At 41.1% G+C, this 72089-nt stretch overlaps 1 long non-coding RNA gene across 1 annotated transcript; it reads right to left on the minus strand.

The window, feature by feature from the left end:
* Positions 1-31215: 31215 nt before the first annotated feature.
* LOC112985240 (uncharacterized) lies at positions 31216-53055 on the minus strand. Its single transcript, XR_003259703.2, has 2 exons — positions 52893-53055; positions 31216-37409 (listed from the first exon to the last, which is right to left on the minus strand). It is a non-coding gene; the product is annotated as an uncharacterized LOC112985240 (long non-coding RNA).
* Positions 53056-72089: the final 19034 nt, after the last annotated feature.

Genomic DNA, 72089 nt, shown 5'->3' on the forward strand with positions numbered 1-72089 from the left:
GACTCCTGCTGCAGCCATCACTCAGGGGCTGAGTTGCAGGTGGAGGGAGGTGCGGGAGGGTATGAGTGAATAGAGCCTCTTGTCATGTAGATTATTTATCCTTTATGTGGAGAGGAGTAATTAGGCCCAGAGGGCAGTCCATCACTGTCCTTGGGTGAGATCGGCGGAGACGGACTGGCTCCTCTTCCACTGATGCTCAGAAAACAAGCGGTGCTGCACGCTGGGCCCCATGTGGAACACATGGCCATGGTGCATCTTGATGTGGTCAGAAAGGTCACCATCCCCACTGAAAGGCAGGGCTATGCAAGAGCCGCCCGAGGAGCACAGGCTAACAAAGGCAGTGGCTTCTTGTCTGCATACGGACAGGAATGTAATTGCTGAACATAAGCTGTCCTTGTTTCGCAGAGAAGACTCAGACAGCCCCTTTGGGGTTCAGCTGATCTGAGGGAAGGCTTGGCCCTTTATGCACACTGAAAACCTCTCGGCAAAGAAAGGTTCCTTTAATAGTGCCTTAGCTTGTAGTTAAAACAAAACCCAACCATACTGCCTGCGTTGGTCTGCAAAATGTGGGAAATGCACTGAGATCTTCCCAGGCTAGTACCTGGGGGGCTTTTTGTTGTTGGTTTTTTTTGGTAGATCCAGAACGTATAATGAACTAAACAGAATTTCCTTTGTGTTTAGGTCTTTTATTTTAATGAGTCTATTTATCTGCAGTTTTCCTGCTGCTCTCCTATGTTTTTAAGTTTTTATGATATGATTGCAGGCATACACAGGCAAGCAAAATAGTTCTATTGGTAGGTATGAATGATGTATTAGTTTGGCTGTCTGTCTATCCTATCCATATGCTCAGCCATGGGAAATCATGGGGCTATAGCAGCTTGTCACTCACCCAGCTAAAGAAGTTTCAACCATATCAACATCTGCTTAGAAGTGGCCAGGCTGCCACTGAATTGCAAAGGCTCAGTTCAACCAATATAAGTGGAAGTTTTTACTGTTGGCATAAGAGCATTTACAAGCTGAGACATATATTATAATGGGAATGAAAATAAACCCTTAAAAAATCTGCACCCCATTTGTTCAGGCTGTGCCTGAATGTTCTCATGCTGAGAAGCACTTCTTGCCATTTATTAACTGTGACTTTATCTAGAAACTGAAGCTGTTCATTCAAATAAAATGCATTCCTGGGTCTCCTACTGGAATAGCTGTCATTTTGCTGAAGGGCTGTGTCACTGTGACACATATGCTAGCAGTAACAGTATTCTCTCTGTCGAAGGCCTGATGGTGCGGTCCTTCAACATCCAATATACCCCACTTCTTGTTACTAACACAGCATGCAAGCCATAGTTTCCCTAAAATTTCTGTACAAGTTTCCTGCATGTTTCAAGTGGGATTACAAAATGTATTTAAGAAAATATTTATACTTTTTTTTTGAAGTGTTTGGGCACTAGGTTTTTCTTTACAAAAATCTGTGGATCTGGAAAATCAAATAGTCACACACACACACACTTTTAAATACAGTTGGCCATGTACAGCTGACCAGTACAGTCACTGACAACAGGCTGTAGCCACACAACCTATTAGTGATGCATGTGTGAGTGGATACATTTTAAGGAGAAGTTACTCAAAATTTGTACTTTTATGCCCAGAAGGTTTTGTACGTGTGTGTGTGCCTGCTAATTGCATAGGGGAAAAAGTGCAGGTGTTCCTATTTGCAAAATAATACCTACAAAATCAGAGACCAGGTCGAGAGTCCAATGAAAAGGAGATCCTTCCTTCCTTCATTTCCTTAAGTTAAGCCCTAAAGTGCTACAAACTTCTTCTGGTTATTGTTAAAGGGGAATGGAAAGTTTCAAAAAATTTTTGTTAAGCTGCTTCTATTACTCCTAAAAAGAAATAGAAAAAAAAAAAGACCCTCATCTGTGGCACGGAGACTTCAAGCAGCGAGCTTGGAGGTCCTGCTTTTAGCCAAAGCATTTAATTTCAAACAGGTGCTACTGTCTGCCCCCCTCGGGGATGTGGGGCGCAGATCCCCATAAGTGAACTTGGGACCCTGCTGGGTTTCGAAAAGGGGTGCACGGCTTTTGCTGTAACGCGGACAGCAGCGGCAGAGCCCCATTAGCGCGGGAAGGGATGCAAGCTCTCGCGCAATGGTAGGAAGGGGCAGGAGGCCGGGGGCCTGGGGACGCGAGCTGGGTTTCGGGCAACGCCTGTGCTGCAAGCCTCACTGCTGTAGGTAGGCACTTCTCACTTTTGCATCAGAGCCCAAATATTTGGCTTTTCTTTCTCTACCGTTTCCCACACAGAGGTTTTGCAGGCCACGAGGTGGCATCTTCTTCTCCCGAGCAGCTTAGTCCTCCCGCCTGAGGGCCTTCCCGGTGCCTAGAGCCGGGCTGGACCTGCTGAGCCATATTCTTTCAAGATGTTTTAAGCCTCTTTTCATTAAGTTTGCCCCAGTTCTTCCGATGTTGCTCCTGACCCTCACTGTTAGGTATTGCAGCAGGATATTAAACTGGTACTCTCTGTTACATGTAAAGAAAATAGCCATGAAACCGGAGAGCTGCTCGTGGCGAAGCGCGCATACCTTCCGTGGTCACTCAGTGAGGGTTTTCTTTCAACGCTGGGCCCCCCTCGGCCGGCCGCTCTCGGGGTACGGGCAGACTGCATGACCGAGCGCCACAGCTCGTGCCCTGCCGGTGGCTCAGGGCAGCCCTTTTCCACATGCAGGCGGATCTTCGCTTCGCCTTTGGGATGCGCGGCAGCTCGATCGCTGAGGGCATCGCTCTTTCAAAGGCGGTGGGACAAGGGGATTTTCCGTGCTTGTAGGCCGCCTCTGGAAGGGCCCAGGAGTTCGGCTGGCACTATCAAGGACTCTTTGTCTGTTCCCGCTCTTTTCAGGCACAAATAATTATAGGTGCAATTTAAGTGACCTCAGTGTCTAACTACTTGATTTGAAGGCACAATTAAGTACCTAGACATATAAATAGCCTAAATTGGACCTTTTGGTTAGTGGCTGGAAGAGTAACAGGGGCCAGGTTAGGAAACTTTGACCTTGGATCTACAAACTAGCTATACTGTACATTTAAACTCATTAGCTGCTTGAAACCTTACACACTCTGGCTTCTAGTCAACCTCAAAATGTCAGATTTGCTGACTAGGAGTATATGTCCTCTGGGGACTGTTTACTGTGCAACCAAAAGCCCTTCTAGAAGAATTACTATCACCCTATCTGTTTACCTATTCAGTTAAATATAGCAAAGCATATAAGGAGTGCTCCTTTCGTTCTGAGCCTGGCTCTGTGGGATCACACAGGAGGCCCAATGCACTCATCTTAAATTGTCATTTCCAGTGGGGTGATCCAACAAGCCCTCCAGAGATGTGGATATGCCAGTCCTCACTCAGGTAGTCCGATTAGCATTTGCAGGGTAATTTGGATGAGTAACTGTGAGCAGGGCACTCCAGAGAGTGTATCATTGCCTGAGCTACACAGAAATGTGAAGCCCTCTGCTCCTATAGTAAATCAGACTCTTCCTGGAAAAATCTTTCTCCCAGAGGGAAAAAAAATCCCAACTGTTCAACAGCCTCTAGAGCGTTCTAGGAAAGACGACAATCCTGGATTTTGTGGAATCACAAAGGGTGTCTCAGCTGAGCCTGTGAAACAAGCAATTTTTTTCTACTAGCAAAATCCAAAATACTCTGTGAACCTTTCAATTCAGTAATAATCCACAGCAATGCTTCCTGGGAGCTGCTGTAATTATGAATTGATGTAGCCATCTGGATATATCTAGCTATTGTTAAACATGATGTTTATGTGATATCATAGTGTACCTATGCCTCTATAAAGCATGAAATGCAGTTTTCTGCATCAATGTTCTTGCATTCTGAAAGCTAGCACAGTCATTTCACACATTTTTATGATTAATGTATCCTTAACCATCCTCCAGCAAAATTGTGAACTCTTTTAGAAATGTTACATCTGTAGATTGCTATCTAATATTTATGAACTTATTTTCCTTTATCCTCTTTCTGGGACCTGAAATCTCCCAGTGGTCCCCAGGCCACAGGGTGGAAACCTGTGGGGTAGAACATATTTGTTAGTACAGCCTGGGGCAAATGATGGTGTGGAGCTGGCAATATTCCTTCTTAAGGGGAGCATCAGGCTATTTACTGCACTTCTTTGCTAGCAGCTGGTGGAAAGCAAGAGAAGGGCAATGTATCCTCCATGTCCCCACTGCAGAGCCTCTTACAGGAGAGCAGCACCAAAGCATCAGAGGACTGGGCAAGATGCAGCTCTGTTTTAAACTTGATGAGGCCAGCTCCATTAATAAACAAAAGTTCAGTAACCAATTTGCAACCAGACGTGGTATGGGTTGTGCTTCCTGCTTTTCTCATCAACCCTTGAGGGTGCCTAGGTGGAAGTCAGGAAATACCTCCATCTGTGGGCTGAAGTCTGTAGCAGTTGATTGCTTTTGTTATTGCATGCGTAAAATACTCAAGGCTTACGGATCCTTGACTTTGACAAGCAAGTCACTGGTTAACAAGATACAACGCCCAGAAAGATCTTGACATCTGCCTGGACTCCCTCTGTCACTCAGCTTTTGTGGAGCAGGACAGTTTGAGAGTGAGTGTGGACTGGGTAGCATCATGAGGCAGCCTGCATTGTGAGCATGATTTTAATTCCAGTCTCAACACGCAGGGACAGATTCAGTGGCCTCCTCTGCTCCCCAGTGCTGAATCTGTGGAGTCCCCCTTCCTCTGCAAAGTCCCGCTTCCTGCTTCCCCATAAACAGAGTTTGCCACTGCCAGTGTTTATTTTACTAGGGGGTCTCTTTGTGCACTGTCACCTTTCCCTTTTTATTTTCAGCCTCTTACAGACTACATGCTGGTTTGCAAAACCTGCCAATCTGAATGAGTAGCCCAGGGAATACAAGTTCCTATGGGATAAATGCTCTGACTTATGACTTATGGACTAGAATAGTAAAAGCTGATGTATAAAAGGCCCTGGGCACTAGCATACCACTGATGTTTTAAATTTATCTTCTGCAAATGAGAAAGATGTTTTTCTTCAAGACATACAAAAATATACCAGCTCAGTGCAATCTAAACAAAGTTATGTGGGAACACTGCTCTGCACTGTATTGCCAATCTCTTGTGTTTATGTATAATTTTCCATGGGGCATTCCTGTCTGTAAAACTACTCAGAATGTTTTCCTGTGGACTTCTTTTGACTGGCAGGAATACTAGCAGCCGTAAGTGTCATGTTGTTCATTTGTGCATAGTGTTTTTATAGCTATTCAATAGCATCTGTGAGTCATTCGCCTACTGAGCCTCAGCTCTTTGGCCTGCTTCAGGTGGAGGTCTCAGGCAAGCGCAAAAGAAAGTGAGAATGAATGAGAACTTCAGTACTGGGCTAGACTCCTTGGAAAAGGGTGCCTGGCTGACAGTCATGGTCTGAAGGGAAAATGGGTGCTGTGGTCAGCATCCTTGCTTTGTCTCATAGAGAGTAAAGGAGGAATTGCGAGGCCTTGTCTGCATGGTGATTTTGGTTCCAGGGAAGAGATCAAAGAGTATTGCCCGTAAGTCCCCCACTATGGACAAATAAGGAGGAAGGGAACAGTCAAAGAGGCTGAACTGGAGGATCCCTAATTCTGTTTTGCCACTTGTTTAAACAAGTGGCTTGCTTCCCAAGCACAGGATAAGTAACTCCTCTCCCAGAACAAGGGGGAGCAAGGACTCACACTGTCAGTCACACCTAGGTATCTGGTCTACTCCTGGGGGGCTGAGACCTCTCCTGCCCTTCATTGGGGCCCACAGTGAGGTGAGCCTAGCCTGGTTCTGCAAATGCTGTACCTCAGTTTAAACAGAGTTATTTCTAAGGTCTGTGTATTAACTTCCAGACAAGGGGATCTTCTAGAGAGGCTAGCATTTTTCAAAACCATGCCACAATTTCTGTGCCTCAGCTCAGGTATTTGGTACTTCTCTTCTCAAAACATGTGGCACAACAGGAGGTAGTAGCTGTACGCCTGAGGAAAAGGCTCCGCTCATTTCATGTAGACATCCAGCCTGTGTTTTCTTTGTGATGAGGCAATACAAAAGACAGCAGAGGAGAAGGTAAAAGGGCAAACCTGGACTTAGCAATTAAAAGTGGAGAAAACTGACATGAGAACGTGCAGGCTGTCTGTGGGGGACGAATCCCTGCCGGGTGTCCTAGGGAAAGCGCAGCACTGGGGCCAGCTCCCAGTGCCCAGCAGCGAGGTGATGAACAAGGGGATACTCTTTTAGCAGTTGCCAGCAGCCAACCTTTAATCATAAAATTGAGTTAAAAATGGTGACTTTTAGCAGTAAAGAAAGACACTACAATCTTTTTATTTACTTTTTGTTCTCTGTCTCTCCCTGTTTTTTTTTTTTTTTTTTTTTTTTTTTTTAATGCTAGAGGAAAAAAGAAAGGAAAGAGTCTTCTATTTGCAACTATTCACAAAGGAGACAAGCGTCTAGTCCTTGGTATTTCATGTGTGCCTTAAAGTGAAATGGGAAAAAATGCAGCTAAAGGCAACACTGTTCAGTGCTAGACCCCACAGTTCCTGAAGAAGGGGTGACAAAATTGCACATTTTTCATAGTTATTTGCATCTGATCTTTGGACAAAATTGCTCAGTATGACTCACTCTTTCATTCCTCTGTTTTACTTGTCACATGAAGTTCAACATCACATGGGCTTCTAGAAACAATTCTTTCATAGAGATTTGGGCAATATATAAAAAGGCCAAAGAGGTGAAAAAGAATAAAAGAAAAATAAAAAAAGGCACAGACTACAGAAAATGTTTTAAAATACTGTAGAACCTCCAAATCATCTAAAATATTCTAAAAATTTCCTAAAGGCCAATGCCTGCATTCTCAGCCTCCAGTAAAGTTCTTATGAGATTTCAGCTGCATCTGCACCAAAAATAAAATGAAAATCCAGATTCGTTTGGGATTCAGTTTAGAACTGATATCTGTGGCAGATTCAGGACCAAATGGTTAAAGTGAAAACGTGCCAGATTTGAGGTTCCAGCTTTGGCCATCTGCACTTGTAACTGAACTGTTTTGTATTTTGCAACCAAATGCACTAGAAAAAATACTGGCCACTTTTCATATTTGAGATCACAGATAATGTAAATCTTGTATTGGTCTTGAAACTCTAGTGAAAAGCTGAAAAAGAGCAAAAGGAAATGATGAAACACTCTTATCTTTTCAATTATTTATTCACTGGTTTTAAGCCTCCATTTTCACTCCTGGGATAGTAATGAGTTTTACGAATGTAAGGTGTCAGCTCTAGGCTTTTCTGTTGAAATCTCTAAATTTATGACTCCTCTGGGCATTATAGGCATGGATAATGCATAATTTTCAAACAGACTTGAAACTTTCATCTTCCTTTTCCCACTCCTTTTCAGAGCTTTTTGTTCATGGAGTGATTTGTTTTGCTGTAGTGGAAACCATATGCTCTTCTAAATCTCAGTGGAGTGTAGAAATTCTGCAGTGTTGCCAGATGTTACCAAAGAAACTTCACCTGACATGGAATTACATGAACTCCTCTTCTTCAGTCAAAATTGTCTTTCTAAGGGGACATTTTTTCTGCTATTTGGTAAGAACAGTAGAGGACAAGAGGAGACTGAATCATGGCCAGCTGGTGTAGGAGCAGTCTGGATATCAAGCTCACAAGGTCTGTGCCTTACTTCTGGTGGGGCAGAAGCTGGAAGCTTTAAGGAGCCAACTCTCAAGAAGATGGGTTGACAGTTCTGAAACTCTAATCCTGCTTCTGGCATACTTTGTTGTGAGTGGGTCACTTGCGAATACATCACTTGCCATATTGTATAAAATCAGTCTTGTTCAGACTCTGTGAGCATGGCTAGTACCAAGTGTTGCAGAGAAGACTGGAAGAAATGCCAGAGTTGAACAGATAAAAGAGTACGCTGGCTGAGCCTCTCTCTATTATTTAGTAGTTAGTGTATGTCTTGAACTAAAAGGCTTTATGCTCTCCCTAAAAACATGTCTTTAAAGGACATTTAATAAAACATTGGATGATCTTGATATTCTAAAAATTCTCTCATTCTTTTATGAGTCTCCATGACTGCTTTTTCTCATGGCAGCAAACTAGAGGTTAGTTCTGCTCTAGGTGGGAGGGCACGGGATGATCTCTTCCATTCATCTAAAAGGGAAGAGTTGTGAGGACAGCCTCCAGACCCAGAGATGCTGGAGGGAGACTGACAGAGCAGAACTTCACAAAGTAGCGTGGATTTTTATAAAGCAAATTTAATCCTAATGGGAGAGAGTATGGCTTGTTTTTCCTAATTGCCTTTTGTGAGCTCCTTAGCTGTAGTCCATTGATTCCCAGAAGTCTGTGGACTATAGCTGAAAACCAGTAATATGGTAAATACTTCAATGATGGTCATTTAGGCTTCACGTAAAGCGAGGTGCCAGTTATCTGAGAATCGTGTTAACAACACAGTTTTGCCTCAGCTCCCCGGTGCATTTAAAACATTATTTCATCTCAGAGTTTAGCTGGGAGCTGTGTCTCCTTAGCTGTGCCGTGAACATTAGTGTGATTTTATGGGGAGCTGTTAATGTCCCAGCTGCATTACAAAGAGTAATTCTTGCCTATACCATCTCTGGGACAGGTGTGAAGTGGCAGAGACCTGGATGTGGCTCTTCTCATGGAGTTAAGGACGTTCCCCTCTGCCTCCTGCTGATGGCTCATGACCAAACTGTGAGAGCATCCATTCAGTGGATCCTCAGGCTGCTTTAAACCTGACCCTGAGACCATATGTCCCTTGTTTTAGAGCCTCTGCCCACATTCCCGCGACGCAGACCCTGTGACTCTCACTCCTTCCTGAGAACTGGAAGCAGCTACAGGTGATGCCTCAGATTTACACTGTATCTTACACATATGCATTCCCAGGCCATGTAGTAATACTGCTTAAAGCTTAGCTCCCTTCAGGAACACACGATACCAGATAGGGAAAAACACATGCAGATTTTATTCAGAACTCAAATATGTCCTTGTTCTTTCTCTAGGTATATGAGAGAAGGAGAGCAAGAAACTGCCTGAATGCGGTGCCCAGCCTCACTCTTCCTCTGGGAGATCTTGCGATCTTCTTGTGCAGGGTTTCCCTTGATTCCCCAGGGTACTGCCAGGTAACTCCCTTCCAGATAAACTGTTGAAAACGACTAACAATTTTGCTGTGCCCCAACCCTTTTGTGTGTCTAAGCAGATTCTTGTGTTTATGTGTCTGTCTCGCTCAATCTGGCTTCTTTGTTCAGCCTTCCTTTGTCTCCTGCTCCACACATTCTACGCGCCTGCCTGCAAACAAAGTGGTTCCCCTAGCTTTCAGGTAGCCTGTTGTCCCAGGCAGTTTCCACTTCAACAGTTTTCTGTTGAGATTTACCAGGTGACTATCACTGCTGGGCCACAGATGTAGCTACCCCATGAGAGAGCACTTGTGCTTTCCTAGGAACAACTCTCAACTTCATACTGACCGGCATTGATTGTCAAAAATGACAAAATTTTGGTTTTATTTAGACATCTGTCTCTTGAACCCTGTCTGCTATGCTGGACGACTCCTTACTATCTAGGCTGGTGTGATAAACTATAGTTTGGGCCATGCCGTTGTTTGATTTGTGCTGCTGTACTGTGTTACACATCATTCAAATGCCCAAGGCTCCTAGCATAAGTGAGATACATTGTTCAAATGATATGCTGTGAGGTTAAATGTTATGGTTTAAGTGCACACAATCACACACTATAAATCGGTCCATCATATTATAGAAAATATCATTAATATGGGAGCTGTGTCTTTTTTTTAACTATAATATCTAGTTCGCATAAGGAGTCTTTCTGACACATAGGATTGTTAGTTGATCTTTTAACTTAAAAACAGGAAAAAGTTTGATAGCTTTATTCAGCAGTGTGCTGTGGAAATGCAGCACATCAGCACAAATATGCAGCCTGTCACAGTCATTCTTGTATAAAACATGACACAGTTTTGAGACATACGGTTACATGAGTTTTAATTTAAGTGTCATCTTCTCTAGTCAGCAAAATAAGGTCTGACTGGCCTGCGGAAAGTGGAGTCAGCACCTTCACCTGTTGGAGTGAAAAGGCTCCCCCAGTGATTGGTGGTGGTTTCCACTGCTGGTGTATGGTTGAACAAAAATTTGAACCTTTGCACTTGATGCACACTGGGAAAACCTGGGAGCTTTTCCATTCATTATCTGCAAGCTGCTAGAAATGCAACTTATCATATACCTTGCTGTCACAAACCGTGTGGTCCCACTGTGTGAAACTCCCCACGTGGGTAACCAGATGCACCCCTATATTAAAGCACTAAACTTTCCCATTAACACTTGTTTTTGATTTTCCCTCTCAGCCAGGATGGGAAGAGCCCCGTACCATTCCATTTTGCTGAATATATGTATCTTGTCGCAGCCTATTCTACTGAAGCATTGGAAAGATTTAAAAGCCTCTCTGAGTCCTAGAAAGGAAATAATAATTAGCACCTACTCGTACAATAGGGAACCATCATCTCTTCTGGAGGAGAGGCATAGGGCTTGTCCTCCCACTCCTGACAGCTGCCACTGGGAGACATTTCAGTGCTGTCAGAGCCTCTTTATGAGCAGATTCCTTTGTAAGTCTTCATTGCCCAGACCAATGGGTCTACACTTGGCATCTGTTTTTCCCTGTGATGACTTGTTTTCTCCTTTCTCACTGTCTTTCCTATCTAATTCACTGCCTACTATCTGTCTCTTCTGGTCATTCCTTTTTCTACTTGGCTTGATTTTTACTTAATAATGAAAAAGATCTTGTGGCAAATGAAATATGAATCCAGCCTAGATTTTGTATCAAGCTTTCCCGGAGTTTTGGGAAGTGGGTTTCATCATCTGGACCAGATGGAAAGGGTTGACAAAAGGAGACAAATAAGATGGTCATGGAAAAGACAGATATTTTGCTGTGGAGAACTCATCGCGGAACAGTGCTTGTAAATATAAGCAGAGATGTATCTATAAAGTGTTTGCTCTGGCTTCCCCAGCACACTGAAACTGAGTCATCTGACTTTGTGTAAAGTTTTTTGATCCAGAGAGGACAACATTTCACTCACAAAGTGTATCTACAACTGTTTCTGAACCTTTGACATGGGAAACTGAGGAAATTAAACCAGCTGCTACCAGTTTCTCCTGAGCCAAAAAGATGTAAAGCCTGCAAAAAACAAAATGGTCTTTTTCCTGACATTCCCAAGTTTTTGGAAAAAATAAAGTGAAAAAGAAGCTATTTTTAGAAGGGGGAAAATATCAGTTTTTGCATTTCTGTATGTAGTACAATGTGCAACTGATCAGAGGCTTATGTTTTAAATTGTTATCATAGCAAACTTCATCACTTCTGAAGTCAGACCAGAGTGCGAATGAGGCTGATTCCTTCTCCTTCCTTTGTCCTGTTCTGAGCCCTGCCCTGCCCTGCCAGTGAATTGCACAGTATCTTAAAATGGCTTTTCATTCAAGCTGCATTGAGACACTTTTAGTCAACTGGTAGGAGCAAGTGACCCCCGACCTGCTGATATTCACTGAGTGCAGAGAGGCATTTTCTGCTGCGGATGGGTGGTCCCAGCAGACAGTGGCCGCAGATGTCTGCTCCTGATAAATCCAGAGTTCAGCTAATGGGAGGCGACCTGTCATTGGCTTCAATGGAGAATGAAATATGTAAGCTGTAGGCAAGTGTTTCTCTCGGCTTTTAGGCTCCATCATCGGCTACTGAGACTGAAAACACTTGACAGTGCCTTGCACTGCTTGGGGGTAGGTTTCAGCTCCCCCCGTAAGTTTTTTCACTGCTGTTCTGCTCCTGCACTGGGAACCCATGTGTGCTGGAGGTGTCAGGGGCCGTGCGCTCCATGGGTGAGCAGCTCCCGAGCCTGGCCCCTGCCTGGGACTGCAGGTGCCTTGCCCAGCGCGGCAGGAGGAGGGAGGTATGCGCGGGTGGGAAGTGCTCCTGTTTTTGTGCTGCTTTTGCCCCAGTCAGAAAGTCAGAGGTTGTACACGTGCAATCAGGGCCTGTGCTATGAATGGCCCTCTGCTGAGTCCTGCAAATGCTCCAGAAAACATCCCCGACTTCACTTCACCTTGCCAACTCGGGGAGCTGTGACTGTTGCTGGCCATGCGGTTTTGCTGTTGGTGCTTGAAGCTGCTGTGTGCACTTGGCTCATGGCAAGCTGGGCAGTGTCCACATCGTAATGAACCGGCCTGCTTCATCTGTAATAAACACTTTCTTTCACTGGAAACCTTCAGCCGAGAGCCCGTTTTCAGAGACAGTTCTGCTCCTTTGGTTGTAGCACCTTTTCAAAGCGGTTAGCCAAACCTATTATTGCTGGTTGTCCAGCTTCACCTACCCTTCTTGCCCATCCTCTTCTTCTCCTCACTTACCTCCTTTCTTCTGTTGCCAATAATTTCTATAAACTATGGTATGCTGCTCAATGGCAATAAATATTAATAAAGGTATATCAATTTATCGGCTGGAGTAGTGGGAGAAGAGGTGAGCGACGTATATTTTACTTCTTCAGAGGCTTGGCTCCCTTTGGCTTGCCTTTTCCTCCCAGAATAATTGCCAAATTATAATCTAGTTTCCCTTCCCAGATGAACTACATCCTCACATCTGTCTGGCTCTGCTCCAAGCTGCTCCAGGTCAGTAGATGGGAGAAAAGTTTAACATGCAAATTGAAAATGTCAAATTTTGGCTTTATTTATTGCTAGTTTTGTAGAAAAGAGGAAGTAGAAAGACTTTCTGTCAGAACAGCTTACTGTTATTGTTTCACGTTGAGTAAACGAAGTTCTGGATTGAAGTAAAGGGGGGGTGTTTGGGAGGCTAAGAGAGGCCTCAAGGGCAATGCTATAGGAGCAATCTGAGTCAGGAGGGAAAACTGCAGTACTGGGAACTGCACCTTTAAAAGGTTGAACTTTTTGGACACTAGAAGCCTGCGAAGAACAGCTAAAAGCAGTTGATCTAAACACAGTTGGAGCATGTATCAATTCTGAGGTGCACACTGATATACAAGCCAGCATGCTGCTAGAAACAGGGATCATCACTAGGAGAATCAGTGGTCTGAAGTGTTTGTCTTCACTAATAGACTTTGTGAATTATATGTCTTGGTAAATAACAGAGAAGGATAAAATTTGCTTTTCTCTTCATTGTGTTAAAAAGTGGTAATTGCTGGGTGTCGTTATCAAACAGACACAATCCATGTTCGGACCGAAAGCAAATTTCCAAGAGGCTAAGGACTATCTCCTTCAGTTATCATGAGCCAAAGAAAGGTACACTCTTGCTCTCATGGGGAGGGAGTGATTGAGTTACTTTGCAGCTCCTATTTTAGGTAACGGCTGAATTAAACCCCAACCTATCCTGTGCTCTTTGCAGATTTTACAGACAATGTTTAAATAAAGATTCCTCTGATTTTCAGATTTGTGTAAGACTATGTTGCTGGTGTTCAGGGTTTAAGTCTGTGTTTAGTGCAGTTCAGGTTGTCTTCTGTTCAGATTTATTGTGAGCTCAGTGCTGAGACCTTTCCACATTCGTGCTATATAGCTGCACTGATCCAGCGTTTCACTCTGTAGTTGCATCATCTCCTTTTGAAACATCAATTATGTTATCACACACTCCATTAAAACAAAGAACATTTGCTTGTGCAAATTTAACACACTGTTTGGGAGACAATTTCCATGAAGGGTTTGGAGGGTATGCTCTGTGCCTGAGGTCCTCTGCTGGAGAATACAATGCATTTTAATGACACAGAGCAACACTGTTTTACATAGATGATGTTTTGATCTGGGGCAAAATAGAAGAACACCTGAACTTCTTGGCTAAAGCTAAGCAACAAATATTGGTAATTCTGTATGAGAGGAACAACATACCAGGAAGAGAAGGCAACCCAACAAGGTGTGCACGCAGCTCATGCTAGGACTGATGCTGTCACCAGCATTCCTGCTCCCTTGACACAGAGAGGGATTCATATGAAAGCTCCTTGCAATGGGCAAGTTGTTCATATGTGAGCACCCCTCTGCAAAGATGTCCAAAGAACATGGGAGGCAGAGAGTAATTAAGTTTAAGAAATGGAGGAGCTAATGAAAAGTTCTAGAGTTGAGGAACAACACTGCTATATCTGGAGCTAAATGATCCACAGTTGCTCAAATTGTGAGTATTTGTTCAGTTGTCTTCCAGATGTGTTGTAAACCTAGAGACTAGCAGCTTTTGTGATACAGCAGTAAAGAAAAAAATGCCACCTGACACCTAAAATTGCGCATTAATACACAAACAGAGAATAAGGCCATGGGCTTAGCCCAGTTGTATAAAGAAGCTCATGTCCTTATTTATGGAAGCTGAAATGTTATTTGAAATAGGCCATAAATCACTTACTACTATTGCCAAAGTGGGTCTGTCTAGCACTCTGCTGAGAATGGGGAGATGATTTTTAACTGCAGAGGTATGATTTGTATGTCTAATGTAGACCTGGTGGAGAGGTGCTAATAGCAGGTGCATACTAGAATATCTGATAAAAGTTGAGAGAAGTCAATTGTATATATCACTTAAAAATACCCTACTGTTTTAGTCGAAATACAGACTATAATATCTGTGATGATTCTATGATGAAAACCTATATGAAGTCATTAACACAAGAATAGTGCTCTTCTAGATTCTCTCACCAGTTCAGGAAAGAAGCTCCTAGTAATAAAGGGGATTTTATCTAAGATGACACCGAAGTGTTCATAAGGAGTTAAAGAAAATTTGTTGAAAACGATAGATGAAGGTTACTTAGGGATGGAACAAGAGGTGGACTAGAGATTTCTTGTGAATAGTGATACTGAGAAAGTTATCAAGGCTTGTTGCATATGTCAAAAATGCAGATCGCTCTGAGCAGAATGGTATTATATTGGTGTTCCAGGGAAAAATAGCCAATTTTCCACCAATAGCTATTTACTGGACTTGTGAAAACTGTTTGAAAAAAGTTCTAAAATAAAGGTGATTTTGCAAAACTGAATACTTCCAGGCAAAATTATTTTTAATAGAAACTTTAACAAGGCATACTATTACATTTCCAGTGTCTTTCGTATTTTGCCAAGTTGCTCCTGTTTTTCATGTGTTGAAGTAAATCAGATATTGATTTTAAAGGTTCATTATGAACTTATGATCTTATGAGATTTTTTATGAACTTTAAAATATGTCCAAACAACATCATCGATACTGGTGGGGCCAGAAAGACAGATTACACTGTTGTTGTTGAAACTGTTGTTCTTTTAGTGAAAGTGGACCCCTCAGTTAATGAATAGTTCCTGGAAAGCTTCTCTGGGGTAAAGTGTATTGAGCTAATCACTGCACTTAACTAAATCAGGATTTGAAATAAATGGGGAAGAGTATAATTATATATATTTTTTATCTGATTCTGGATCCTTACTCACTGAAGTCGTGTGACTTAATGAGACTATTCACATGAATAAGCATTAATCATATGAATAACGAGAAAGGGTTGAAGGGTCATTCCTAAAGTTGCTAGGGAACTTTGCAGCTGCTTCATACGGCCAAACTATGATTATATTTCCCCCAGTTATTGCTTTTAGTGCTGTAGTGATTAATTAAACTAGGGTGATATTTACCCCATGCTGCTTTGTGCTCTGTTCAAATCCCCTTTAAATGCTGTCTTGAGGAATAAGGGGGTGAAAGAGGTGTGCAGGCCAAAGCGTACAGCAGTTCCTCTGCATGAGGTACATTCCACTGTCCACCGGTTTCAGGTTTCCTTTCTCATGAACATTGTCTTGGTGTCCAGCATGGGGTTTCCAGTTCCCATCCCCCTCTTTAGATCACTGTCCAGCCATATCAGCTATCTCATACTATGGCATGCACAGTATCGGAGAAATATTTATAGCTACCTATGGACAGGTAGGAGGTAAGAGGATGGTAGGAGAGATTTGCAGTGGTATCTTCACTTGTTTCACACAGGCCTATATTAATTACTTCCTTTCTTGGTCCCTGAAAAAATAAGTCCACATCTTCCAAAAAGCAGCAGTCTTGAAGCCAAATATTCTCCCAGCTGTTTTCTTCCCTCAGCACCTACAGCCAATACGATGTCATCTCTGCTGCCTCTGACAGCCCAGGGACTGTCCTTACTTATCCATAATGCCATTACCAGAAATGTCCATTAGCCTTCATGCTGAATAATCTGGCAATCCATTTCTCCAGTTCTGAATTTGCCTTCTGAAGGGACAGGCATAGTCATATCAAAACCATCTGCTTCTCTCGTACTGATGAGTACAGCATACTGTACGGTTTGTATTAATGGTGGGTTTTTCAGCAGCATGGAAAAATATTCCCAAGACTCTGATTTTTGATTTACTGCTATTTTTGCCTTTTGTATGGCTGTGGGATGCAATAAGAAGAACCTTGTTCTATATGTTTACCCTCTGAGAAAGAAACGGACTTTTTATCCTTTTTCTTGAATATTTTTCTGTTCTGAGATAGATCTGTTTATTTTTGATACATTATTGTCTTTGGTCACACTAGCTTTAAGAGTGAGACACTCTAATTTTGGAATTTCATACCTTCTTCTGAACCATGTGGCCACTCTTGGACACCCAGTTCATGGCTAATTGTGCTGTCCTGCATCAAGGTATTTCAGTTCCCACAAAGTTTTAGTCAGCAACTTTACAGCCAAAGTTTTGCTCCAATGATACATTGGACATCTGAAGAAAAAAGCTATTAAGCAAAAAGCAAGACAATATGATCAGGAAGAAGAGCTGATTCTCTAGTCCTGCTAAGGAAAGGGAGGTTATGACTGTGAATATTGATGAGAAACTTGGATGAAACAAAGCAGATATCAGAAAAGAAATCGTTGAATCTAGAAGTAAAAAAATGGTGACAGCTTTCCTCATCTGTCCTCTTGGCAGTGATCCATTGCATGATAGAGCGCTTTTCCTGTACAATATCAGCATTGTTTGAAAGCACAAGCCAGGCTACAGAGAACAGATTCAGAGACCACTGTTGCTATGGGGAGAGGTGGGAAAAATGTCAGCACTGGACTCTTCACATGCAAAACAATTTTGCTATACTTCTGGCTAGATTCATTCAGCTAAATGAACTGTCAAAGTGTGCACTGGTTAATTCAGCTGTAAAGAATATTAGATAAAGCAAGCTTAGTCCAAGCCTTGCATGTTTCATGGAGCCAGGTGAACTCCGGATCCTTCCCCACTCCTGAGTTTGCCAAAAAAAGGTGTTGACCTCTGCTGCATGTATGGAGGAGGCTAACATCCATTGCATGCCTTTCTGCTACATCCCATTTCAGGAAAGCACTCACAAAATATTCAGCTTTAATTGAGCACTCGCATCATATTCATTTAAGCATATGCTTGCACACTTTCCCAGTCAAGAATGTTGTATTGAAACAAAGCCTGGAAACACCTAAGTCCTGTCTTTGGCCAGATATGCCATAGCTTTTGAGTAGAGCAGGTTAAAATTGTCATAATTTGCCCTTTTAACAAATTTTCAACCAAAGAAAGGATATTATTTTTCCCATAGTGAATTAACTTGGTTACCTTCCTCAGTGAGGAGGTGAGGTGAAAGGGTGAAATCAGTGTTTAGGGCATTGTAATAAACTTAGGATACCTGAGGTCAAGTATCTGGTTTGATGCGTCCCTGTGTGATTTTGGGGAAGTGATTAGGTGTGTATATGTCAGAGCTACCTGAGAAAGCTGTAATTGAGCTATTGTGGGTACCACAGTTAATTAAGCTGAGACAATATGGAACTCAGCATAACCTGAGAAACAGGACTACTGCATAAAAGATAGTGTCTTTCTTGCACAGAAGGATGATGTTTACCTGTGCATTTGTTGTCCTGTCTTTTGCAAGCAAAACTTTTGTGTTTGGGACTGAAAAGGGAGTTCTTGTGTGTTAAGAAGGTCACTTCCACAGAGACCTTTATTTATTTTCATTTTTCTCTTTGGTGTAATTTATGATTTTTTTTTCTTTTTAATTTTCAACATATCTCCTCATTATCAATTCAGTGTGACTTGGCAGAAAACAGTTCAGAATGTGTTTCTAAAGAAAGCTGCTGCTTAATGCACTAAGATGGATGGAAAGACACTTCTCATAGTCACATGGGATTGGCCACTGGATCATTTGGCCATTAAATAAGAAGTAGAGAAAAAAGGACAATGATGCCAAGTTCTTTTAACATAGGCAGTTAATGTATAGTGCCTTGGACAACTTGCTATCCTTCCATCAATGAAAACACTTGTTTCAGAAGCAGAAAGGGAAACCCAAGAACTGGTATGGAAGAATCTCACACTTGATTCTCATTTAGTACCTCAAAAGAAGATAAACCTCTGCTAGTGTGCCCAGGAAAAAAAATTATTTCCACCTCCAGATAAGCTATTTCTTACTCAAGTCTGCAACTAGTCTTCTTGTCCTGCTTCCTGACATGCTTTTCTTTTGCATTTTTTGTGAAAAAAAGTCTGTCAGGCCAGAATCATGTTTTGGTCCACACCTAACAGGTTAGCTATTTCAAAGAAAGAAAGAAGGAAACAAGAAAGCTTCCCTTCTTGGGAAAGAGCTTTTTAAAGAAAAACCCATTGCACTGGCATAAATCAACACAAGGCAAGTGTATTCATTTAACTAGTCAAAAAATCCTAATATGTCATCATGTCATGTACAGCATTCAGTTGCTTTAATAGTGTTATCCTTTTCTCTTTTTAGAAAGGAGTTCATTTCAGTGAGCTTGTAAAGTACAATATACTGTATTGGATGTTTCATTATTCACAGGGACCAAAAGAAAAAAGAAAGATCTTTCCACACATGATTAATACCGCAGCTAAATACCATGTGCTGGATGCAGGCCATCCATCAGCAGTTTAACATCTGTAATCTGGCCATGGTGAGACACTGTTAACATCATGCACAAATCATGGGTGCTCTGTGGTCTTAATGTAGTTTATGGGCTTTGTATGAATAGAATGTGTGTTCTGCCCAGGGAGGAAATGGGGATGGTCTAAACTAGATGCAAAGGAAGTTACGGAAAAGAGCCTTGCCACTTATTTATTTATTGAGTAGGCCTATCTGAGGACTGTTTGTGAGAGTTTGGCTTTTGGCCCTTCCCTAATAAGGAGAGGTTAGAGGATGGGAACCAGAGGGCTTTAACAGAAAATGAACAATAGTGACCAATAAAACAAAAGATGATGATCAAATCCAACACAAAGGCACATGCTTTAATCTATAAAGCCATTCATAGTTCTTGATGGTATGTGTATCAAAGACTGGTTTTGTTTAGTCCTGCCTTGCACGAGCTGCGAGTGCCTGCACCCATGTCCAGCAGTGCAGGAAGCTGGCTTACCCCATGCCAGCTCTTCCCTCCTGGAGGATTTTGCCTAGCTGCTTGCTCAGTGCTGAGGCTCTACCAACTTTAATTGGAGAGGGAACTTAATAAGTGACCTAGAGGCAGAAGAAGGTGCCCGGGGAGTGACCTGACAATAGTCATCTCCTAAGCTGACCTTCATCTCTATCTGCACTCATTAAGTTGTCAGCAGGGAAACTGGTCCCCCATCTAGACAAATTTCCCAGTGTCATGATCCCTTTGTTGTCGGATATACTGACAGCAGGCAGTATGTCGCTGTGTTGACTCAAGTCCTTTCTTCACCCTTGCTTTCTGCCCCAGCTGTGGCTACCCGCAGAGACACTTGCACTGGCACTCTCTTGATTTGTGCCCCTGGGACTGTTGGCAGCATGAGCTCAGGCAGAGCCTTCAGCCCTGGGATTTTCTTCCTTCCTCTGTCTGCTAGAGGTGGAATCTGTTGCCCTTCGAGGAACGTTATAGAGTGTGTCTATTCATTCAAGCATTTTTTGAAGAGGGAGGGGAATTTGGATTGGGTGAGTCTCTTTCTCTCTTTCTTTGGTGGCTTGGGGAGTGTTACTGTGGCTGCTGTGTCAGCTTAGATGTATTTTATAATACATGCTATAAAATATTTATTGCTCCTGCAACTCGGTTATATGATAGACACAAATAAATAAATACAGACATGCCTGGTGCTGTCTGGGGCTGCAGAGCTCTACTCATCATAGTTTTCAGTCTATCCATTCATGAAGAATGAATCCAGTTCAATCCAGGCTCCTGCTATAGTTTTATCCCTGCCATAACAGAAAAACAGTGCAATAGTTCTGTTAGGGTAAAACAGTCAGGATCACTTTCTTAAATTTTAGTTGAAGGGCAGATTCTTTAGGGGAACGTGAATAACTTTCATAAATTGCCTTCAAAAATAGCAGAGCATCTTCCAGTCAATTAAAAAAAATGTTTACAGTTGCATATGGCAGTTATTATTTGGAACAATAAACCTACTAAGAATCTGAACATGCATGGCCCAACAGATGGGTCATCTTGCCTATCAATTTACCAAGTAATTTATTTCAATCACTAGGACAGCAGACATGAAGATTACTAATTCCCTTCCAAGACTCATGCAACAAAATGCCACAGCCTTTCTAAATCTTGCAGCCATTATGGAAATGCACACCTGTTTTGGGGGTTTGGGATCATTTCTGCTTGCTTGCAGCAATTTTTAACCAAAAAACTCCGTTTTCTGATTCCAATCATGAGAAGGAAAGAAACACATGCCTGTAAAAATATATTGCAAGGTAAAGTCACCTTGATTTGTACACTACTGTACAAAAGCTGAGCAGTAAGCAACAATAACACTGAGAGGAACTTTTGCAGTTTTCCATAATGAATATACATTCTAGCTTCCTCTGGAATGACTAGAGGTTTATCCACCAGCAAAAATCTATACCTATACTTCTCAGTTATTCTTGGTAGCAACAAAGCAGAACTTGCTACCTTATGCTTTGTCAACTGCATTAGCTGCTGTGAGCTCCTCTCCCTCCTCTTCGCAAAAGGATGTTTAGCTCCCCAAAGCTGCTGAACTGATAACTCTGAGAATCTGAAGTTTGCTGTCAGCCAAATGGAGCAGGCAGTGCAGGCAGCACAAGGACCTCAGTAATGTTGTAAAAAAGTGTTTCCACTCTGATTTACAGCTGCCATCAGCAGGGTGATTCAGTGTGTATGGCCCTTTTACTTCTCAGAGAGCCTGCTGTGACTGACAGGAGGGTACGACTCATCTCACCAGTAAGATTACACATCATGCATACATATTTGTATGAAGTTTGTTCAGTGGTCCAACATGAAAATCTGCTGTGAGCAATGCTCAAGCTGCTGTCAGAGGAATGCAGGCTCACTGTAAGAGAACTGAGTACTAGTGGCACAATTTGATAACAAACATGAATTCTACAAGAGAAATAGAGCTGCTCTGGACAGAAATGGGCTTTGCAAAAAAAACCACATGGAGCGTCATAGTGTTGGCATGCCTGGTGGTTTGCAAAGCCTGGTAGATAGGGCAAGGTAGCTAAGTCCTATTCCTGGTTTTATTACTGACTTTCCAGCACTTCAGTCTCTCCATCTGTAAAATTCAGCTTCTTTTGCAAAGATTTTGGAGGTTTATCAGCATAAACAAGTTGGTATAAGTTAAGAATGGATAATTAAAAGGCACTGATTTTAACCCCATGTCAAGAATGAGAAACAACATGAGTGATTTTGGCACAAAGCTCTGAAGCTGCTACCATAAAAGCTCCACGCAAATTTCCCAGGGCCTGTTCACTGTATGTGTTGCTGTGCACTGAGAGCTCTGCCATGGCAAGTGCATGTGACTGTACTAATCCAGGTCACGATCAGACCGGTGACTGATCAGGTTATAAAAAAATCATTGATTTGTAAAGAGTGTGGTGGATTCTATTAAGTTTGACATGAAATGGGCATAGCAAGTTTCTGTGCAGCAGCAGAGCTGCAGCAACTCTCTTCATGAGTCCTCTGAGCCTATGGCAAATGCAAAGCCAGATACATTTATCTAAACTGAATTTCATTTACGCCTCCATCCAGCTGCCAAGGAGTTCATTAAACCTATGTAAAGTGATTGTATGTCTGAGTTTTAAGAAATAGCAAGTTTTGTAAATCCATAGCATGTTTACCTAAGCCTCTACAGTATGAGCAATGTTGTCATATAAAATTAAGCTACTGATATTTCATTTTGAGCCAGGAATGTTGAATGAATTATTAAAACAAACCCTAAAGTTGCAATATTTACTCATTACCCAATGCCCTGTGTGAGTAGGCATAAAACTTGTCACCAGTATGTCCTCCCTGGGTTTTTAAAAAATTGTGAGAGTTGTGAAGAGACGATTCTTCCTCTGCCTGTAAAATCTGTGGCTGGTTTTGAGAACAGCTTATTAAGCGTTAAATGGCCTTATGAAGCAGTAAGTCGCCATAAAGATGGAAAGAGAGAAAAATTTTAGCTGTTAGGGGAAGAAAATAACAACCCATGTCCCAATGCACATTGGCCTCGATGACTACTTTTTGTTCAGAAAAAGAAAATGCTGCCAGCCTTTTAAAAATCAGAATATTTTACTTTGACATTTTCAAATGGAATTTTTTTAAAAATGGAAAATTTAAAAATAATTGTTTCATAAAGAAGTAATTGAGTTGAAAAAGTTTGGAGACAGCATTTTGTTTGACCTGAAGCAGAAGGAATTTATTTATTTTTCTTGGGCTGAAAATGATGGAATATGACCAGTTTTGGATTGATCTGAAACACAGTTAGCCACTGAGGGAAACAAACTGGCACGCAGATCTTGTCCCATTGCCACCACAGCACCTCAGTGGTGCTTCTGCACAGCCTCCCAATGCCTGTGGCATACACGAGCATTGCAGAAGACACGTGAGCCTCAGTTTACCCTTCTGTACCCTGAGCTGACCGGCTTCCTCTGGCAGATGTTGCCAGCCACAGAGGGAGGTGGGGATGGGTGCTGGCCAGTGGGGCCGAACCAAATTGCTTTAAATTGAAGAGAAAATTCCTGTTGGGAGCTGCTGATTTTGGATGTGTTAAGGGCTTAGCCTTATTTTCCCTTTTATCTTTATTGTTTCAACCATGCCTCTGTGTTTTCTAAATTCTTTGATTACAGCACACATTCTGCTTTGCCCTGCCCTTCACATTCATAGCCTTTTAATGTTTTCAGTCCATTCTGAGTGCAAAGTCTTAATAAATTTAGAAAAGAAAAAGTTCCAGATGTTTAACAAAATATCAAAATGCACTCGCTTTTCTTTTTGTAGGAAACTTTTCACAGCCTGATAAAAACCTATTTTCTTAGCAAACAGATTATATTTCAGCCAGTGGTGTGAAACCTTAATAGAAGGGTGCCACAGGCCATTCTGGGAGAGGAAAAAAGCAGTTTCCAAATGTTGCTACATGCTTTCTAAGTCTCTCTCACATAAATTCAATATCTAAGAAGGAAATGAAAACAAAGTGTCTTAAAAAAAGACAAAGCAAATCAAAACTCCAAATGTAGTAGCAAATACACTGACATAGGTTTCTGGTTACCTTTTTTTCCGTCAGACAGAAAAATATGCTATTCACAAACTACAGGTTTTTTTTTTTTCAAATTTACAATGAGTTTTTACAGTGAGTGGATAAACTTGGCTTTGTTTACTGAAATGATAAGCGTGGATCCCATTGAGGGGCTGAAGCGCAGAGTTACAATACTACAGTTCTTGCATGTTGTGCTATAAATGCTGAGGGACTGGTAAATTGGCTTGGCAAAAATTTCTCTGCGTGAACACGTTGTTCCATGACAAGAAGAAAGCATTTCATAGGAACAAGGCCTCATAAAGTGCTTTTCATCAATATAGCTGAGAGTGCTCTAAGAAGAAGGTGTCAGGTGTCTTGTTTTACAGATGGGAAATAGAGGCACAGAGACTTTGTGGCACAGAGCTGGAATAGACGCGAGCCTTTACTCCAGCTACCATCCGCTACCTGAAAGGGAACACAGATACTGGAGAAATTCCTCGAGATATACTGGTATAGCAGTAGGAGAATTTGTTGACATAATTTTTGGTTGTGTTTCTAGACCACAGATTTTTATTTCAACTTTCTCTTCCCTCCAGCTCTTCCCCAGTTGCAGGTGTTGTGCTGCCCTGGACAACACTTGCTCCTATGCTTTGGCAGGGGTGTGCAGGGGTTGTGGGTCTGGCGAAGGTGCCTCCTGGAGCAGTGCCGCAGCCCCAGCAGCTGCGGGAGGAGGTGGAGAGCGCTCTTGGGAAGCTGAAAGGCAGGATGACATTGCCTCCAAAACCACTGGATGCCACGCTGCAAACACCGCCTGCATGGCTGGCTCCATCCTGGCCCACACGCAATGTCAGGGGCAGGTATTTTTGCATGGAGAATGGACGTTGTATAGCTATCTGTGATTTGCAGTTGGTAGCTAGCCCGCAACCAGCACAGCCCCATACTCAGGGAAGCCCAGCAGGAATTAGGGGAGTACTGAATATCCCCATGTGCAGACCACCAATGCTGCTTTAATGGCTAGCCTCCTGTTAACAGATAGACTTTTTGCTGGTTGCCAAAATCCCTGGTATGTACTGTTCTGCCTTGTTATGGGTGTTTGAGTCACCTGCTGTATTTGAAGCTTGCAGGCTGACAGGCTTACTGACCTATATGGGACGCTGGTCCCTTGCAAATTGCTGCCAGTAGCTGATCTCTTTTCACTGTGTTAAATACCAGTTTACAAACAATTTTTCTTCTTGCTAGTTATATGCCATGGGTTTTCCCTTCAGAAACTTGCTTGCTATGTCTTTTTAATCTAAATTTCAGTACACTTTTGGCATGACTGTGAGTTCCTGTGCCATTACATTGAGGTGAACAGCAGTAAGCAGTTAAACAAATACAGAATTGTATTAAATATATAAGTGTGCATACTGAAAAACTTAGGAGTGCAGTCAGACCCACTCACTATGAGCTAAAAAACCCAGCAATAAAGAGTTCTTCAACTTTAGAGCAACAAGTGAACCAAATCCAAAAAAAACCAAAGTAGAACTACAGCCCATCCTTTGAAAATTAAACATCAGAGAAGGCTTTGGGGAGCTTTGCTGACAGTGACTTTCACTGCCTGTGCTGAATCTCTTGCTCACCTCTCTCCTTTGGTCTCTGCTCACGTGCACACTGTGATGCACTGCAGATGTGCAGCCAGCAGGGACTTTTTAGTTTGTACCTCTATGAAATTCCCCACGAGGGCTGGCCATTCAACCATGTGCACTTTCTGTGGGCCAGAGATGCCCAGGGGAGAGGCTGAAGGAGCAGTGAGCGGCAGAGAAGAGGTATCTGGCAGTCATGCTGGTTCACATCAGTAATGAAGAGGTCTGAGTACCTGCAGCCTCCCTTCCATGCAACTTTCCCTGCAAGGTCTGGTGATAAGCTACATGTATGACCACACAAAAACCTCTCCTGAGTCCAAAATGAAGCTTATGAAGGGTAGACAGTGTTCGCACTACGGACTTGACAGAGAGACCAGAATTTGGTGAGACAGAAGATTTGAATCAGGAAGGCATGAGCAAGTCAAGCAGTTACACAGACTGCACATGGGTCTGCGTGCACTGTAGCAAAAAACACAAGGGAAAGAATGGGGGAAAGTTACCTCATTTTGCTAGAAGCTGTGAGGAGTGCATATACAAAAGAGAATGACAACAGGATTACTACCTTGAGAACAGTAGTGTAATAGGAAACAAATGGACTATCAACCTGCAAACAGAAGGTCTTCTTGCTTACGCTAAATTTGACACAGGAATACAATCTAGTGTAATGCTAGAAAGAGTGATATTATCATTCCTTTGACGCTCCTTTGGCAGTGAAGACAATGGAAAGAGAAAGTAGAATATAGTACTTAGAACAGTCATATTTTTTATATGGAGTTGGGAGTTTGTTTGCTGAAAGTACTGATATATCACTAACAGGACAGGGCAAGGGGAACCCTACAGCATTTGTAATTACAGCAAGATAAAATCAATGGGGTAAAAGCATACCTAGTCTTTGATCTCATCAAAAAGAGCACAATCTTCTGGAAAGGTAGAGACAGCTACTGAGGAAAAGGTAGAATCTGTCTTTAAAGGTAACAGAAACACAGAAGGAGAAGCTGGAAGAGGCCAAACTTTCCATGACTTGCATCTGAAGGCAAGTTCCTTTTGCACTATAGACAAGGTGGGCTGACTTCTGATCTCTCAGTCATGGAGCAAGCAAGAACTCCAGACACTGGTCAAGGCAGAAAAAAAAGACAGAATCTCGTGCTTAGGTATAAGCCCGATGGGAGAAATTCAATATGTAAAAGGAACATACTCCATTACTTCTGAGAGGAGAACTTACTGAAGCCAAATATTTTTTTATGTGTGATGCATCAGCAGGGTTCTGGCACTTGCCTTAGGAGAAACACGGAATGCTTTTGTTCAAATTTAACGCCTTATTTGTGTAAAAGAAACTATTTCCCTTGCCTGCCAGTTGGGTTGTGCTTGGCACTTATGGCAGTTCATTGGAAAAAGCAACAGATTTGTGATGGTCTAGAGGTTACTAGAGTCTACCTAGATGATGCTTTGCTTTTGAGAGAAAAACATGAGAAGGGCATGATCAGAGACTCCAAGCAACTTTGGAATGAGCCACAGCTGCTAGACTAAAGTTAAACAGACAACACCAGTTCAGCATCGTGGAACTAGCACATGTGAGAGAGCAAGTAATAGAGTGCAGCATACTGATAGATCTTAACTTGCTCATTTCCTACTGATCATGGTAATGCTGTGACCATCACCGACACAGCATCTGAGTAGGCAAAAGGTGTGGCAGAGATTATGAATCAGGCATGGAAATGCAGGTCTTAATTTAGCAATTACTTAATTTAATATACTTAATTTAGTATATTAGCATACTATTAATTTAGTTGCATATTCATTAATTAATTGCATATTCAGGGCCCAACCCCGCCTTTATTTTCTACTGAGTCTAGCATGCACTACTGCGAGTAGTCCCACTGGTTCAAAAGTGCTGTTTTAGGTAGCAGGCACAGGGCCTGGCCATAAATGACCACAGGCTGGTCTGTGTTGTAATGTGTATTGCTTTGCGTTGTGTGAGGCCCTGAAGCATAGGGCTAAAAAGCAGCTGAATGTGCTACGGCTAAGCCTCCCTATCACCTGCAGAGAAGTGACCCACAGGAACAGGGAAAAGGGAAGGTCTCTCAGGTGGGCTCGCTTTCCTGCCTGGCACAACCCAGGGGAGCATGGCAGCAATAGCATCCTAGTAAAGGAAATAAGTGAAGGAAAGGAAGAGTGAAGAAACTGTTCCTCTATAGGTGTTACTGCAGGGAAATGGGCTAAGCCTAGGAATAAACACCTGCTGCTGCTCTGGCAAGTTCCTACACAATGACAACTTATTAAGAAGTCTCAGAGAGATACTGCAGTTCCTGTGGATACAAGAATCAGGTGTACTTCAGGAGGGGGAAGAAGGTAACACGACAGGAGAGTATTAGTGAGTAATAAGGAGATTAGAAAGTACGGAAAGCTGGGCTTTTCATTGTATGCAATAAGAGAAAAGAACAGACAACAGACAATTATTGATGCAGGATCCAGAAAATGGTTCTTCAAAGCTGGATCTGCTAGCCACCACTTAACTCAATATGAACATGGTTTTTTTTCTCACTATTCACTGGTGGATGTCATAGAAGTGGTTGTTCCATGAGTTAACTCTTGTCCAAGAACTGCAGCACTTCTTTGCATAATTCTTCTTTCTGGAAGTTAGCCTATCCTATTCCTTTGACTCCAGTAGATACATGTTTAAACTGTAGTACATAATTTCCAAGATGATTTTATGTTTTTTTTTTTTATAGACTGTCCCAGGAAGGACCCAGGAATTTCTTCTAGGATATCAGTCATCAAAAATTAGCTTTAAATATTTGTTCAAGTGAAGCTCTACAGAGCAGATTTCTGTCCTGTGGTTACCAGGAACAAACATCCATGAGAAATGAGAGATAACTACAGTAAAAACAATGGAAGGAAGAAAAAAACAATCCAGGGCTGTAAAAACCTGTAAAGCAGTTTATATACTCAAGGTGATCATTAGCAACATTTGGTTAAAGTTTCATGACAAACTCATTCATAATGCTAAGTTTCTGGCAAAAGTTCTTCACTCTGAGGAATATGCAAAGTCACTGTTCAGTTAGAAGCTGATATATAAGCCAGCAGACATAGGTCCTTTCATGGATTTTTAAAACTAATCTTTTATATGACAGTTTTGTGATTCTGGAAATGACATTGCCAAATATTTTGATATTTTCATCTGGAGTGGAACAGAAAAAGATGAATTCTATGGTTTTACACTAGAGAAGCTGAAGTATTTCACAAGAAGACCAGTTTCACAATTGCTTACAAATTTTCCAATGGCCAAAGCAGATGGCATAGATTGTTATATACAATAAAGCCTTCATACAGAAATAGTGCAGCTGAACTGAAATTAACTTTCTTCTCTTAAAAGGAATCTGCAATTCAGGCTGCATTGTGGGAAGAAATCTTATAATTTTTCTGACCACCAGAAAACACTTGATTTCTTGTTGTGTAATTCTAGTGAATTGAAGCATTTTGATATTCAATATTCCAGATGTTAAAAATACTTCTTTTCAACTCAATTACAATTGAATCTGCCAGGGTTTAATGCCAATTTTTCTCCTATAGAATTTTGTGTTAATTTTCAGGTTTCACTGGGGAGGGTCTTTGGGGAACAGTGGTTACCTGATGGTGGAAGATGGGGTGTGTGTAGCTTCATGAGAGGCTTGGCTGCCTCTTTGTTCTCTTTATTTTCAGGGTCTGTTTGAATTACTTGACTATAGAGACCCAACTGAATGCTTGTTTTGAAAATCCCTAGCAGATACTGGCTATGTATTTGGAAAATAAATGCTTTTTTTCCTTTAGAAGTAGTTGAGGAAGGACCAAGGTTCACTGCTGGAGAAGGAAACAGAATTTGAAACACAAGCTTTTGATGGCTTGTGTTGCCAACCTTTATGGACCTACACGGTCTCCTTGAAAGGTTATGGGACCCTTGCCATGACATCCTGATGAAAGCAGAATTATACTCTTTCAATTTTTGTTTTTATATGCTTGGTAAAAATCTTTGTCCCCATTTTCAGAGTCACCAGGATGACTAACAAAACTATGTAAGCATTTTTTATGAAATCCAGGTACATTCAAAATGATGGATAGACATTTCTAAAGGTCTAATTCAAATTGTGATCACTATGTAGGATGCTGCTCTACAGCAGTGAAGAAAAGATCTGTACAAGTCTAGGAAAAAAAATGTTTGTGGGCAGGTCAACAAATCTCTCCCTGCCTTACCTTATCACTGTAGTTTAGTAGGCAATAACCAGGATGTTATTGCTTTTCTTTCTAGGGTCTTAGATAATTGCTTTCCTCCTTCTATCTCTCTAAAAAATCTTTAAATAAGTCTTGGACACTTATTTTTCCATGGATCTAAAATAATATAGCACTTACAAAGCTATAGGTCATTATTAAAGACATTCTTGCAATTCTGCAGAAGTTTCTATTTTTACTCAGGATTGTTTTTAGAAGCTGAGAGAAATTATTAAATATTGTTTTAGGCTATTCTGTAAGACTTAAACTATTTTCCACAACATCCTCTTGAGCATTTGAACAGTTCCCTCTACATCTACTTCTAGATCATTGGTGGACTGTGACCCCATTAGACAGTAATGAGGTATGACTGGATCAAAAAAATGTTCGGAAGGACTGCCATTTATCTTCAGCTTTTAACCAAGGGTTACTTGTTTTTATACTTCAGAAAGTAGGTTTTCCTATCTGAATTGTTAATTGCACCTGAGTGAATATCATCAGCATTTCTCACGAAGAGTCTCTCAGACTTTAAACAGAATTTGCTCTGGTTGCATTTATAGTCTTTTGGTATTTGTTTTCTACCAACCACGTTTTAGTTCCAGCATAACTGATGGCAAGTGAATGAACTTCACATGCTCAACCATTTGCATTGGAAGTGATATATTTTATAGGGGACGAGACATCAATAGATCAGGTTTCCTCAAGCCATTTAACAGAGCCCAGGCACAGAGGCAATTAAATAAAACATATACAGATCTGACTACATGCTTCTCAGCCAGGAACCAAACACACGTGATTATGCTATGTCAGTTATGAAGGTGCTGACAAAAATTACAATCAACAAAGCCATAATGTATCAAACACATTTTATATTGGATTGGACCCTGCTTATTAACAAGCATGGGAGTAGCAGGGTCATACACAGTAAAAGAAGGAATACATTTATAGTCTGTTCCCAGCTAATAAATTTTATAGTGGCTTTAATATTTTTAGGTATGTTGCTGAAGGAAAGTGTTATGAGACCCAAAAAGAAAGATTTAAAATGCCCTAAAATGCTATAATCCGGTTTATTGGAATTCTGGTTTAGCTGGTCCCTCTCTCTGAAGGAGTCAGGCTCACAGTGATACCTCCTACTAATATGAATTAAACGCATCTATTCAATCAGGGGAAAGAAATGTTATTTAGGTCTAAGAATGATTTATCAATACAATTCATATTTCAGAAATCATTTAGCAAATTCTTTCAATATTTGTCACAAACTGCAGTTGAAGCAAAGATGAAAAACCAAGCAAACTATATGAGTTGTGTGATGCCAAATTAAAAATCTGAGAAATCTCTGGCAGAATTAGAGGTTAAATTCGTAAGAGGAACTACTCATAATTCAGCACTGTTGACTCCTCAGCTCCAGAAACTTGCCGAGATTCAGAGCCTTGCAAAGTCCTTTTGATGTGAGGAGAAGGCCAGGGCTACAACAAATTCAGATTTACTTGTTGTTCAGCTGCAGAGAACGAAGAGCCTGACGTTCCTGAATGGGGGTGAGAGCTCCCCACCTGCCCCGCGTCTCCCAGAGAGCCGCTTTCCAGCCTCCGCTCCAACCATGACCCTTGGCGGTGTCTCCTCGACAGTCACTGCAGCAGCCAGGGGAGACCCAGCAGTTGGCCCCCATCCCCTTTCCAACAGAGTTTTCCCTGATTTCTGTGCACAGTCGGATGCTTCCACTGATTCTGGCCATCTAGAGGCACCCAAATTACTCCTTTCTTTTAGCCTAAAAGAAAGTGCCCTTCATGTTTAGCTGGGTTAGAAAGTATCTTTGGATCAAGACTCACCTGGCAAGTATTAAGAATTTGCAGTGCATTGTTATTAATGCAGCTCTCTAGAGATTAAGAGGGTTAGCCTTTTAAAATTTACACATAGATGTTTTCTTTTAGGAGTATCTTTATTCGCACCTTTACAGCAAACATGTTGTTGTTCTGTATTATAAGCTTTGTTATAGGTACTTGACAGGCCATTTCACTTCCAATTCATTATTCACTGACTCTGTGTTCTTCTGTTGGGGTTCCAGAAATGCTAAGGAATTCTTTTAAATTCAAACTAAGTATGGTTTACAACTGAAGTTTAAAATGGACTTTTAAAGTTCTTCTGTTGATCTTGATTCTATGTAAGCCTATTTTTGAGCAAAATCTAAAACTGTGTCCTTTTAAATTGTCCCTTGCAAGTTAGCCCGGTAAGAGCATATCTTTTAAGTTAAGAAAGTAGCTGTTATTTTCTCTGGGCTTGTTGGGTTCAGCCATGTGTTTGCTTTTTAAAGGTATTGCCTTACTTTTCTTTCTATGATTGTCTGGGCTTACTGATCCATTGCCTTTATTTTAGTAATGCTGTAATTTTAATATTAATCCCATGAATCCCTCTGGCTTTGGAAATACGGAAGCTTGAGCTACAGAGCCAGGGATTTTTGTATTCAACAGTTCTTGGAGCTGATGGGCTATAAATGCCCTGCTTCTGAGATCTATATCATGGTGAGGTTGATTAGCCGTACTCCAAAGAGGACATCTATGCTTGTGCCATCATGCTGTTCAAAAATGTTTTGTCTTTGTATGGAAAGGAAATAATGCCCTTTTATTTGTCCTTACCTTTTCTTTTGGTTCTGGCCATACCAGGATTTCCACCTTATCAGAGGCACATTAAGTAAATCGTCTAGATAGCTATGCCCGCTGTTTCTGCTTTTGTAGTATTTCAGATATAAAATGTCTGTCTGTCTGTCTGTACATCATATGTGTATATACCAGTGCGCTATGTCGACATGTGTTGCACACCATAGCTATACTGAAAGAGCGTTAAATTTGCGGATTCATTTACTCTGAAGTTGGGAAGTGCCTGAATAAAGCACGGGTTGCTAATCGCTTTCACAGACACTTGCTGGCAGCAGAGGAGCGCTGAGGTGGAGGACCTTGAGGACTCATTTCAGGCTCGGTGAGAGTCAACTCCTGCCATTGAATTCCATCGAATCTCCATCCACCCGTTCCCTCCCCACCTGAAACTCCATCGATTCTCTCCGGGTTTCCCCAACCTGTCATTCATTGCTTCGTTTTATCTCCTCTCCTGACCCCTCTGCTCTTGGGGCGCCCAGCACGTAGCTCTGCACCCACTGCGGCCCCCGCTCCCCACGGCTGCCTGCTGCCTCAGTCCCACCACCTGTGCCCGGACCAGTCTGTTTCTGCTCACCATCCCTGCACTGGGTCTGGAGTGATATATTCATCCACAACCACTCTGAGCTGTGAGAGATGGAGCAGGCTTAGTGACGATAGACATCTTTTTTAATTTTTTGCCTCTGATCACCGACTCTCTCCTGTGCAGATGTGAACAGCAATCATTTAAAGTTTTACAATGTACAAATTTGCAGAAATTTTCACAGGAAATTCAGAAGGCACATCTTGACTGAGGGTCATACGCTGACATAGCCTCTTGTGCCAAAGTTAGGTGAACTGGTTAGGTGGCTTCTCAAAGAAAAGGTTTTTGGAGTTGTTTTTAATGTTCTGGTACAACCTATTTTTTCAGTGTCTGTATTTGCAGGATGGCTGAACCATTGTGGATGAAAATTATGTTTAAACATAAATCTGAATGCAAACCTGGCATGGAGAATTTCAGCTTAAGTGGTTATAGCTTGGCAAGGATATAAGCCATTGAAAATGGAGTATTATAAAAGGAATTATTAGATGACCTTAATAATAGGCTTTCTGTCCTGTAACTGGTACCAAAACAGATTTTCCCGTCTTCAGAAATTCTCCAGTGGTTTATGTATCTTCTGTTTGGTGAGGATCAGTGATGTTCAGTTACAAATAGAAGTGCCTTAGAATTAAAAATAGGAAAATATATTTACATTCTCATGGAATTAATATTTTTCAATCAATTTTAAGCAAGATACAATTTCTGGACTCAGATAACAAATAAGCAACCTTAAAAACTAGCTGGGGAATAAAATTCTTTCAGGGACTTGGAGCTAAAATGGACTATCAGAAGGCAACGCTTTAAGCAATAACCCAGAAAAGAATCAGCCATGAATTAAGACATCCAGCAGTAGTGAAAAGGCCATTTCACTAGCAACAAAAAGGATAAATAGATGTTGATGCTATATTGATATAAAGAGTCTAAGGATAGTATTCCACACAGTATGATCTACTGTGCCTCTTCTACTTACTGATCTCTCACTGTCTAAGCCCAACATTCCTGATGTTTCCATTTGTAATAGCATAAAGCCCATCACTTCCGTGTGAGCTTTGGTAGCAATATTTTTCTAAGTTTCATTTGGTTAGGTGTATGAATAGATTGTCTTGTGGATTTATCAAGATTTATGGCAGTAACATTTTGTGTGTTTTCTTTGAGAGAGCCAATAGCATGGGCAGGTACCAAAAGTAAACCAGTTTTCACATCTTAGTAGTCAGGCATTAAAAAGTTTGGTTCATCTGCTTGCACAGAGTTCACTCCTATCTTACCTTTCACTGACTTTGACAGTTCACATATTTCCTAGGTGTCTTGCAATGCTGCAGTTCCCATGGCTTTCAGGCAGTGTAGCGCTGCAGGTTTTATTTAGCTTTAAACCTTTATTGCTTACCAAATTCAGACCAGCCCCTTTTTGCTTTTGTGAGAGCAAAATGCTGTGGGAAGTTGTTATCTCTTGCTGTGGGCTCCCTCAGAGTACATGTCTATCTCAGCAGACATTGCTCCATTACTGCAAAGGGTCCTTCTAGAGATGGGCCACGTGGAAACCTGGAGTGCAGGTCGTGGGGTTCAGTTCAGCTAGTGGATGGGAACAGAGTGGGTACGATGGGGCAGTCTGAATTTCAGGTTTGCAAAAATGTCACAGAACAATCTGCTTTTTTATTGTCCCTGTAAGATTTAATGATATTTACCATGCAGGTTAAATAACCAAAAGGACAGCAACAATTTTCTGCCTCTCAGCGAATACATAAATTTTAGCATGCAGCCTCAATCCTTTTCCTGTTCCCTGAAATAAATATTCTGGTTTTGGAAGGAAAAGCAAAAGCCAGTCTGGAGGCCATGTTAGGAGAGGAACCAGAAGGCCCTCGGTCTCTCAAATCCTCTCGCTCCTGCTAGTCTGCTGACAGCTGATGGGCAAGTTTTGCCTTGTCATGTTGAGTCTGGAGTTACCAGACCAAGCCTGCAAAATCTCAGCAGCAGAGAGAGCAGCCAGAAACATAAATATATTTCCTTCTGTTTGCAGTGATGTGAAACCCGGTGCATCTAGCCAGCGTGGGCTCCACTGGTGGTAGGCACTCTATAGAGACCCAGGAAGCTGTTGTCTGTCCAAGAGCTCACAGAGATGTGAGATGTGAGAGCTCTGCTTTTTCTTTTGGGGAGGAAAAAAATCTGTGGATGTGGCCTCTGAACTTTGCTCAGATGAGGTGCAATCCTTGGGTGGATCATAGCATCTTACAGCCCTAGTACATCATAATCCCCTGCTCAATTTACCACTACATCTCTGACCCTGATTGTCCTCTCATTATGCATGCAAAGCAACTTTAAGAGAACTTGAAATGGAAACTGGAGGAATAACAGAGTGCTCGAAGGAGGCAACACTCGTGTTCATCCTCGCTTCAGCTGAACCTGGCTGCTGGCACAGTAACTATTTCAGAGACTGTAAATTGAATCAAGAGAAGATGAAGAAAGTATTTAAGGAGGCCAGAAGAACCTTGTCCTCCTCACGTTTGGTATCAAATATTTCTCTGGCAACTCACATTCATGCACACAGAACAAGGGTAAATGTATAGCAGCCAGAGTCTTTTAACAAGCACAGTTGCTTGTGAATCCACTTTATCATCTTCCCTTGCATTTATTAAAAGAATATTATGGCTAGGAAACATATGAGCAGGGGTATGGATAGTCTCCATTCCTACAGTAATGTGTGTGCCGGTCAGGCAAGAATCCCTTCCAGCCACCCACAAGCAGTATTACTGGCCAACATTTTCCCCTTTCTTTCATTGCTGCAGTCACAGCTTGATGTTTAATGACATATCTTCCATGTTGTTAAAAGAAATTCTTTCATATTATATCATATTCCTGTGCTAAACTGATTACCTGGGAATTTGAATGACTGTGATTGTGTTCACCTCAGTTTGTGCTTTTAAGTTTAGCATGTTAAGATTAACATCTCTGTTCCTTAGGTTTCCTCCAGATGCCTGCTATTAAATTAACCAGCCTCCCATCTGGAACAGCAGATCTTAACCAGTGCAACAGCCATTTACTCTCATGCTAGGATGCTGTTGAAACTCTCCTTTCTGGATTTCCTGTATAGCGACAAAGCAGTTACTGGTGAGACACTAATATCAAGTGACTTCTGGTGATACAAAGACATCAGTGAGCATTTTTTTCTTCTGTTTTGTTAATGTTGATGGGCGGTGGTTAATCTGCAAATAGACTAAGGACTGTGGAGCTAATACTGATTGGAGAGCTATTCGGCAAACAAGCTTCTTAAAGATAGCTTCACACTCTAGGCCTTTTTACACACTAAATTGCAACTCTGCACTAGGATCTCCTTTACTCTCCACAAGCTCCCTGAGAGCATCATGTCTTGTTAGTGCCACTAACCTTTCCACATCTCACCACAGAGGACCCTCTGCTTCTTCTTGATCCTTCACCCAAGCAGTCTCCCTGCTCGGATGCCTCCTGCTCTCCCCCATGTTCTCCCCAAATCCCTGCTGGCGCGTGGGCGCCTGATGGCCCTGCTGCAGCTCTGTCGAGGTGCATGACCCTGTCCTTCCAAGTGAGCCACTTCTTGCTGCTCCCACTCACGTCCCCCAATGCAGGAGCTGCAAAGAGTAAATCCTGTTCTGCAATGGGTGTCCCAAAGGCTGCAGCAGTGAGGGAGAGGAAGGGCAGGTCCGGACTCCTTCGAATCTAAACTTTCCTCCCAGCTACATTACTGGAAATCTCCTCCACTTCCATAAGCTATAAATAAGCAGGCAAAATCTGACTTATGATTCTATATGCAAAATGCTTATAAGTTTTGGCATTTCCCTTCTCATAAGAACTAAGAAACTATGCTTGCAAACCATTCTGTTAATGAACTGTTTTGTTTGCAAGAGTCAGTTAGAAGAAAGGAGAAAATAACCCCAATTTTTTGTCAAAATTTTGTTGCAGTGAAAACTTGGCGGACAACTGTGTGGGTTAATGATAGATGAAAAGCAAACAGTTTCTCTAAGGAGATGGAATAAGGTTCATTTAGGAAGTCCTTTTATCATGCCTGGGGAAGACATTATTATTATCAAAGGTGCCTTGGCAAGGTCTCTTTTTCTAATCTCTTTCTCTCTCTTCTTTTTTAAAATATACTTTTCAGCTTTAAAACAGAACAGGACTGATGTCTGGGAGAAATGGTCCCTTTTCTCACCAACTCCAACTCTTGTCTTCTCACAGGAACTTCTGACACCTAGAGTAGACAGTGCACTTTTAGGAAAGGCATACCAACTGTTGGAAGAGACCTGAAGATAGCTTTCTGATTTAATGATGCTGAAGATGGTGCTACCCACTCGATTTGCTTCTTAAGGAGTCAATTCACTTGAACAAAACTTCATATTTCTTGACGTCTCTTAAAAACACAAAGTTCAGTCAGGAGTCTTGTTACTTTTCTTGTCATTTTGAAATTAATGTTTTCTCTGCTGAAGCCTATCTTTTCCCGAAATTTTCAGTGAATCTGGCATATGACATGTCACAGAAGCCCTCCTGCCAGCTTTAAGGGAAGGCAGATGGGACTCCTTAAACCAAGTAGAGGAGAACCCACTCAACTGCATGTGCTCATTGAATTTGACATCTCCAGGTCTGCAGAGTCTGGCTGCTGGAGAGAAGAATTTTCTAAGTGGTGGCTCCAAACTTCTGGAATCAATTTACTGCAAAACATGAGAAAGCACAAACTTTGCCAGTTTTAGAAAGAGTTGTTGCAAAATGTCTCTCTTTTGCACATCCTTTTCCGGCTGATTGATTTCAGGTTCGAGGCAAGTGGCAGCAGGAGAGTGTGGATCTTTCTTACTGGAGTGTTGAATGTGTCACTAAATCCTGTGAGTAGCCCTGATACCATGGTGATGGGCATCAAATAAATGAAACTATGGAAAGTAATAGTAGACAAAAAATAGAAGAGTAAATTAGAACATATTATTGATTTGGAGTTGCTATTTTTATAGCTGACATACTGCTTTAAACAGACTCCCTTTGGAAAAAGAAATCTGTCTTCGCATCTGCACAAGTTTAAAGACAGTGTCTCTTTCTAATCATATGAAAATCCAAGACTTTTTTGTCAAAAGTATGCTGGTAAAATGAGAGTAAAACAAATCCCATTGTCAAGTATTGAGCATGTTCCTAAATTGGTTGCAAGCACAACACTGATATTAATGAATGGATGGGATAGAGGAGCCAGATGGCATTAAGGTTGAGATGGCAGATGTGGGAAGGAGAATATTACAGATATGCAACAACAAAATCTCCTGCAGAAGATTTTCAATTTCTTCAGGAAAATAAGTATGAAGAGTTATAGCTTTGCTTGGTTTTATTGCCTATTGCTTTGGGGTAAAGATGAAATTATTTTTTGTTTTTAATCATACATCATTTTTTGGTTCAATAACATGCTGATCCAAAGCTAGATTGGTATGAAGAGAAGCATCTTGTGAACTACAGCCCATCTTTATAGCTTAGAAGAGCAATCTCTCTGCCCTGTACCATTGCTGCAGGATTATCATATTGTATCAGCTGATATTACACACTGGTGAGTTACAGCACTTTGGTACATTAACCTTAACTCCAGGACATTTACAAAAAGAAGTTTGGATTGTCAGATCCTATGAGAGGCATTAGTATGATAATCTACCTTATAGCCAATATTGAACATTTTATTAGAATGCAGAATGATATATTTTGATCACTCGAAAATGAATCATTTTTGCAATTCATTGTTTAAATCATTAAAACATTGTTTCTATAAACATAGATGTATGTATCCAGTACAGAACATCAAACATGGGGCTCTATGAACACTCAAATATTTCAATTTTGAAGTTAAAAGGTTTAATGGCAATGAAATTGAAATCTACACCCCTTGTCTTTTCCCTCAAGGGATTTTTAAATTGTTTTTGCTTCCTGACATCAAGTCAAGTGTTAGAGGATGAAGAAGAAAGGTAACTCTTGGTTTCTCCTGAGGACAAAAAGCAGGAGAGTAGTCCTAATCTTTCTCTTTTGAAATAAGTATCTGTGTAGAAGGGGTGCATATAAAAACATCTCTTTGTTACAACATAGACTTAACAAGGTTTTAAAAGAATACTTAAAAACAACTTTTTGTGGGTTTTTCAGACCAAACATTTAACACTTACACTCTCCATCATGTGCTTGTTAGACGTCCCAAGCTGCACTGGGGAATGATATTGTTTTATCAGAGAACATGCATTGACAACTCCTCATAGGGTTGTGTGGTCACCACGATGTCATTGCTACCTAGAAGCAGCAATGCTCATTGCGTGTCTAAGGTGCCTGGGAGAGGAGGGTGCTGTAGCTTTATGCCCTGCGATATAGCTCAGACCACACCAACTACTGAAACAATCCTGCCTGTAGGATAGCCCTCAAGGAACCATGTCAGCTCTGTATTAACAAATGACACTGGTGTTTAATTAGGACAGCACTTTTATAACTGTAGCTAATGAAAAGAATTTCATAAGAAACAGACACATTTTGTGTAGGTGCAAAGTCCCGAACTTTGACTGAGGCTTCATCTTTTACTGAAATGTTTTGAGTTTGAAAAGCAGGGATGGCAGAGTGCTAATGACAGTCACACAAATTACTGTTTGTATGCACATCATTCTTTTCTTTATTTCCAGAAGCAGTCAAGCTTCAAAACTGTGGACCATGTGGGACTATTTGAATTAGAGTTTAATTTACTAATTGTTCTCTTCAGCAAAACTTAATAAAAAAAAAATAGGGAAATGAAGACACTTTTTGGTTGAAGTCTGACTTCAGCCAATATAAGGTTAGGCTAGTAGCACACTGCATATTAATTCCCTAACTGTAAACTTCCAAGTTGCCAAAATTAACCCTGAAATATTAAGAAATACTGAGATTTTCTTTATACACTGAAACCCATAGGAACTCTAGATGTTTCATAGTGTCACAGGATTTGCCTTGAAATTACCTTACAGAAAACAGAAGGGAAAAAGTGAGTCATCCTCACAGTTACAGCTGATGTAATTCTAGAATGGAATGACTTAGGAGTACAGAGAAAAAGGCTGCAGAAAGCCCAGGTGCTGAAGCCCCTTTTCACTTTGTGCCAGCATGTCCTCTATCAATACTGTACCAGAAACTAGCAAGGGCTTGTTGTCGTGCCCACAAATAGAGTTCTGTCTTTGTCTCTGCATGCAACATCTATGTGTTGTATTCACTCATTTACTCTAGGTGTCGTGAGTGCAAGTATTCTCTATTCTGCTTGCTGGCCAGTTGTCTTTTAAAATTTTCAGATGATGGAACATCTATGGCTTTCCTTTGGGTAGCTTTTCCAAAAGTTTAACAGATTTCACAATTTCATGACATTTTGCACTGAAACTACTACCAATTATGAAAGGAAAACAGAAAAATCACTACTTTAAGATTAAGCTGAGTTGATAGCTGGATTTACAGTGTCTGAAAACTGATAAAGAGAACAAGAAAATAAGGAGATTGTTAGTGTTATTAACTATACATGCCAAAGGTTATAGGCACGTATCATATGACATTGAAGAGTTGGAATCTAATATTACCTCCACCTGGAGGACGAAACTTCAATAACTCATAGCTGGTAGCACCCAATGAGGCCCAACAGAGCCTAATAACTTATGAATCTCACCCCCAGTAGCAGTGATAGATTTGTTATTTCATTCCTCAAGCTGTGTATTCTGTATTTGGCTCAACACTTGAGACCACATCCTTTCTGATTTTGAGCTTTTTCCCAACAGAGAAAGTATTGAAATCTGAATGTTTGTATAAAAGATGAAGACTTCTCGCTACACATAGCTAAGAAGAGTCTAGCTGCCTGTCTGTGACTGAAAATGTGGAAGACAACATATCCATTTACATTTTGCCACTTTTGGAATCCTCATTGAGCGGATTCGAGACAGTGCTCTACAGTACAGAAACGCTCCTTTTGCTTACCTGCACTGTGCCTCTTCCTGTGTCTGATTTCCCACACAGAAAAGCAGAAGTTCTTTTCAGTTATTTTGCTAAAAAAGGCAGCTGAAGAATTATTTGATTATTTTATTTAGCAGTACATGTTTCCAATTATACATTGCATCCTGGAGCCTTGCATACACTGTGAGTACGGTTTTTGTTGGTATTTTGTTATGCCACTCTTATTTTCTGTTGGTATATAGCAATGCAGAAGTGCTTTTTTACAGATTTTTTCATGTTAGTGTGTATCCAAATCAAATGCTCTAAGTGCAAAATTGCCCTTTGGACACAAAAAGCCAAATTCATGCTGGTTCAAGGGGAGAAAATTCCAGCCACTTCAGTGGTCCTACAGAACTCTGTGTGTGTGTGTGTGTGTGCACGTGCGCGTTGGTGCAAAACAAAGCTGACCCATTAACATCAGAGGCAACGCCCTTTAGATTTCTACAGAGCTGGGTTTTCACAAAGTTATTGTCTGTGGTATTGTATGTGCTTACGCACTGGGTGTACACCTGCATGTTGCTACTGTTTTACTATGTGGTCTTGGGAAAACCCATGTAGTTTCTCCAGGGTCTCTGTTTCCTTTCTGTTAAGTGAATATTTTTTATTTCTTTACTGCACAGGGCTACGAAGAGAGAATTTACTTTAAAAATTGAGAAGGGGTCAAATACTCTAGTGATGGAGGTCATATAAGTTCTTTAGATCCATGATAACTTTTATATACAGCAACATGTAGTATGTATAATTTATATGTATTGTATATACTTCTAACCTATACAGTACAAATGCATATAGACACACATATGCTATATAGACACACATATGCTAGCACATCAGACTAAACCCCACAGTACTCCGCCAAGCAAAACCACCATCCTTTCAGATGAATGGAAATGTTTTCAGGGTAAAACAATTACATTAATTTTGTATATTTTATCTGCTTATTTCAAAGATTAAGCAAAAATGGAACTGTGAGTTTAAGTTACAGTAAGCCTTTAGGTGACTTTGAATCCAAAGTCAAAAACTAACTTAAACCTTGCAGTGGGCCCCTGTCTTAATAACTGGTTGAAAGGAACTGCCAGATACATTTCCGCCTCTCTCTACCCCCGCCCACACAACACCTGCATCGTACACCTCAGTACTGCACAGGCAACTTGAAAGTATTTTTTTGATTTTGACATGAAAAACTCTTTTCCAATATATATTTTTTTCTGCCTTGCATTTTGGTTTTGGAACTCCTCCGTGTTTACATTTTCATCCTTAATATGATATTCCAGAAGAATGATATCATTATTTATACTTTGCCCTCAGAAATCTGTTTAATATAATTGTGACTTTTCTGGTCTAAGGTAAACATTAGCATCTGATGAAAGCTCAGTCCTTTACCTCCTCCCTTGGTAGCTGTTTGTTAAGGTCTGCTATGGAGCAGCAGTCAAATTAAGAAAGTGGTGTTATTTCAACAAAGCCAGAGACCTTCTTTTGCTTGTAAATATTAGTACATCCTGCAAGTACTGGTGAGTGCTGCCAGCCATCCTGTCATTTAAACAGAGTCAAGACTGGTGGAGGCCAAGTTTCTGTCAAGATCTGAAACTCAATGCATTAGCTCAGGAGCTCAGTGTAGACATGCATACATTTTTATTGTCACATCTACTCTTTTAATGTCAACAAACTTTATGGGTGCTGGTTTCTGTCACACTCCAAAATAATTAACCCTGAAAGAAACATTTTATTTAATGTTTTAAGAAGTCAGGATTTGGTAACAGAGTAAAAAAGTCCAGATCCCAAGCTGACATCATGTAAAACAGCTGAATGGCAGGACATTTAATAGATGGGTGGCCCAGAAGGCCACAGAAAATGTATATGCATAACACCTAAATTAGGGCTATCATGAAGATTCAGATGTGTTACAGACATGCTTTCCCTTCAGACAAAACAGGTAGGATGAAATCATGAAAAAATATGTAGTAAAAGTAAGTAAGTGGTGATTTACAAGTGAATTATTGTGTATATACATGGAGCTGTTGTTAATCTAAGTGATGGTTCATAAATATGCTACCAAGAATTGGAGTATTTAATTAACTTTCTGTGATCAAAGTAAGCACATTTCTTCTGTTAGAAACAGCAAGAAAAATATGTACAACATATATCAGGGCTAATGCCCTGTTGCTAGAACTCCACTGCTTTCAGGTACACTCAGCTCACGCAGTGCTTTACCTCTTCCTGTGCTGCTCTCTTCTCAATCCTCGTTATTCCCCTAGTGTTTTCTTCCTTTGCTTTTGACTTTTTATGAAAACCACATCAAAAAACTTCTATTTTCCCATCTACTGAACATCTCATTCCATCTTTCTGAACTCTGACTCTGAGGCCTTTCTTGTGGATAGCTTATCTTGTCTTATTAATTGGAGCATTCTTTGCTGAGTGAATGTGCCATACGGATGTTTATGCCATAGTACAAATTAAGCTAGCTAGAAGAAGTATTATAACATGTAGGGCCTCCAGGAATAACCTCACAAAAATAGCTGGTGACAAATGGGCTTGAAATGTGTTTAAGTCCACAGTATTACTTTTTCTTCTACCTTTTTTAACCTGTGAAAAGGAAGGGCCTGGATTAAATCAGACATTTCTTTCCATCCAAAATATTTTTGAGCCCAGGAAAGAACCAGTTTATGTTTTTTGTAGCAATACCAAGCTCCGCCTAGTAAGTTTGCATTAAAAAAGAAAACATTTTTAAAATGCCTTACTCCCCACCCTCAGAAGACAGTTGGTTGAATAACTCACCTGGCTGGAATATCAGTCTGCAGTGAGGGGAGAGGGAGAACATCACTCTAATGCAAAATAAGGGCATGTTTAGTAAGCAAGTGCTTTAATGTCATTTTAGACCAACTGCTGAAGTTGTGAAGCTAGTGTCAAAACACTCCTGCTCATCTAGTGATGTGCTCTGCAGTGTCCCCATGTCTCCAAACATTTTATATTTACCATAAAATAGAGAAATCATCTCTGGATGAGAAATATATTTGGAAATTCTGTCAAAATAATTGGAAATTGTGAAGACAGCCTTTGGTATCTCAAGCTCTGTCCTTTCAAAGATGTATGCGGAGCACTTCTGCTAACGAAGTTGGGAGTGACTCGTGAAAGTCAGAGAGACCACTCACCATGTGTTAACGTTAAGCACATGCAGAAGTGCTTGCAAGAACAAGGCCTTGGTAGCAAACTCTAATAAAAAAAAATGCTTTCCCATATATTGGAGAAATCTCCTAGGAACTCCGACTCTTAGCAATGCCTTTTAAATTGCATAATTAACAGTGTGCTTCTAATTACCAACTAATCAAATCAAGCCTTACCACATGTAAACAGGACTCCAGGACTTTTAATAAGGTCTTCACTGCATGAGTGCTCTTAGAATAGCAATTAGATTGGTTTCTGCTCCCATTGATAAAAGTGACAGTAGTGGAGAAGGAAGTAGTCTGCATGTCCTCCAATTCATAAATGAACTTAAGTTGTTGGGAGGTGACCTTTGATGAGGCAAGGGGGAAGGACTATAGGTGCCTCCACTGAATAGGAGAGTTTGCCTTTATTTTCAAGTCATTCTTTGACTTGTCTCATTTAATGGCAAACTTAGCTGTGGTACCTTCCTCTTTGATCAAGCCAAGGGAAGTATTTGCTGCTCTGGTGTATCAATGAGGCAAGAAATGTCATGGAAGTGCCACTCATCGAGTGGTTAGAATCAACCACTAGGTATCCAGAGTTATAAAAAAAAATGCAGATGCTGAGCCATTTCCTAGCACACATAAATTATGATTCAGGAGTATAATGATCATTAGATAGATTTTGGATATTTTCTTCTATACCTCATATGTGACAATTCAGTTTCCTTTTATCTTCAAGAAAAAGCACCTTTTGTTTTCTTGTCATATGCAGCTGATTTCCCTTGACTGTGAAAAAAACGTGAACAAGGCTTTCTCCAGAAAATCATTCCTACAAAAAAATCTCTGATCAGCAATCTCTCCCCCTTACCTCCTTAGAAGGAAAGTCAGCCCTCACTAAGCTACCCTGCACTCTCAGTTTCACAAATGTTTCCTTGTTGCCTTTTACTTCCACCAATGATACAGTTTAGAAGACTGTCTTCTCATCTTCCTCTGACAAATATTGCACAGTAGGCAGATTCCTGACCTACAATACCAAATGTTGCTAAAAGAAACACTGCTGTCAGATGCCAGCATCAAATCCAACAACCTATATCCAACTTCATGTTGACAGTCGCACTTTTTTTCCTATTGCATATTTTAGCCTTGCTTGACCATCAACCATATGGCAGGTTTGTCCTGTGGGTAAGTTTATTATTAACAGCTTGCAGCTGGAGGTACAATAACTACATGTAATTGTGACATTGCACTAACTGACCAAGACATCTCCAAAGCAAGATGCAGAAAGTGGCCATGGCAAACAGCTTCAGATTCATGCTTTGGGAGTCTTAAAGCAAACAAAACTCTCTGTCATGCACAAAGTGTCTTAAATAGTGAAAGTGTTCTACTTAGAACTTCGGTTAAAAAAATTAATCTCAAACAGACGTCTTTTGATGGGGAAAAAGATATTATTTAAGCCAAAGTTAATCCTGCACACCAGAAGCTCAGACAATTAAATCACTGAATCCACTGGGTGCCTTCAGTCCATACTTTCCCTTCTAATCCTGCTGTCATAGCAGAGGGTGACTGAGGTTTAAGAACAGCATGTGTAACATTAATCCATCACTTTGCATTAAGGTCAGAGTGCTAGATTTTTGATAGGAGGGAGAAAAAACAACCTTATTAGAGATTAGGCAGAAGTTAACTGGCTACTGTTCAGGGGGGTAACTAGTAAATAAGCTGCAGAATGTGAATTGCTTCCCTTGTATGTGTCTGCTGGTAAATTCATTTCTCAGATGTTTGTGTGGAGCTTGATTAAATGATTTTGAAATGAATGGAACAAACCAAGTGAATTCAGTGATTTAGTGCTGTATCTTTATAAGTTGAAGCTGTCAGTTTATAAAGGCTCTGTCAAGTGTACAGCACTTGTCAGACAGGCCTGCCTGCAAACTCCGTGGTTTTAAACAAAAAGCTCTCCAAACTCCTATTTTAATGAAGAGGTTAGTTAAAGCTTATGCAGAAATGAGAAGTGTGTCTGAGGAAGAAAATATGATGATTCCATGCAAAGTATCAGATAACCATGACTGTGCTTGGGCTGGAGCCAGAATTAAAAGTGCTTTGTTGGCATGTAAAGACTGCAAAGCATATTTTGCAAATTCTGTGTCAGTTTAGCAGATTGCATAAAGCATGAGCAAAACAGTCCCTGGTGCTCTCTCGGTTTAAGGCTTGGAGTGAGATGATCTGCAATCACAGCATGGTGAGTCCTTTGTGAAGAACAATTTATCCTCTATATTTAGCTCCCAGTCCTCCACAAACACTGATGGAGCAGACTTTGGTTTGTACTTGGTGATCAGCTCTTTGCAGGTCCTTACCAAATGCATTGAACAAACAGGGCTCATGTTTTTTCACAAACTGATCCCTGTGACTAGTCATCCAGGTATTTGCATTTGCAGTAGAATAGATGCATCTTAGTCACAGTTTTTAGTGTCTTTTCCCTTCACCTAATGGATGATATAATTCTTATAAACAACTAGCAGTCCAGACTGACCCTGTGGTCAGCTATTCTCCTGTAGAGATAAGGTGTGGCCTGAAGAGTTTTGGTAGGGTCTTAATATTTCCCTAAATGGGAGTAAAAATCTCATTTTGAAATGGTCATCAAGAGAGATATAGCATAGGAATGCCTGGGTTTGGGAGAAGTTTCCAACGCAGTTTCTGATTTCCTCAGAAAATATTTCTAAAGCCTGCTTATACAGGCATGTTTCAGAGGAAGATGCGGTATGGGCATGCCAGGATGGCAAATTGGGTATTGTTATAGATGTTATACTACTTAGAAGAAGCCATGCTGGTCATTCTTATTTGTTTGTAAAAACAGCTATTTTTTTTCACTAACAGAGAGTGACCAGATGATCCAAATACAGTAGAAGATTTGGATCCTTGTTGATTGAGACCTATGGGCACTTTCTACCCCTGTGTGCCTCACTGGGGTCTTATGCATGTCTATGTGCTAGTAAACATCCAAGCCTAGTGATAGACAACTGAGATTTTGTATGGATTTATTTTGTTAACATCCTGGCATAAGCTTTCTATCTCTTCATAAACTTTCACTAGGTCTTCACTAGCTTAGCTGCTGAAAGAACTTATTTATTTAAAACCACAGAAAATGCTTGACAGTGGGAGATGGACAAATCTCTGACCTATATGATACCAACCAACAGTCTTGGTGCAGAATGGGGCAAGGAAATCTCTAATCCATTGCTGTCCATGGGAGGAATAAAGTACAATAGCAAGCTTTTTATTATTATTTGGTTTTATTGCACTATTTTCACACTGGGAAGGTATAATACTCAAGTTGTGTCATCACCTACTAAAATACATGATTGACTTTAGATCTTCTAGGAGAAGGTTTGCAATGCAAAACTTCATGAAAACAGATTTTGCAGGGCAAAAGTTTAAATCCACCACAGTTCTTGCAGGACCCTCTGAAATACATGTGTAACACAGGCCTATCCTAAATTTGTCACAATTTACATGATGAAATTACTTCAATAGATGATTCATGGAGTCTAGAGGGCTATGTAAGTACTGTCCTGCAAGTGTTCATTACCACAGAGTAGCATAGCGCAGGAAAAATTCTCCAGCAAAAGGAAGCCTCATTGCCATATACAGATGTGTAATAGGAGAAGAGCTTCTTAGATGGGCTTTTTATATCGAGAAGAGAAAATGGAGGCAAGAGAGAAAGAGAGACCTTGTCCCAGGTGGGAATCACACCAGTACACTGTTGGTTTTGGTTGACATTCAGTGTAACGACAGTACTGTTGGCAAGGGCAGGTGGATTTGCAGATGTACGTAGATGAAACATCTATATGTCTTTTTCTGCATCTAACAGTCCAAATCAATAGCAGTTAAACATTTCTGGTCAGCTATTCAGTGGGTGCTTCTGAGAGTGAGCAAAATAAGGAAGAAGCCTGAACTATGGTTAATCCTTATAAAGTGTTGTGGGAAACATAGTCCATCAGGATATTGCTAGCTGAAGGGCCACGAATTCTGCCTCAGGAGAGATTTAAATTCTGCATCCATTTCTCTGTTCTCTGAACATGCTGTACTTGAGCCAGTAGAAATGTCGTTTATTACAAAAGGACACTATTGTGCTTGTATAGATGCAGTCCACATTCCTACAGCCATGGAGAGATGTGGGAGTGGATCTTGCTGCCATGGAGCTATTTAACACCATGCTGGGTCTCTGGGCACTGAAAGGAGAGCGGTGACTGTCCCCCTGTCCAGGAGCTGACCTGGATCTGACCATTCACTAGCAAATCCTGGCCTTTCTAGCTGTCTCTGAATGATTTTACCAATGCTATTGGAGGATTATGTGATTTAAGGGGAAATACGAAAAAAATGGGATTTTGTAGTCTTCTGTTGTGCTGTTTCATGAAGCACAAAACTCCAAATGACCGCCTTAGCTTTGACAGTATCTAAGTCACTCATTTCCTTAGGGGACAGGGAGCTGAGGGCAAGCTTCTGCATTCATGGCTTGTCGGCACTTCTCCACGCACAGCCCCTGGTGCACAGCCCATGTAGGGAGCTGTGCTTGATTACGGAGATCCAGTCCATGGAGCACAAATTACTTGCAGAGCTCCCAAGCGGAGTCCTGCCTCCTTACGTATGGGGCTAAAGGCCTCCTGATAGAAGCATACACTGTTTAGGATTACAGAAAGCAAATGGGTGAATGCATATGAAATCCCATTTTATTATGGCCAAAGGAAGACCATGCTAATAATCTTCGTAAACTCTGGTGTCATAGAGGTTTTGATGGAAATTTCAGATGTCATACCTTCTGTAAGTGTTGGTCTCAGGACATCCTGTGTGTGAGTGTACACGGGCTGGCAGTTCCTCCTTCAAAATTAGCTTCAGTCGGATAATTGTGAAGTGAGGCAGTTTTCAGTTTGCAGATGCTTTAGTTTACATTTGAAAAGTAGCCAGCCAAGTGTCAGGTTTTTGAGAGGGTAAGGTGGGATGACTGTCATCCACAGATGTTTTCCAAGAAAGTTGTTCACTCGTCAATATATTTAGTGCCCCTGCTGCCTGCAGTTGTATGTATTAGTGGAGATATTTTCCAAACTGCTTTTAAAATAAACACACCATTCTTAAACTTTGTCCCTGATGTGATAAGGAGTGAATTGACCCAGATCAAACAGCCTAGCTGAATAGATGAGGATATGGGAACCTTCTTCTGTGACCAAAGACACACCTAGGATTTCTGCAACCATTTGGATTTACACAAACCTATTTCCTGCAGAGTAATGATGAACATCTGCATCTTGGAGACATTCAGTAGCTGCTGAGGAAGGCACAGGCTTGCCCACAAGCATCTGGGCATGGTGCCCCACCTCAGCCATTCCCACCTGCTGTCTCTGATGCTTTAGTAACCTCACTACTGAAGCATGACTGAACGAGACAGACACCCACATTTTTAATATAATTGTCATTTTACTTTACATTGGTTCGTGACATCAGTAGTCCTTTCATGCTGGCACCTTTCCTCCCTTGATATCAAAGAACAGATCATTTATCTAAAGTCTTTTCTTCTTTCTCTTTTGGGATAATGAGAAACAATTTGTTACATTGGTCATCTCCAGCAGCACTCTGATAGAAACATGCTCACATTTCTGTTGCTGCCAGTGTCAGTAGCATATTTGTCACAACTCCACTTTGAAAGCTTTCTGTGGTGATCCAAATGTTCCAGAAAAGACACCATCTTCTGCAACCTATCTGTTGGTTTGAGAGTGGAGTTTGGAAGGAGAATAAAGTTGTACAACGCCATGACATGGCTCTCAGGATTTAATTTGTCTTTCCTGCATCTGTGTCAGGCTGGGGGAGAAATATGGTACTAAACGACACCCTTGAGACAAGCAGTCTTGCTGAGATATATTCTACTTTTTCATCCATTCCTCACTTTTTCTGGAGGAGGAGACTGCAGTAACTATGGTCAGGCTTTTGTCAGCAGCACTGCAGTAGCATCTTTTACAGCTTAAACTCCTGTTATATCTGTATAACTGTGAAATGTCCATAGGAGATCATATTCATAAGGAAATCAGTCTACTCTTTTATTGAAAAATACTGTAGAATTTAATAGAGGATGAGTAGGACCTGTAAATTAACGTGGAGCGGTCTGTAGTGGGACTGTTAAATTCTGTAGGATGGCTTTGAAAATGATGTAGAAAAGGTATTCATAAATTTTCTATAAAAATGAAATTGTTTAGCATGAGTAAATAGCATGAAGGTTACTTAGAGACCTCTGAACCTTCAGATTATATCCAACAAATCCAAGTACAGTAGCCTATGTGTTTGTGACTGCTCAGACCAGTAGCCTCTTATGCAAGTTCTCCATGCACTTATGGAATAGACATTGTGAAGCAAAATGAGTGTATGGCGAATAGGCTGTATAGGCACCACTGTCAAGCACTGAGTCATCAGATAATGGTTTCTTTAGAAATCTGGAGATCTGCTTTATAATTTCCTTAGAGGGTCTCTGCGGTGAGAGGAAGCTAATAGCTCCTCTGAGTTACACAGAAACAGTATATCAGCACAACTGCAGGCAGCATGTTATCTAACATAGGTAACTTGTTAGCTCCTAGTTTCCTCTTCCCAAGCATCCAATGTGGTCTAGCTTTTTAAGGAAAACTGCATAAAATGTAAATTACACCCCCCGATTTTAATTTTTTCCTGTAAATACAGTGTTATTCTTTTCCCCACTTTTTCCTCAAGTAGAAGTCCCACTAATTAGGTGTGAATGGATTTTGTTTTTAAACAGATCCTGAAAATATAGCTGAAGAGTCTTATTAAAAGGATTTAGTCAGCCTCTTTCCACTAAAAGCAACTTCTGCTTTGGCATTTAAACACCAGAACTGAGTTTTAGGGCTTTAGGAAATTGTGCATAAACAGTCTGGCGCGATGCTGTGTAGTATGAAGAAGAGAAGACTTCTGTGGTTCACTGCAAAATTCACAGATAACAGCCACATTCCTTATCACGAGAGCATTATGATCACATGAAACATACGCAGATGCTTGGAAAATCAACATCTGCACTTTCACATACACATCTCTACACATATATACAGCAGGTAGACAATGAACAGTTTAATCCTGCCTAAGTGAGCAATTTGTACTTGGCTACATTTGAAATACCATTGACGGTGTTGGACTGGTGCCAAGAGTTATGTATAAGTGCTTTCAAGCCCTTTGCAGAGCAGAAAATAGCAACCAAAATAACCTATGCTCATTACAGAGAAGGGGCCATGAGGCAATGTCCCGTCTGCTTGTGGTTAAATCTGCCACTTCTGTTATTACTACTATTATTTTTCAGAAAGGCTAAGCATGACTAAAACCTGGCTGTCACAAAGTCAAGACACAGAAGGGCCAACTATGCAATGATCCTTTGAGCCAGAACAAACAAGTAAACCATCTTGTGAGAAGTTTTTTGGGGGCTTGAGGGTTTTTTTGTGCATGAAATGTTTAAAGCAAAGGAAATATCCTTCTAATTATTTGATTTACATTGAGACATTCAACTTTCCATTATGTGACAGGGTGACAGGCTTTTTGCTAAAAAAAGAGGAGTTGAGGGAAAAAATAAAATATGACTTTGTATATAGTCCATTAATTTCTGTGCATACTAAACACACACTTGTTTCCGTTACACAAACAGAAGAACTTTTATACTGTATCAGAGCAGACCAGTCCAGAACTTGCAAGAACAGTGAGTCTTTCAACCACTTGTGTGACTTAATGTAAAATTGCCTTTAAAAACATATACGCTTCCCTCCCACCCCTTTTCCTTCTTAGGGTTTGAACCTTGATGGTGTGCCTCCCATTCTGCCCCTTTTACATTTCACCACCATGTTATTATGCATCCCACCTCCCACCACTTATACCACTCCCTCCATGCAAGTGGCTAATGAAAATCCCAGACTCCTTCCTTCGTGGTTATCAGATTCGTATTTCTTTGGGTTAGGCTATTATTCCAAACCTAAAATTCAGTGTCAAGCTTTGCTTCTGTGTTATTTGCTGGCAGTTTTATAGCTTGACCAAACTTCACTTTGGGTAGTGTTTTGGTTGGCTGCCATATTTATCCCGGCTGTTAATCAGGATTCCTGTTTTGGAGCAGGGGCAGGGTGGAGGGAGTGGTTATGGTTTCATTCTGTTAACAGAAGTGGCCATGCTTACTGTCAGGAGCAAGTGTCTGTACTTTGTAACTACAAATTCCTTAATGACGTGTTACATTTCAAAGTAGAGCTGGACTTGGGGTGAAACTTAAACTGATAAACAATAACAGCCCCCTCCCCCCTGCAAGTACTCTGGTCTCCCACAAGCTATTTTTAAGGACGCTATTACTTATTCCCAAATAATGTTTCTCCCTGCTTTTAATAACAATGAAGAAAAAAAATATTCATTTGCCTTATGTATGTGTGGGATGGCTGGAAGAATTGCTGACCCATTATAGACCAGAGTAATTCCAGGTGTAAGTTTACTAAGTCAATGAAGAAATCAATGCCACTGATTTTAAGAGAAGCCCTCCTACTGAACATAAATGTATGTTTTCTGAGGGGATCAGGGAAAACCTTTCCTAAATTTCCTATTCTGCAATAGCCTGCTTTTAAGTGGCTTCTGTGATTTAATACCGCACACCTTTCCTTCTTCAGGTATTAAGTGAATCAAGATACATTTGCTTAATCATAGCGCCTTTTTCTCCTGGCATGAGAAACTTCCAGCTGGTGTATTCCCTCACGCACACTCGCAGCTGCAAACACACCACACTAGTCCCTCTGCCCTCACTCAAACAGGCTCCCACAGGTGGGCAGTCGAATCGCTCCTGTGAGACGTTCCCAGGAGTGTGGGGAAACTCACAGGAACTCTGCCCAAGCTGAGCAGCATCCGTTGGGAGAGCTGGACACCTCTTCAGTGTCTGCACGCTTTCAAGTAGATGCCTCACTTCTGCTTCACTTGCATGGCTTTTCTCCTGGAGGATCTTCCTAACTCTTTACTATGCCAGTTTCTGGGACAAGTGATTAGCTGTCAACCACCAACTGCGTGACTGAGCCCCAGGGCTGCAGGGGAGTGATGGTGCTGGGCCCCCACAATCCCACCTGTTTGGCCTAAATACCTGTAGATGCTCTGAGGTCAATGGAATTACCTTGACCACTCTGAGCCATATCTCTGCTTGTAACCAAGGACAGAAAAGCCGGTCGTGACACTGGAGAACTAGTGGGAACAGAGGAGAAAAAGGAAAGGTACCTCCAACCTGCAGGTGAAATGTTGCTCCATGGATGTCCACAGGATTTTGCTATAGAGTTGAGCAAGACCAGTATTTCTCTTCTGCTCTCATTTTCAGTTTGCTTTTGTGTCAGATGCTGAAACACAGACTCTTGCCTGGTCTGCTCATTTGTAAGAAACCAATAACTGGTCCACACCATGCTTCCCTCCTCCCCAAACTGGATTGTAGCAATATCCCTTTTTATGGATTAATTTAGTGCCTGTGAATCAACCCTAAGCCTGATCCAAACTGACCACCCACTCTGAAGGTGTTTATATTTTCAACCTCAGGCATCTTAGTAATAGCTCTCTGGCAGGCTGAAGCTTGCTTCAAGAGGACTGTTCTTCACTTAGAACTGAGCAAATGACTGACCACTATTTCAGTGATGTCCATCTTCATTTTAGTGATTTAATCACAAGTAGCTGAGCTTCCATCTGTTCAAGCTAGCTAATGACAGAAGTCTGAGACATAAACTCCCTTCCCCCTCCTCCTTCCCAGAATTATTCCTGTAAATGGCTCAATGCTTCAGGAAAGGAAACATTTCTCTTGATTAGTAGTTATTTTCAGGAGCTATGAATTCATGAAGAAAACAGGAAGACTCACTAACCTAGGGTAAAATGTATTTTTAATTTGTATTGTCTGTAGTAATTACTAGGAAAATAAAATATTGATTGGAGAAGAAAAATGAAATGTATGATTTCATAGTGAAGTGCAGAAAAATACTTATCTCAAATCTGCAAAACATTGGTTATATGATACTGAAAACAGAGTCTCTTGGACAGCTTGCAGATTCCAAAGCTTCATCCCTTTACTGCAACACACCATCCAGATTTTACTAGCATATTGCGTGGGATACTTTTCATTCATGTTGTTGTCGCTTAGCTGTAGTAGAATTAAAAATCTCCTTTATCCACTGTTTTATCTGAAGCCTATTGTTCTCTTAGGAATCAGCTTCTCAGTATGGAATTACTTTCTCTCAACTGGCATTTAGAAAAAGGTAGATATGCAGCAACAAAACATTACTGGTCTGAGCTCATCCTGTTAACTTTACAGGGAATTTTGCCTTTGACTCAATGAGACTGAATAGGGTCTTTCACTCAGGAGAGCCAAGGACTAAAGGGAGATCAGACAGCAAGACAGCAAGCCAAATCCTATTGTCATCTTCACCCATGCAAATTCCATGCAACTCCAAGAAGAACTACCAGACTGCTGATAACATTCATATTCTGACTCCTAATAAAATCCTGACTCTGTACTTTATTTTAATTATTCTTGATCCCTTAAATGTAAAATCCCTTTTCCAAATGTTCACGTAAGTGGCTACTATTAAGTCTTTATCAATTCTGAGCATTTCAGCCTCTTATAGGCAGAAATTTCTCAATCTGACAGAATAAGAAATGCATTTACATGGCCTAAGCTCTTAAATTGTCCCTTTCAATTAATGCCCCATCATGAAGCAATCTGGAAACCATTACTCAGTAACTCTTCATTATAATTGCTTGCAGCTGAATATCCAGGCCTTGGTAATATAAGAATAAAAGAAAACTCAGTTAGTAACAAGTGCAATTGATTCCATTCAGAATTCCCCTGGTGCTTTGCCATGTTTGGCCTGCATGAGAGGAAACAAGAGGATTTTTTTTCTTTTTTTTTTTTTCCTCCTTTCAGGGCCAGGAAATGAATTGGCAGACATAAGATGGTCTGTGTGCTGCTTGCCTTCATTTTTCAGCTGGTCCTTGTTAAAAATGAGACGGTAGGGCTCCTACTTTTTTTTTTTTCTTTTTTCTTTTTTTTTTTTTTTTAATAGAGGGCTTTTCTGGTAACAGATAAAACTACAATACCTCAATTTGCTGCATACTAACAACAACCAGAAATGGTCACCTCCTGTGCTTTTTATAATCAGACCTGAAACTTATTTCAGTTAATTTCAGGATTCCTTGCTAGAGGGATTATTTTCCTCCTTGATCCCAATTTTATGAGTACTCAAGCAACTCTGAAAGTGACCCTCTCCTTTCTTCCTCTCCCCCCCACCATCTGCCAACACCCAAAAAGAAAAATGGGGGGCCTAAATATACGTCTGCCTTGTTCACCTCATGGAGGTGGGTCCAAGAGGCATAAATCAGGAGTGATGGAAATTTCATCTTAGGTAGCATTAACTTTGGATGAATTCAAGCAGTTCCCTTCAAACAACTTCCAGTGTCCCAGCGCTCAGAAATGAGGTACTGAAATTTTACCACACACCAGCTCCCAAGGCTGGTTGTTTCTGATCACCTTATCACTGAGCCCGGGCTGCTACAAGCATGCAGACTTTCCTCTTTCCCCGGCCTCACAATTATTCTAGAGATATAAAATCCTAGCAGCAACAGCAAATGCCAGGTACCATGAAGACACGGTGGCTTTATAACTATGTGAAACAGTAAAAAGGATTAGTAACAATTTTCAAGCCTCCAGGCAGCAGTGAAGAGATTTAACAGGTATGCAACATGGTGTATTATAAAATTCAGTACTGGTGCTTCACTTTCACTTGCCTCTGTCGCTCCAGGTCCAGTCAGGACTAGCAGTTTCCAGCTCCCTCCCCTGCAAAGCTGTTTTCCCCGCAGGACCAGTAGCATCCAGAAACGATGGTGGGGTTGCCAAGTAGGAGGTCCCACCTGCCGCTTCAGAGAGATGGAGCTCCTGGTGCCCCAACCAGCTCTTCCCTGGGCCTGTGCTTCAGTGTGTGGAGCTGCACCACTTCTTGCCGGGTGGTCTCTTACGTTGCTGCCATTCAAATAACAAATAATATGAATAAGGTGTTGGGCTGTCTGTGATCTGCAACCAAGAGATCTGGACTTCCCAGACCCACAGCTTTGAGGTGCTCCCCACCGAGCATCGGCAGCATGCCTGGAGCAGGCATGACAAGCGCCCTCGGGCTGGTTGGGCCAAGTAGTGCTGTAGAGTGACACTGCGATACCTCCTTTGAGACATGCCAAAAGGCTCAGGGTGCTGATGCTACAGTACAATCCACCAGCAAGCAGTGCTAACAAATGGTTGTCACCGTTGCACTGGAAGCTGCCAGAATCACTTTTTAGATGAAGGCAGCATCAATAGTAAAACAAGGCAGCCAAACGATCTCCACCTGACTCCTTGAGTAGCCACAGAAGAGATGTGTGTAGCTACAAATTCTCACCTCCAGTAAAGCAGATGGAAAATATCATTTTTACAGTTTTTAATTAAGAAAAAATCTAAACAATAATTTCAACTTTTCTCTTTAAAATGCTTGTGGAAAACCAAAGGGATTTTTTCACAGCAGGAAAACTGCCATTTCATTCTAGAAAGCTGCTTTTGCTAGGAAGTTGGCAAAATTTCTTTGAAAAAATACAGATTTTTTTTCTACCTTGAACAGATGCATGGAAATTAATGATTTTCCTTGAAAGGCAAAAGTATTATTTTTCTCCTTATGGACTGGACAGTTGCTGTAGACCTAACTGCAGCTCAGTATTATGATTTCACACGGATTTTCTGGACACTTCTTCAAATGTGTTGACAGTTAGATAGATGGGCTTATTTGGGAAGGGACTTCCCTGGAAATCCTTTGGACTCTGTAAGGCCCAAAGCTCACCTCAAAAGCTTCCCTTCTACACAGCAGTATCTAAGGCTGATAACTCCTTATAGTTGTCTTGCAGCTTCTCAGGACTTCACTGGGGTAGGATATACAGGCCTGTACCTGAAACCCACCCTGGGACTTAATAGCCTGATGCTATGCAGCACATATTCCCTTCAGTGCTCTTCTTTCTTCACCTGTGATGGTATGACTGTGGTTAATCAATCTCATTCACTACATTTTCGAGGCCCATTGACGCAGTATGTGAAGTACTCAAGGGTACACCATTTTTAAGGAGGGGTTTTAAGGTCAACACCCTGTTGCGTAAGAGTTAGGGGTAACTTAACACAGAGGAACCAGTTCAGCCCTGGGTATTCTTGTACCTGCCTGAGCAAGGGGAAGGGTTTTTTTCAAGCAAAATCTTATGGTGCCTGAATATGCTGGAACATCAAAGGTGCTAGGTAAGTCCTTCATGGATTACCCGCTCATACACACAAGCTCAAGAATGTCTCATTTCCTTTGTGGATGTCACGAGGAAACTATGAACTATGCACCTGAGCAAAGTTTGCAAGACTGGCTTGTAGTGAAGTGTAAATCAAATCCATGTCACTCTCTGTGCTATAAAGCTGTAGCCTGATAGTGTTTGTTACCATAAAACCGTACAAGATAAGATTACTCTAGAAATAGTGTCTATAAACAAAAGCAATGTTAGGGTTAACCATAAACATCAAATCACTCCTGAGACATCAGCGACTGTAATCTTTGGTGGTTTCATACATCATATTGAGCCATGCTAGAATAAAACATTCTCCCTCAGACACAGATAGTTTATTATCTGCTCCAGGTGTTGGTTGCACGGGGTCTGCCCTTCATGTACTTGCTTCTTTCACCAAGCCTCCATCTTGTAATCACACCACTACTGGGAATAAATGAGGTATTGTCTACCACCACCGCCCTCTCTACAAGAAAAGCTGGAATTTCCAGAGACTATTTCCCAGGCAGAAATCCTTGCCACAAGCCATTGCTGCAGCAATGTCCTTCTGACTCCTCACTGGTGGTATCTCTGATTGTGTAATGCCACATCCTCTTCTACCTCTTCACTTATTTCAAGCCATGCAAATACTGCATGTGCAGCTTTTCCATACTACCAATTGCCTTGAGGAGAAGGCTTGGCTGGATGGTCTTAGCTTTAACTTTTGTTGTCTTTTTCTCAACATTGCACTTATCATAGCTATTTATTTTAGCTGTCACTGCCATAGGAGAATTGAAAAAAAAAAGAAATGAAAACATAACAAGACCTAAAATATATGCAGCTGGAGGCAAGTCTGAAGTTACATTCTTAAGTATCGTAACCCATGGTAAAAGAAAAGCTTTGAGGCTTTCCTGTTATTTTTATCACCACTTTATCCACCCTGTTTTCTCATTGCCTCCTAGGTTTTCACTTTTTGTGACTCAGCATAGGTCTACCATGGGGAAACTGAAGTTCCATTGAATCACATCAGCTCAATGTTGGCCATATCTAAAGCTTCCAAATTTCAAATGGGTCCTTTGTGAGAGTGGTGGAACTATCATAATTACATAACTTCTCTGTGATGGAGGAGACACACTCTGTCTATGCAGGCCTTTGGAGGACAGCAGTCCTGCTGGGGGTTATACAGACTGTTATTCTGCAGTTATATTCCTTAGCACTTTACAGTCTGGAGATCTGTGACAGAAAATTCCCCAAAGGCTCCAAATAGAATAGTGAAACTTTGGGAAAGCATAAAAAGTCTTGTTTGAAAATGTTCATTTTTTTCTAAAAATGAACAGATCCTTTCCAATGAGATTGAAAAAAAAAACCATTACTTTTTAGATTCCTCTACCATTTTGTTTTTAACAAATATTGAATGCAAAATATTCTTAAAGTTCCAGTTCAACCATTTGTTTGGCAAACTATCCAAAAGTTGAGATTCGTGTCTAATGTGAAGTGACACAATTCAAATCTCTTGGGATTGGAAAACTGAACCAGAAGCCTCAGAAAGATCAGAACCCCCTTCATGCATGTAAATATATGTCCATATGACTACTCATTAGGCCAGAAACAATAAAAATCTCCTTTCTTGTGTTTTTGTGCAGCACTACTGCTCTTGGTCAGAAGTAGACAGTGCAGGAATGCCACTTTATTAGATTGGCCCATTGTTTTTGATCATGTCTCCGCCCAGTGACAAGTCCTAAGCAGAGTAACGGTGCTTTGGAAAAGCTCCATTAACTTAGGTCATTGAACCTTGAACTTTCCGACGATGACTTGTCCCAGTCCTCTCTTGCTGCAGTATCCATGAGAGTTTGGACACTGCTAGTTTGTTACACAAGAATGATAAATGGTTTGTTTTAAAGTTCACTTGGAAAGTTTCAGTACAGGCTTTGAGCAGAAGTTCAGATGTATCTTGTCTTTCCACTCCCTCCATCTGTCCCCAGTGGTAGGGCCTTAAGGTATGAGAGACTATGGCTCAAAAACCTTCCTCTACTTGATTTGTATAAATTATCTCTGAAAGGCAGGGCAGCTTTTATGGATATGATTAAAAGAGACCCTGTAGCCTAGTGTTTACCATTCTTTTCTAGGTCCTAAACAAGCAGACATGGGCCTGAACAACACATTACAGCACATAGAACAGTATTTATACGAGAGCCGTATCCACAGTTATTGCACATAAAGGGACTACCTCATGTTTTCTGCCCAGTTCAGTAAATGGCACTGAAATCCTTTTGTGAAGCTAGCTCCTCCTTTCCAAATACTCTTTGCTTTTACTAAAATGGCCTGAAACAAAATATTTTCTTGGATGCAAAACATTTTTGATTAGTTGAAAAAGCAAATATTTTCCATTCTAGATCTAAAGGAAACAAATTTTCCAATTCAGCCACCAAATAAGAAAAAATCAATGATTTGCACAGCTCTTGTGGAAACCATGCTCTCTGCAGCAGCTCATGACAATTTCCATGACAATACTGTACATTAATATGCTTTATAGGTACAGCCTCACAATGCAATGTAGGACACTTTTACAATGATCCCTGACTACATCACATGCGTCTGTAGCAAACAATGAATCTAATGCCGCACTTGTAAAAGATTTATGATTCAGAGAGCAGAAGATAAATGATTCCAGTCCCTGGATGCTTTAAGAGCAAGTTCCTTTAGCTCATATGGTTAAAATTGATCTTTCCATTGTCTCTCGTATGGAATGACCAAAACTAATGATGCTAGGTAATCAATATGAAAAGCTGTGCATAAAGAATTAAACCAAGAAATAATGGATTGCTGTGTCAAAGGCCTTCAGACAGTAGGAAATTGGTGCTGACTGGACAAGTGAAAGAGAGATCCAGACCTTTGGGTATTTCACTGCAGCCTGTAACTACACCTAGAACAAAGGAGGTCCTTTTTTATTCAGAACCAAAAACACAAAAAACCCACAGCAAGCCAAAAATAAATACATTATTGTCAGACATATGGCCTATACTTCCCATAACCTGCAACCTTTGAGAATTATCAGTAGTCACATAACCTGCAACAGAGGGAGGACTTGAAGGCTAAGGAACAGAAAAGGATCTGGAATAAAAATTCTCTGTATATTGCCTATAGTCCTACATAGTTTGCTCAGTGCCTCAGTCTCTCCAGGATTTATTCAATTGCTTTATAGAGTCCTTTTGGACTATACATGTGAAAATAAAGTGCTAACATCAAATAACTCTGAATAGTAAAATCTATGAAATCTGGTTTCCAGGCAGCAGTTTGCATTTGGAGTCTTTGCTGTCTAATAAGCTGTGAGTCATTTCTCATGGTTGGGGAATTCATAATAGCTCTCTCCTTGTGGATTCTCTAACGTCTAGTAACTGTGTGTGAGTTTGAGTGGGTGAGCTCACTCTGCAGCCTTTCTTCCTGCATGGGCACCATTGGGATCTGTCTCTACATGGCTGACTGTTTAATGAAATCTGTAGAATTTCATATCTTTGAGACTCCTATTGCTCTGTCAAATTTGGTAAAAACCAGTTGCTAAGTTCATGGAGGGAGGAGGGAGAGGAGGCACTGACACACAGACACTGGTATTGTGCATCATTGCACAGATCTCATTTTCTTAGGAAATCGCAGGACAGTTGCCAAGTAGCAAGCCCTTCTTTGGGGATTTAAAAATAGCTGTAGTGATGTTCCTTGGACAGGACTAGAAAAGCTCATTGGATGGAGCCCCTTTGTAGGGGTATCTGTGCAGCATGGTGCTATTAACCTGCATAGTATCCCCTGCCAGCAGCAGGAGAGCACATAGACACATTGCCTTTTTTTATGTCTGCTCTCCTTCCCATCTAAAATGAAGCCTGCCATGCCACCACAGATAAATGGCTCAGTCCTGCTTTGAAATCTGCAGAAGCACTATGTTGTGCTGCGCATGCTAGCTGCTGCTACATAGTAGATGCTGTTAACTTTCCCTGTCTAATTTTTCCCCACATCATATACTTTCAGGACATCCATTTTTCTCTTTTTTATTTTTCAGAGCCCTTGCCACACCTTTGAAATCTTCCATTGCTTTTGTTCAAAGCCACTGAATGAGGGTCAGTCTTGAAGTAGGGCAGGACTGAAATTATTGAGTGATTCTCCACTTCTCACACTGTCTGGCTAGAGAAAGAAAAATGGAGGAAAAAGAGGGAAAGCTGGGATGTAGAATCATTTTTGAGAGTTTTTCCCTGCTCATTTGGGTATTAGAGTGTAGAAAAATTTTGGTTTCCACTCGAATCTTCCAGGCAGGTTTGTACTGACTTCTCCCTTGAGTCTCATCACTTCCTGATATCCAGACATAACAGGTATATAGTGTGTAAGTAGAGGCTTGGAGATGAGGTGGCACAATTCCTTTTCCACCAGAAGGAGTATGTATTTTTGTGGATGACAGTTTGGCTCCATTCATGCTAAAGAATACTCCATTCTTTTCTTGAATAGTTATTTCAAGGAGATAGGCTTGAGCCCAGTGTCTGGCTCCAGAGGTCTGGATCCTCATTTGCAGTTGGCAGATCTCTTTATGAGTGAAATTCAAGGACTCACAACTTGGGAAAGTTCAGTTTTGCTTCCAGACTGTGAATTCCCAGAACAGAAATCACTCAGGCCATTCTGGAAGATGGAGTAACTAACTTTTAAGGGATTTCAGCTCTGGCTAACTTCACCTAGAGACCCTGATCATGGTAAGCTCACCACCTCATGCCCACTATTAGTTTTAACAGTTGACATACAGCTAATCTCTAGGCATTGCTTTAAAGCTCGGAGACAGGGAGTAAGCACGTTACAGAGGATGTATGTATGTGAGGTTTAGCTTGCTCCTCAGGTGTGAATGTGTACTATAAAGGAGGCTACTGCAGGGTTGGATGCCCAAGGCGTCCTCGCTTCTCTGTTGACTATTGAGGGACACCTACCCGCCTCGCTGGGATCTGTCCCACCCTAGAGAGGGGATGCAGAAGCCAAGGTAACATCTCCCAGCACAAAGGATGAAAACTAACATACTGTGGCCTTTCAACCTGGACTCTACGGGCCGTGCTGCTCCCTCACGGAGGACCTGGGGCTGGTGCCCTACGAGCTGTGATGCTGCCACCTTGGGTCCCCACCTTCCCTTACCCCGTCCCAAGAAAGAATTTTGATTCTTTACCTTCTGCCTCAATGCCCCTTTTTTCCTATATCCCATTATCCTGATTTTAGGCCCTGTCTTGCTCCATTTAATCCAGTGTTAGAGGTCCAGACCTTAAATATTTATTCACTTAGTGTAGCCCAATGCAGCCAATAACAATTAAAGGCCTGACCTCTAACACCCTGCCGAAGCAACCGGGCAAAGTTAGTGACTCATCATCGTATGAGAAACCTGAGGTAATTAGACCCCCTTCAGCCTTTGCTTCCCTCCCTCCCAGCCCCAAATACCGTGTAAAATAACACCATGGTACTAAATTAGACCTCATTACCTATTGAGTCACTCGATCCAGACCTCCCTTACATAGTAATGAGTACTGATTTATTGTGATCATTATTTGGGCATTACAGGTCACTAAATAATATGCTCTGCCCACACATGTCTTCTGAGCTAATAAATATCCTTATAGGAAATATTTTTGAGTGAACTAGCCTTCAGGTTGGTTCAGTAACTTAAGTCACATTAATTTTGTTAATGCATGTAGTGCTTTGATAGGAAAGCCGCAGGGGTGGAGGAAGAAAAGGAGGAACAGAAAAATCCCCAAACACAGCTTTTCTCAGCTTGGGGATTCTGGGTGGAGAATGGGGAAGTGGTGCACAGCAAGGTCAGGGGGGAAGATCAGAAACAACCTTAGAAAATGTATATTTAAAATCAGCCAGCCCCCTAGGGCTAGATGCAAAGCTCAATGAAGTAATGAAAAGATTCCCATTGAGCTTAATAGGCCTTGGATCACATCCAGTTGTGCTTGCAGGATAAGTGTATGTGCATCTCTTGTGCACACACATACACCACTGTCTACTTTTTTAAAACTTCAGAGCGAATTAAAAGCAGTCAAAAATTTGCAGGAAGCTCTGGGAACCGAGCAATGCTGAATCTTTATTCTTCAGATAGAAGATGGTTATGACAGAATTTCTGGAATTTTACACCATCTCCCATGCTAGCAGCTATAGTATGATACTGGAAAAAATTAAAATTTGGTGGAGCTGAAATGATATTGTTTGTTTTATTTATCTAGGCAAAATCTTCACAGGACCCATCAATTTCAGCTGAAGGGTGAACAAAGCAAGTCCATGGATATTTCCGAAAAATGTGGGTATATATTTCCAAAAGAGACAATGGAAGATTAAAAAAGGAGAAAAAAGAAAAAAGAAGATTCATCATTCAGGAAAGATAATGAAGAAAGGGATTAAAACTCCTCTCTACTAGCCATCAAACAAAATGTTTTATTGGCTTACTTGTAACAAATCCTATAAAACATTTTCATTATTTATAGAAATAATTCTGGATTCGTTTGCCATAAAGAAATTGGGCTGGACTGTTTTAAAAATTACAGAAATTAGATGAAATCAGGGTCTTTGAATTATCCATGAGCATTGGGTTAATATAATCAATACTTCAGCCATTACAGGTTGACGTTACATCTCGAGACAATTTTCTAACTTAATAAGATTAGAAATAATAAACTGGTATTATTTCTTTGCGAATTGGGGCCTCTGACCTAGTAATTTAATGGCTTCATTATTACAGCCATGGAATGTAGAAAAACCCAGCAAGCTCCCTATTATCACGACTGTGCTTTGTCCAAATTATGTGACTTATAAAAGAGCAAAATAAAAACTCGCCAATAGTTTCAAAGGGCTATGATGGACATTTTTCACTAGACATGGTACTATATGCCAGATCATGCTTGTGATTTTATTTTTGGTCCATTACACTGTAACAGTATAGTGCATGCTTTCACATTTAAAAAACAATGAAAAAAGCTTACTTTACATATTTTTGGAAAAGCAATAGCGGGAAAAGCTTTCCATGCTTTGTACTCCTGCTGCTTTTTGGTGGCTGCTACTGAGCATGTTTGCTTTGCAATAGGGAAGGAAAAGCAGTGTTTTGGTCAGTGAAATGCGGGTTCAAGCCTGGCTTTTCCACAGTCCTGCTGTCTGAGCTGTTACGAGTGCCTTCCCCTCCACGGCTGGGTGTCAGCCCTGCAGAGGTTGGCACGGGCAGTTCCTCCGGTGCCAGCAGATCCTGTATTTCACTCAGTTGATTTCTGCTCTGTAGCGTGGGAACTTTACAGAGAATTTCCTTTCTCCTGCTTCGTGACTGTTTTGTCCATACATATACCAGGTCCAGAGTGGAGATTTCCTTTGCCACGTGCAGCTCCAAGCAGCAGAGGCTCCTGGTCCAGCCCATGTGCTGCCAGGATGCACAAAATAGCGTCAGCAAGCCTCATTTGGGGAGCTCCCCCTTGCCCTGCTGCTTTGGGGGAGAGCAGTCCCATCTGCTCTGAAAGAGCAAAACCTCTGCCCTTGCCACAGCTGTATGCCGCCCCTGCGATCAGGGTGCATGGGAAATTAGCAGGCACAGTATTGCTGACAGGGAATTCTTATCTTTCCTTCCGCTTTCTCCTCGCCGGGCTGGACACACTTCAAACCTACCTGTTAGGAAATACTGCTGCTCTACTGCACATCTGCAGCGCAGAGATGCAAAGAAACAGTATTTATTTTGCTCCTTATCTGCTCTCTGCATCATTTCTAACTCCTGGCATTTTAGAAAAATAGAAAGGCTTATTCAGAAGGATGCTAATTCAGTTATCTCTACCTGTAAGAGACCCCCATGTGGTCATTTCCAAATCTCTGGGCTAAGCTTATTCATATACACACATCTGTTACGACAAATGTTTTCTGTAAGCTTTAAAGGAAACATAACCCAAGATGATAAAACATCAAGGAAAATAGGAGACTCAGCCAAACAGTCACCCCTCTGAAGTTCTGATGAGATGTTGGATCTGCTGCTGGATGCACTTGCATTTTTGTGCCTCTGCATCCCTCTTGGACTGGAGGCCTGCAAGAGCAAGAGAGTGAGACCAAGGACACACTGAGCATTATGTTTTCATCACTGTTCAAAAATCAGGGAAACATCTCTAAATTCCTCTTCAGAAGCAAATGGAGAGTTATGACAATGTTAGATGTCTTTCAGAATTAAGGCTGTAGCTCTTTAATATTTCATGCTGAGGTCATTTAATTTGGGCTGAATTTTCAGCCTAGCAACACTAGTCACAACCTGGCACATGCGTGCTAATGGATTCACCATGCTCCCAGGCTGATGCATGATCCTAATTCTACAAATGGGAAACGTGAGACCCTGTGGGGTTTGCTCAGGGGCACACGGGACCGCAGCAGTCGAGGGAGACTAGAAATGCAAAATTCCTGTGCCTCCGCTCCATATTCAGACCCCTAGCTTGCCCTTCCCTCCTGAATTATCTTGGCATGGAGAGAGCTGATGCACATGCTTCCTATTTTATCTGCTCAGCTCTTTCTGTCTGAGTGTAGCCCAGCTGTTCTTTGATGTCCTTTGCTAAGGGAAGGTAGCATGGGTCAGGAGGAGGCAGCGATTTCAGAAACATAATGAGAAGCTCTTGACTGACAGCACTTTTGCCCAACAGCGTAATCACTTGATTAGTTTTTCATTTTTTTTTAATGGAATAAAAAGTATTTCACACTTGCAATGAAAAAGCACTTTGATGGTGGAGACACTTTTTTTCAGTAGCCAGAAAATAATACTATATCTGTGTATATAAATAAATTTATATATCTATAAAAAAATTGCTTTCAGCATGGAATTAACCCTAAAATAAGAGACATCTATACGACCTGTGGTACCACTGTTAGTTTGGTGGAAATACTATTTTCTCTCTGCAGCAAAAGTGTTGGCATTTTTTATGACATTGTATATTTCCAGTCACCCTGGCTGCATAACCTGTGCCCATTTAGAAACATGGCGCTTGAATAAAAAGCCACAGACGTTGCAAGTTTAAAGCAGTGACAGGGTATTTTGCCTGCGACGCATACTTTAGGCGGCATATACAACGCACCCTCCTTGAGTAACTGTGTCTAGTCTCTGGTTAATGTCTCCGAAACAGCCTGTTAAGACTGTTACTACAAATTAGAGTCTGGATCATTCTAAAACGAAAATAGCCTTCTTTCATCTTCCAGATGGCTGTCTGATTGGGAACTGGGCAGGATCACATTTCAGGTTGTGACTTAATGATTCAGGACAATATTTATGGTTATTACCTGACAGAGGGCAGTGAGGAAAATTAAAGCACAGACCCATGCTTCGTTTATGACAAAAAAACAAATTCATGACAGTTCTGTATATTAGAGGTGGCATCTTTAGCTCAGGGCAAAGTCCAAGCATAGCTCCACATCTGAGCCAGACCTGCCACGGGCTGCTATTAGCGCCCAGGCAGGCCACGTTAGCTGGCCCGTCTGTGATATATGTGTTATCGTCAGAAACAATCTGGTGCTTCCCTTGGAGGAGGTCTTACGCAGGCGAATATGAGCGAGGGCTTTTGGAGAAGAAAAATAACATAATTATACCGCGTATTTGTTTGATGGCTGCACTTGTCTGAAATATTATTCTTTGGGGCATATTTTTGACATAATTATTGCCACCAGATAATCCCTCCTGGAGAAAACATGGAGTAATTATGCTTGTCTGTTGTAGATATGATTCTGCATGTGATTTTCCCTGAAAATGATGCTTCTTGTGATACCAGCCAGTGGGGATGCAGGGTATTTCGAAATAATGGACAAGGATATTGCATTAAATCAATTTGAAGCCACAGCCCCTATGACTGTCTCCTGAAGGAAGAGATTTGTAAATGTTTCTCGCCTGATTAATCCTTTACTTTGCATATGAAATAGACTGGCACTTTCTTTTATTTTTAGCTGCTAAAAAAACAAATAGCCCTTAGGAAAGTGACTGCAACATGCAGTTTTCTGGCTTCCTTTAAATCAGCTTTGGACTGAAAGATTTCTTAATAAAACAAACAGTTTTGAGAGATGAGAGGTAGCTGTTAAAAAAAAAAAAAAGGAAAAATAGCAATGCTTCCCATTGCTTAAGCTTATTTTATCCCTAAGCTAAAACAAGCTCTTTGAATTTGCAGATAGTGATACAAGGAATATTGTTTCAATTATGAGTATCTTATTTTAGGGGAAAATATTGTATCCACATCTGTTAAATATTATGCCAAATCGATCAAAATATTTATTATTTAAGAAACATTTTTCCCAGAGGAGAGATGCTTCTGAGTTCTTCTTTGGGCTGGACCTTCCTTCTCCTCCTTTTGCCTAGTTTTGCTCTGCCCCCCCTGCCTCAAACGTTGTGTCCAGCAGCAGATGGCTGCACATGTAAACCCAAAAGGGTCCCTGGCTACCCCCTTTCCCAACCTAGATTTGATCCTTCATGTGGCAGCATATCAATAGACCACCAGGCAAATCTGTGCGCTGACGTTTGCTGCCAGCTATTTTGATTTATGCTGGGATTTACAAAGCTACCCCAGGGGGAGAGAAGGCTGTGGGGTGTGAGGCATTCAAATCTCTTTGTGCAGCCTGGGAATATTAGCCATAATCCTCTATAGAAAAGGCCAAATTATGAATGTGCAGTGAGGCTGGGTGCTTGCTTTCTTGTTGCATTTTGGGGAAAGAGAGTTGCATACTGAAGTTTTTGTGCTTAGTAGAAAGGTGCATTCTTATCCTTTTAAAAAAGCAAAATAGTTTGAGCAGTGAAACAACAAGGGCATTTTAGCTGTTTTCTTCTGAATCTTCAGCTATGTCCATGGTCGTGAGGTAGACGCGCCCAACACATCCGACTCACTTTTTATCGACATTTCCACTAGATGAGGTTTATGGCGAGGGGCTGCACCAGGACATCTGCAAGGTCCTTGCTGAAATCCCCAACCGCAGTCCAGACCTGCAAGACCCCCCGTACAAACACTTTGCTGGGGCTCTCTGTGGTGTAGCCATCCCATGGCAACCGCTGCCTGATGGTTTTGTGATTCAGACTGGATTCCTGGGTCTCCGCTGGTCCCAGCACATTAACTCCAGCAGCAGCTCGCTCACATTTGCAATTCTTTCTGAATCCAGCATCTAACAATACTCAGATCTTACTTACTCTCTTAATTATGGAGTGGTGAGCACCTCACTAAAAATGGGGCTAAGGCATATAATTAAAGAAAAAATGTATAAACTATCTGATGTTGTCAGTATCTGCAGCTCAACATGAAATTACACAAGGAACAGGCAACTGTTGTCTGAAAAATCCATTTTCTTGTCATTTTTATGGCCCTGTTAGACAATAAAATCAAGAGAAAGATGACTAGAATAACAATAGTATCTCTTCCTGGGTGAAAAGAGAGGGGGAGAAGGAGGAATGCAGAGACGGATGTATCAAACCTCTTGTCTAAGTAAACAATCTACATACATTTGCATTTGCATGGAATTATTGATATAAAATGTTGTCTTCATTAACATTAGGAGCTAAAGATATATGTTACTCCCCCACATCTGGCTTAGCTGCCTCTTTTAAAATAAGAATTGGTGGCTCTTAAGCCTACCTAAGTGGTCTTAATTCTGCTCTTCTGATTGTATTATTTCAGGTGCCTGAAGATTTACTAAGGAACAGTTGACATTAATGAGAGCCGAACATCCAGATCGAGGGGAGAATAAGCCCAGATTAGGTTTCATTGGAATAAATAAGAAATGGGTCACAGTATGCTAAGACAGAAAACAGGATAATGTTAAGAACAAGTTTGGATGAAACACCTAGGGGCCATATTCTGCCTGGTCCTGCTACGTCATGGTGTATGAATTTACCCAGTCAGACTCCTAAGCTGTAACATGCACTGCGCTAGCAATTTGAGTTTTGCATTGATCTGCCACTGGAGAGGAGTCCAAAGACACCTCCTAGACCTTGATTTCTTCTCTGCCTCTCACACAGAGAGCTGCAGGCCTGTCAATTTTGGGAGTGGTTAAATTGTCAGATCTGCACCCAGCTTCTGCTTCCACCCCAGCTGTTCTTCAGGATGTTGGTGTGATACCACCACCATTCATATGCAACATATTAGCATAGCTGCTAATAAGCTACAAAGCTACCAATAAATAAAAGATAAGTAAATTTTTTTTTAATGTTGAGGTTTCATCAGATTTCACTCAGAATTCCCTATTAAAATACACTATGAAAGGTGATCTCTCATTTATTTTTGTGAAAAAAACCAAGCATCCCATCATCATCTAGTGCTTTCTTTCAAAATATGTAGCTTTTACAAATGAATGGTGCAGCCAATCCAGTGAATTCCGCTGTTCTTCCCATAAGGTGCTTTTGTATTGCAAAGCTGACTGGTGCAATGCTCTAATGAGCTAAATATTACATACTCTTTCAAAACAGCATTTTTTTTCTTAATCTAAATAAATAAATTATTTGAATGCAAGATTCTAAACAGCTACACAGCTTGGCAAAATGAGTGAGGTAATGAGGTGTCTGCGGAAGCCAACTGGGGCAGATGACTTTCAGAGAAAACCTTGGTGCCTTTCAGAGCTTCAAAGGAAAATAAGCCAGTGACAAAAGAATAGCAGCTGTGAGCACACGAAGGAAATTAGTTATAGCAGACTTGTAATTAAGCACTGGAAACTGATCAAAAACATTATCCTGTTCGTTTATACTGTGGCTTTTATCTACTGCAAAATCAATTACACAAAAAATAAACTACACATGCTCTGAAGTTTTCACATATGAATACATCCTTTCCAGTCTTGGAAAATGCAAAGACTATGCAAGTATGTTTGTTTTCTCAATAAATATGCAAAGCATAGAGCAGGGAAAAAACAAGATGAAAAGGGAAACAGAAAAATTTGGAGAGAAGGTTGGCAGAATAATTGACTCTATCAAAACCACACCTCTAAAAAAAAATATTTGTGCAATGAGATAAGCAACTGGGGTTTTCTTCTGGTGTATGCATTTTTCCATTTTCCTTCACTGAGCTTTTTCAGTAAACAGGACAAATTGCCGTTAAATGTTAGAAATCATTTAACAATAATTAAGCAAAAGAATGTAATAAAAAATCTAGAAATTTGAGGGGGATGTATACACAGGAAAAGTTGGGCAAAAGCTTGTCTTTTGAAAATTGCATGTTATTCCCATTAACTCTAATGTGAGATGGATGGCTGAATAAAACAGGGGTTACGTGAGCAGGGATTTTCACAGAAGATTTGGGCCTGGTTTAGCATATGTTTTATACCAACAGAACTGTTTCAGTTTAGAAAACAAAAACAACCCCCAGCAGGTCACAGGCACACATCCTTTTCTGGCTTTGGCAGCATGCCCCTGTCATTGGTGGAGCTGCTCCTGCCTCACCGTCTGCTGGGTGCTCGCTGCTCAGGCTGAGGACACACTCAGAGCCAGCTGGGCCAGCAAAACCAATCTGTACCTAAGTCATTGCTCACCCTGATTATACGTGTGGGAAGTTAAGAAGAGCTGTAGGATTTATGTGATCAAAACCAGCCATATTTAACAGAGGAGTGAGGGCAACTCATTTCAAGCAGGTCACCAAAAGAACCCTTTTGCTGGCATACTCTGCAGTTGCACTAAAGGTTTTGCTGGTAAAACAGTGCCAGAACAGGAGACAAGTATTGGGAAGCCTTGAAAATCCCAGCCCTGCCATGGGATGTTTGCAAAGTGCTCCTTCCAAAGGCCATGCTGTCTGTGTGATCATTGACTCAGTCTGAGCCCTAGTTTAAAACCAACCATCTAAACGTATTCTATCTGATTTATGCATCTTTCCAATTTTTTTCCAGTGGAGGTGTGGACTTCTTTCCAAATGTCCCAACTGCACAGCTTACTTATGTGAACTCAATTCTGCAAGCTGCCTTTGCTGGGACCTGCAGAAGTAGCCTACAGCCACGGGGCCTTCATGGATCACTGTTAGAAACAAGTGTGCTAAACCTTTACTTTGGTGTTAAGTGACCTGAGCAGTGGTATTGCAAACTGCCAATTCCGTTTGAAGTCAGCACCTCTGAAATTCAGGCCATTATTTAAGGGCCTCAGTGTGAATATAAAAACCTAACTTTAGGCTCTTAGCTTTATAACTCTTGGCATGAGATCCTTAGACAAAAAGCAGAGCAGAAGCAAAAAGTATTATTGCTATGACTGTGCCATGTGCACCAGCAAAATATATCAATACGTGAATACAGAAACGAAAGGAGAGAGACAGAGATGATGTGCTTTTAATGTCTTCGAAGCACCAGAAAATCTTTCATGAGCAGGGACAAGACAGAGTTCATGAAAAGGTAAACCCCAGAATAAATTATGAAGCTCATTCCATTAGAAGTATGTATTAAATACCATATGTAGGTATAGGGTTGGTTTTCTTTTATTTTGCTTTTTTTTCGAGAAATCATTTGGGTAGTGGCAGATATGTTTTCCTCCTAGGTTATACTCTCTCATGTCGTATTTGTTAAGGCGAAAGACATCCGCTTGAAAACCATAAAGCGTTTTTTTTAAATGTATATGAAACAGAGATATGGGGCTAGATTCAGTGCTGGGGTAACTTGAGTGAAACCAATGCAGTTACAGCACAGACTAATTTGTCTCGCTGTTTTTATGAACACATAAGCCTTAGCTGTTATTACACCATGAAGGCAAATGTGTGCATTCATTGTGTGTATTCAATGGAACCACACTAACCCAAACAATTGGGACTGTTTCACCTTTCAGGGAAGCAAAAGCGGTATTATTGCAACGTGGCAGTCTTTAGTGTAAGTACATATTCTTCATTTTTTTCCATGCAAATGAATGTTTGGGGCAGAAGGCAACAAAAAATTATAGTTTTAAAGTCATGCATATTAAATAAACAAAGACTTGTGCCGGAAATCATGGGAACAAGAAGCAGGAGTAGGATAGCATTTAGTTAACCACTGTTGGAAAAACCCATATCCTAGAATGGGTTTTCGCTGTGGGATACCACAGCCCCATCTCTGCTGCAGAAACAAGTATTTTACACTGGAAATCTCTCCAGATCTCTCTCAGTCTCAAACTTGCCATTTTCGGCAAACACTGAGACAAAATGA

Source organism: Dromaius novaehollandiae, chromosome 2, assembly GCF_036370855.1.
Source record: "Dromaius novaehollandiae isolate bDroNov1 chromosome 2, bDroNov1.hap1, whole genome shotgun sequence".
Classification (NCBI taxonomy): Eukaryota; Metazoa; Chordata; class Aves; order Casuariiformes; family Dromaiidae; genus Dromaius; species Dromaius novaehollandiae.